We start from the raw sequence: 64963 nt of genomic DNA on the forward strand, positions 1-64963 counted from the left end.
CACTAGATGGTGCTGCTTAGTTTACTGGGGTGGATCTTTGTGGCTCATGTATGCATGTATGTGCATATGCGAGAGAGGTGAAAATGGAAAAATCAGAAACCACAAGTCTCTGGTATCAGAACTCTGTGCTCTTGCCGACTGGCAATCAAGCCCCCTCCTTTGCCTCCAGCCTCTTTCCACTGCCCACTTCTACCCTGTGACCAAGTTGTCAGCCTGCCAGGTGGCACCTCTCTCCTGAGTTTTATCCCAGATGGAGCTGTGTTTCCAAAACCCCTCACTTCTGAGTGCCCTACGGCTGACCCACTCAGACCCTTTGGGGGATGGGTCTCGCCAAGCAATGGCCGGGTGCCAGCCTGTCCCTGAAAAAGTTTGTGCTATTGTGTAGCAGCAGTGTTTCAGGGATTATGGTGAATCACAACACACATCTGGAGCCAGGCTTCGCTGCCTCTTAACATCCTTGTTCCAACACCGTCAAAGGTGGCTGTTCTTCAGCGTCTGCTGGGACCTTTCCTGTGGGGAGGCCACACAGCCTCTACTAAATGTCTTCTCAGCAGGGAAACCACCTTCTGCCCACGTGGCCTAAAGACCACTTGGACTTTGCTGTCTGTTCCTGGGGATTCGTCTTTCCCACCAGAGCTCCACCAGGTATAGAGCTATGAAGCTTCAGACTCTACATTTCCTGTTCGTATAGTATTAATGGTATCCGAACCCTTTCCTTTGTCCTTTCTCCCTTTTGTCTTAATTCTTTTATGGGTGTTTCCACTCTTTCTCTTTCTCTTCAGCTGCTTTTGAGGGGAATGCTTTTCCTGTACTCTCCCCCTTTCTCTGTCCTCTCTCCAGCAAGCAAAAACAGCTCCCTACCCTCGCGGCTTCTCTCTCCCCCAGTTCACCTCTCCACGCCACGTACCTGAGGATTTCTGTGGTTCAAGTTATGCAGATGTTGAGTTAATCCTCAGATCAATTTTCTAGGTGTGCAAGATGGCTTCGTGTTGATCTAGCTGCATTTCAGGGACGAGAAACACAAAAAACTTTCATGCTGCTCTGCCATCTTGGCCCCTCCTCACGATTTTTTTTTTTAATACATACAGATTGCACATGTCTCAGAATCTATACTCAGAACCTTCACCTTTTTGGTAATATCATTGGGATCACTTTCATTATTTTTAACACGAAAAAGCATATTTCTTTTTTTTTAATTTTTTTTTAACATTTATTTATTTTTGAGACAGAGAGAGACAGAGCATGAACGGGGGAGGTCAGAGAGAGGGAGACACAGAATCCGAAATAGGCTCCAGGCTCTGAGCCGTCAGCACAGAGCCCGATGCGGGGCTTGAACCCACGGACAGTGAGATCATGACCTAAGCCGAAGTCGGACGCCCAGCCGACTGAGCCACCCAGGTGCCCCATATTTCTTCTTTAAATTATTATGAAAAATAATAAATAAAACTTTTATTTTATGTATTTCTAATGATTCTACTGAATCAGCAAAATATTTTTAAAATAAATCCTGAGCTCACTATGTAATATATATTTCTTCTCTCAAATAAAAAAAAAAATGGGGGCCTGGGTGGCTCAGTAGTTTAAGTGGCTCACTCTAGATTTTGGCTTAGGTGATAATCTCATGGTTTGTGGGATTGAGCACCGGGTTGGGCTCTGTGCTGACAGCTCAGAGAGTTCTTGGTATTCTCTCCCTTTCTTTTCTCTTTGACCCTCCATTGCTTTCTCTCTCTCTCTCTCTCTCTCTCTCTCTGTCTCACAAAATAAATAAATAAACTTAAAAAAGTAAAACCTGTATCCTTCTCATTACACTTTAGTTCTCCCTTTAGTTACATTCATTTTGTATTGATAAGAAGTTGAAGAGGAATATTAAGTAGTATTGGTCACCAACATTCTTTGATAATTTTTACTGTTTATGTCAATGTTAGATACAAGGTAAAAAAAATGAAATAAAACAATTTATTTTTTTAAACCTGCATCTAAGTTTTCAAGAAGTGACTTTTAGTATGTTTTTTTTTGATATTTACAAATATGGAAAAATTCTGGTGCTAAGGTAATACCCAGCAATGAAATTAGAAATACCCATCACAGCTCATAATTATGTGTTTACATAAACAATTAACGACAAAGAAGAAAATGCAAAATTCACACCTTCAGTAAAGCATGATGCAGATCATGTACCAAATTCATACAACCTAGAAGTGAAAACCTATTAATAAATCATTATAAGTGGATGAATAACTCCATTATAAAAATGGATTACAGAATCCTGACAGACTGGTTCTCATGTTCACACCGTAAGTGATGAGCTTTAGTGGAAAGAAGAGTCAGGACAAAAAAGTCTGTGGGAGACAGAAGGGGAAAACTAGCAATGGCCTGAACCACCATCACAGGAGAAAGTCCCTTGAGGTGTGAAAATACAGGACAGTGCGTAGGGACACCTGAGCCCTGCCAATTGGATGGCAATCCAGGGAGAGCAGGAGGGAGACAGGATGTTTCAGATGCAGTGCTGTGGGCAGAGGGGTGAGAAAGTTAAGAAGTGAGTCTGGAAACAATTCAGTGATGGGAAAAAAGGGGAAAGGATACATTTAGCATCTTCCAGACACAAAGGAATAGGAAAAAGGGAAAGAAGACATAGCCCATTTCTCACCATAAGCAAAAGTATATGAGATGAAAACAGGAAAAACGGACTAATTAATACATAATATTACTTTTCATAAGAGTAAAACAGTACTGGCTAAATTATTGAACCAAAATGGAGGATGCAGAAATATAAAAAATTAAAACTGACAATGGTGGTAATAGACATTGGAAAATACAAATTAAAAAAAAGGAAATTGTAATTACTTTATACACCACTATAGAAAAATAGTTCTGCTATTTCAATAGGCTCTGTATTAAAGTTGGAGACATCTAGATAGTTTAGCATGGACTCTGTACAAGATGGACATGTCTATACATGAAGCATTCCCTATATTTACAGAGGTGGTGGTGAAGTCCCCACACATTGCCCACACTCCTAATGCCAGTGAATGGAGAACTTGGAATGGCACCTGCTGTGTGATTCAGCACCTATGAAATGTGCACAATAGGAAGATCACTGCAGACAGGAAGGATTGGTGGCTGCAAAGGGTTGACTGCAGGGGGGGGGGGGGGGGGGGGGGAGGGCAATGGCCTGACTGCTGGTGGATTATTTCTGCAGGTGATGGAAATGTTCTCAATTTGATCATGATGGTGGTGGCCAAACTCAGTAAATATACTACAGACTGCTGAATTATACAATTTAAATGATTGAACTTTATGGCATGTAAATTATCGTAATAGACTTGTTTTGTTTTTAGAAAATACAACATGAGAAGAAGCTTCTATCACTAACTCCTTAAAATTCCTCTGGGCTCAGAGTCAGACCCTTCAGGGTCTCCACAGTGTCCCTGTTTGTCACAGGAAGTCATGGGGGTGACCATGGGGAACAGGGGCAGGTTTTTGTCTCAGGTCCCCATGGGCCTGCAGCTCTGTGTCCGCTTTGATGCTTTTGTCCCACGTTGAGCAGTAATAATCAGCCTCATCCTCAGGCTGCAGGCCCGAGATAATCAAAGAGGCCGTGTTCCCAGAGTCAGAGCCAGAGAACCGAGCTGGGATCCCTGAGGGTCTAGTACTCCCGAGCATCACAGTTTTGGGGACACCGTGAGAAATCTGTTGGTACCAGCCCACATAATATGACCCAACATTGTTGCTGTTTCCAGTGCAGGTGAGGGTGACCTTCTGTCCCACAGACCCTGACATGGAGGCTTCCTGTGTCAGCGTAGGCTGTGCCCAGGATCCTGCAACAGAGCAGGGGACACACACACAGGTGAATCTCATGGTATTGCCCACAGCATGTTCTCAAAAAGAGGGGGCAAGAAGAAGAACAGTGATAGCCCATAATCACTCCCCCTGCTTTCCACAGCCAGTCACCTGAGCAGAGAGCAAGGACAGTGAGGAGGAAAGGGGTCCAGGCCATGGTGGAGATGCCCCAGGCTGTGGTTCTGAGCCCACAAGTGACAGACCTGCACAAAGCCTCTCTTATCCTCTCCCCTCTTGGGAAAGCAGCGAGGGAGCCTTCATGCAAATCACTCTTTCCGCTGGGGTCTCTAGGGCTGAATTTGGTGACAGCTGAGTGTTGGGTGGGACTAGGTAGCCTCCCCAGGGCCCCAGTGAGCACAGAGCACAGGGCACAAGGCAGGGTTCCAGGCCTGGGTGCTCAGTTGAGATCCCTCCCCCACATAGACCCTCAAGGGCAGGCCCACAGTGCCCCCTGCTGTCTCAGTCTCCAGACTCACCTATGACTGGATGACTCCAGGATGTCCCTGGAGCTGAGCAGAGAGGGAATCTCTGGACTTCAGACAGCTGTCACTCTGTCCACCCACCTCTACACAAGTTATAAAATATGATATGGTTACATAAATGTATATATACTGCAACAACTCTCAACATAGAACTGGATTTCCTATTCCTACAAATGATTAATGCTTCCCTTTGAACTTCACATAACACATCTGATCACTGTCTTTCCTAGTGAGTCAGAAAAAAATCCAGCATGTGTCCATCACCTTCACAATTTTTTTTGCTCCTTGCAGCACTATCTGGAGCTTGCTGATAATACTTAGTTGGTGCTCGGCAAACAATTTTGAATTAAAAAATACATCAGCAAAGGAAACAAGAAAAAAATACAAATATCTCCTTTCTTACTCTATGGCTAAACATGTATCTCTTCTTTCCTTTGGGCCGTCATCATCCATCTAAATTCTTAACCACAGACACAGGTGTCATCTTAGACACATCCTTATGCCTCACACACAACCTCCAGGTAATTCCTAAATCCAGTGTTTTCCACCACAAAAATAACCTTAATATGTCTATGCTACCCAAAACAATCTATAGATTCAAAGCAATTCCTATGAAAATTCCTATGACATTTTTCACAGAAATAGCAAAAAAAAAAAAAAACAAAAAACAAAACAAAACAAAACAAAAACAAAAAAAACCCAAAACCCTGAATTTTATAGAGCCAGAAAAGACCTCAAACTGCCAAAGCAATCTTGAGAAAGAAGAACTAAGGCAACATACTTCTTCCTTTAAATTATACAACAAAGCTATAATAATGAAAACAGTATGGTAGTGACCTAGAAAGGCACACATAGACAGATGCCACAGAATAAAAAGACCAGAAAGTAATGCAAGTTCCCCTTGATCACCAGGGAGCAAGTGAGCTGAAAACAGGGCCTTTGTGACATCTCTGGAAGACAGCTGACATGGAGTTTGGTGTGGATTCAGATAAGAATATGCATGACTCATACAGAAGATGACCCAAATTCTCAGGTTGTCACTGAAGTGTCTGGACACACTTTGGGAGAAAAAGCTGGAAGTGCTGGACCCCCTGTAATGGGACACGTTGATACCCGTGCATGGAGGGCAGCGTGCATCCACATGGTTAATCTGGGGTAAGAAGCACAGCCCAAAGAATGCTTTCACATGAGTCAGGCACACCTGCCAAGAGCCCCCAAGGGAGGTGCCTTCTTCTCTCTGCTGCTTCTTGCATTGGCATGGGCTTCTGGAGCCCTGGCTCCTCTGTCATATCCAGGTTACCCATTCCCCTGCTGAGTGCTGGGAATAATGAAAAAGTTCTGGAAATGGAAAGTCGTGATGGTTACAAAACACTCACTGTGAAGATGCTTAGTGCCTCTGAACTGTACTTTAAAGTGTGATTAATATAGTAAATTTTGTTGTTTATTTTCATAATTATAAATTATGAGTTGAAAATAAAATATATTTAAGAAGCTGTCCTCATGCAAATATCCTCCCCACGCTTATATGTTACCCTATTCTAACTCATCATCATCAGTAAAATTTTGCAGTAATTTTTAAAACTATTTTCTCCTGTAGATTCTACATATAAATGAGATCATGCAGCATTTGCCTTTTTTGTAGGACTTATTTCTCTTAGGGTAACATCTTCCTTTGTGCACAGATGGGGGAGATCTTTCTCATGATGCCCCACAGCCTTTCTACTGCATGGATCACCGATGAGAACCGATGCAGCAGGAAAGGAGCTCACAATCAGGGTCTGTGAGCGCAGGAAACCAGCCACAAGGTGCCCCCAGGGCATGATGGTGGCAGCTGGGGGAAACTCACATCTGTGGGATCCACTTCACCCACCTTCCCGAGAACAGGCTCAGCATTTTGTAGCAGTGGTTGAGCCTCCTCCTTACCCTCACAAGCCCCACTGGGAGGTTTGCTAACCTGACACCCAAAGCTCCTCCCAGGGCTAAGCACCATCGCCTGATACCACAACCGAAGGGCAGGTAGCTAGCCCCGGTGCCAGGCCAGCCCTGTGCCTGGGATTCCTCCTCTTCTTAGTCCTTACTCAGCACCAGTCTTAGTACTTTGTGCTTGGCACACAGAGCTACTCAACCAGCCCTGAGCACAGGAGCCTGGAGGGAAGGGAGGGTCTCTGCTCTGACTCCTGGAGGAACAGAATCCATTCTGGGGAGGACTGTCCAACGGTCTGCAGGCTCTGGCCGAGAAAACTAAGGAAAGTTGACTTGCCTTTGTAAAGAGAAAAAAAAGCCAGTTCAACAAGTTCTGATTTTTACACCTGGATCACCAAAGTCTCTGCATCATCATGGTTTTTTTGTTGTTGTTGCTTGTATTTTGTTGTTGTTGTTGTTGTTTTCCTGAGACTACAAAGAGGTTGAATAGGAAAGTGGGAAGAAGGACATTGTGATCTAGAAGCCATTTCCAAGTACAGTCAGTGTGCCTTCCAGTTATTTTTTTAAGTTTATTTATTTATCTGGAGAGAGAGAGCAGGAGCATGAGTGGGGGAGGGGCAGAGAGAGGGAGAGAGAGAATCCCAAACAGGCTAAATGCTGTCAGTGCAGAGCTTGGCTTGGGACTCAATCTCACTAACCAGGAGTCATGATGTGAGCTGAGATCAAGAGTCAGACACTAAATCGGCTGAGCCACCCAGGCGCCCCTCCAGTTATTTTAAACGGGAAGAGAGTCAGAGACCAGGGGTCTGAGCAGGCTGAGGTATTTGTCCCACTTTCCCATGTGTCTGTGTCACTGTGACCAACACCACTGTGCCAGTTTGCACAGTAATAGTCAGCCTCGTCCTCAGGCTGCAGCCCAGAGGTGAGCAGAAGCCCTGTGCTGGCCGAGGCATCATCAGATCCAGAGAAGCGGCTGGTGATCCTGGAGCCCTGGTGTTTATCTGAGTCTGCGTAGAACCTTCAGCAGATACTGGGGAGGGCTTCCTGGCTTCTGCTGGTACCAGTATGTGCTATAACCACCAACACTGATGTCACTGCTCAGGTGCATTTGATTCTGGCTGTTCTAGGAGATGCATTGAGGGAAGGTGGCTGGGTCAGCACAGGGAGGGACCGGGAACCTATAACAGAGACACTCATAAGTGATGGGACTAAAAATGGAAAAAGTGGGAAAAAAATTTCTTAAAATGCTGAGCATGGGAAGAATCATTTGGGGCTACCTTGTGTCCCTGAGGCCAGTCCCAACCTGTGCAGTGAGACAGGAGCATGAAGAGGAGAGGAGTCCAGGCCATGGTGACATAGCCTCTGGTCCCCACAGTGGGGTGAGCTGCCCCTGGCCTCCGTTTCTCCTCCACCCTCTGCAACAGGAGGGCTGTCCATGCAGATATGGTCCATCCAGTGACTGCCCAGCCCCTCGCTGAGCCCTGGTGCTGGAGCTCAGCTCGCATCACACACTGGGGAGGATGAGGGTTGGCTTCACCCCTGGGGAGAACACTAGGAGGAAGCACCTGCTGAGACAACCCACATGTCCCTGCTCAGGGGATTCTGTCAGGCCTGAGAGGACACAGCAGCTGAGCCCCTATCAGGGGCACAAGGCTCAGTCCCCAGGCCCAGGCTCCTTTGAGTTCAAGAGCATCACTGAGCCTCTGTGTAGAGATCACAGGGCAGTCCCACAATGCCCCCTGCTGGCTGAAGGGCACACACCTCACTGTGTCCCACAGCTCTGAGAGCCCAGCTGGTTTCCTAAGCTCACCAGGTCTCTGTCTATTCACACATCAGTGATCTGAATCATGGATAATGTGATCTCATAGCACGTCTATGGTTACTGCAGTGATTTTCACTCTCAGAATGAGTCCTTCTAACGTGAGATGCAAACATTTACCACAATTAAGTGGTAAATTGTTGGCGTCTGGCAGAAAATACTACAGACATCATACCACTGTATTGGTATACAATTTAGAATATGCCTGCCTTGTGAATGTTTTACAATTTCTGTGCATTATATCAATGAATTCCGACTACTGTCCAATAAATTGAGTTTTATTTTAATCTATTTTGTAGCTAATTTTATTGCTTACTAATTTACAAAGTTAAGGAAAAACAATGAATTTATCTTTGGTGAAGGCCAACTGATCAGTTTTTTATTATGATTTTTGCTGATGGGGTCTTGTCTAAACCTTGGGATCCTGAAGATTTTCTCCATTTTTTAATGTTTATAACTTTATATTTTACGGTTAGGTCTATAATCCATTTATTGAATTTTATTTTTTTTATTTTTTCTTTTTTATTTTCAAGTTTCTTTATTTACTTTGAGAGAGAGAGAGAGCGCGCGCTCCAGAGGGGAAGGGGGAGAGAGAGAGGGACAGAGGGAATCCCAAGCAGGCTCTGTGCTGTCAGTGCAGGGTCTGAGGTTCTAGGTGGGGCTCCATCTCACAAACCATAAGGACATGACCTGAACTGAAAGAAGAATTGGAAATTTAACCGACTGAGTCACCCAGGGGTCCCTAGTGATTTTGTTTTATAAAGTGAGAGTTTTAGGTAAGATTAATTCCCTTCTATGGATATCCAATTGTTCTGTGGCCATTTATCCAAAATGCCATCCTTTCTCCTCTGGAAGTCTTCTGCAATTTTGTCAAAAATACTTATCCATACTTTTATGAGTTTGTTTCTGGGTTTTCTGTTCTGTTCCATTGGCCAATGTATCTACCCTCCATCCATAGCAATCTGTATTGTTGTGATAGGAATTGACTTACGCTTTTATAGAATTTGGGAAGAATTTTCATCTTTAGTAGATTTCATCTTCTAATCCTTGAACACAACATATCTCTCCACTGTTTTAGATCCACTTTGAGTACACTTCCCAGGATTGTCCAGATTTCAGCACCAATGGCCTGTACATATTTTTTTAAATATGCACCCAAATACATCATCATTGAGTGGTTTTAAGTGTTCTTTTAAATTACTTATTACGTTCTTATTGCTAGTGTATACACATCTAAATGATCTTTCTATGTTGCTCTTGTATTCTTCAACATTCCCAAAATTCTTTATTACTCTTTAAATGTATATATTTATGATCATATTTGTAGCTTCCTAGGCATTTTTCCTTAGGTCCCCTATTTTTCATTCTCTGAGAACTTTTATCATTTGCATTCATTTATTCATTTATTCTTGTCCATTATAATGAATTGTGCAAAATGTTTTTCTGTAATGGTTGGTAAGATCAGGGTTTCTCTCCTTTAGCCTGTTAATATAGGAGATATATATATGTATATAGATATATGTATATAGGTATACATATATATATATGTATATATATATATAGATATATATATGTATATATATATGTATATATATATCTATATATATAGGTATATATGTATATATATCTCTCTCTATATATATATGTATATATATAGGTATATATGTATATATATCTCTCTATATATATATATGTATATATATATCTATATATATAGGTATATATGTATATATATCTCTCTCTATATATAGATATGTATATATATATCTATATGTATATATATATGTAGATATATATATGATTGAATACTGTTTCTAGTATTTTCTTTGGAATTTTTGTGTCTCTATTTGTGAAAGATACTCCATTTTTTGTTTGTTTTCTGCCTGGGAGCTATTGACACCAACTACTGACAGAAAATTTTGGGAAGAATCCTTACCTTAGCCAAATTCAACATATTGATCCACAAGCAAAGAATATCTATTCATTTATTCAACTTTTCTCTAATTTCTCTGAAATGTTTTGTAATTTTCCATATACAAGATTTCCATTTTTCTAAAATATATCCTTAAGAATTTCATAATTATGTCATTATAAATGGCATTGATTTTACTTACTAATTTTTTTCTTTGAGAGAGAGAGAGGGCACAAGTGAGTGAGAGGCGAGGCTGCAGCTCAGGGACCTTGAGATCACGACCTGAGCTGAAGTCTCATGCTTAACCAACTGAGCCACCCAGGTGCCCCAGATTTTATTTTTATGTGTTGATAGTTTACTGCCTCTATATAGACCACCATTTGTTTCCACATGCTGTTTTTGTAAACTGAAGCCCAGATTTGAAGCAATCAGACCAAAAACTATCTATGATCCACCCCTAGATCCAGAGTTGGAATCAACAACTTTTGTCCTGTAACATCTCCACAGAGTAATTTTTACCTTTCAGCAATGTAGTTTGCCTTTGAAAACATGAACAAGGTGAGAATAGGTTATCAATCTAAAAAATTAACTGAAGGAAGGAATATGACACTGTTAAATCATCTCATTTCAGGACAACAAAGAGTCTGTTGAAAATCTGATAACAGAAATCACTCCTGAACCACCTAAGGGGTGATGTCACCAGGCCCAGAGAATGGAGGGAGATTCTGTCTCACTTTCCTATGGATCTAAAGCACTGCATAAGCATTAGCACTATCTTGGCATATATGACCATAATAGTCACCTTGGTTTTACTTTGTCCTCATTCTAGAGTCCAGACATATTGGAATAACTTAATTGATCAAAGCATTTTTGGATTCAGAAAATGACAGGGGACCCAGGATCCCTGATGTATATAGGATCCTGAGTGGAATCTCAGGAGGAACTAGGGAGGGATCTCTGGCTTCTGCTTGTGCCAGTATGTTTTTTTTTAATTTTTTTTATTTTTTGCCAACAATGGTGTTGCTTCTCAGGGTCAGATGAGTCCAGAAGATTCTTCCAGGGACACCCAGAAGAGGGTGGCTGAGTCAGCACTGGCTGTGGTGGGAATCTGCAAACACAGACCTTCATGGTAATGGGGTAGGGATGGAGGTAAAGCTGCTTGTGGGTGTGATCCAAAGCGGTTGACCTAGCCTCGGGGATGCCCCAGACGTCTGAGTTTAGTTCTTACATATGCAGCAAGAGGGGAGCACAAGAAGGAGAAGAGTCCACACCATGATGGACACAGCCTTGCAAAGACTCCGAGGCTGGAGCTGGGCTGACCCAGGCATCTGTGATGCCTTTCATTGGTCTCTGGGAGGAGGAGCTGTTCCTCTAAATTTGTTTCCCTTGTTGGTGAACTCTGCTTCACTCTGAGAACCAGCTCAGGTATGGACTCAGGTTTTAGACATAGGGGACTGATGGGTGAGTCTCACAGTGTGTCCCCTGAGAGTGACTAAGGAGGAAGCAGCTGCTGGGACCTTCCACAAACCTGTGAGCAGAAGACTCTGCCCAGCCTAGAGGTGGGACAGACACTGAGTCCCCGTCACCAGACACAGGCACAGATAACACAGCCATGGGGTATTTGGGTGATTTGGGAGAATTACACAGAAGTCACCACCAGTGCAGACATGAGGGAAAGACCGACAGTGTCCCGTGCTGCCCACTGGCCAAATATCACTCTCTCAGTGGATGTAATGTGTTGAGGACACTGGACTGACAACATGATCACTGTCTGTTCTCAGATACCCACGGGCAACCGCACCTGATCTGTCCCCAGGTAACTGATATTAATAAACACCCTTTTCCATTATGGGAACTCCTAGAATTCCAGGAGGAAGATATGTGGGAATATAACCCTGTGCAGGGTGAGTGGGAACACAGGGAGGTGGGAAGGGGTAAGCCTGGGGGCAAATGCCTGAGCCTCTTCTTCAGCACAGCCACATGAGGGGCCTCTCGTGACCTGGTCTGATGCAGGCTGCATGTCCTGCTGCAGGGCAAAGAAAGAAACAAATTCCTGGAAGGAGAGCAGGGTTCTTAGCAGTAGTAACAGAAGGTACAGATACATTAGCCACAGACACTGATGACAGGAAGACAAATGCTATGGGGTGACCACTGCATGGAGATGTCTGGACTGTGAGGGTGTTCACGGACAGATAGTAAGACAGACATTTTCATTTTGAAGAGATTTGAAACTGTTTACAACGGTTTTATTGAACTACAAGTGACTTAGAATCAACTATACATACTTAAACTTTTCAACTTGATACATTTTAAGAGGTGTATAGACACATGAAGCCATCACCACAGTCAAGTTGACGATGTGGGGCCAAGGGCAGGCTGTCCCAAGATGGGCATCTTTGGCATGAAAATTATTTTCAGTTAAAAACGTTCACAATTCAATCAATCCAAAGTAAAAGCTCTTTATTCCTCCCTCTACCGCCTGCTTGAATCAAGAACAGAGCTGTTAACAGAGATTTCTCTGTACCTAAGAAACATATCTGCATAACAGTGCAATCTTTCTTTTCCATACATCTCTTCACACTTTCCTGCTGACGGTCTCATTCCCATTTGTGTCCCCAGACCCCTATCCCTGTCCTTTCCTCAGGATGTCCGAGAAGCTTTCTGTTGTATGACTGTCTTTGAAATTTCAGGTATATGTGGATTCCCCATCAGTATGAAACTAAATTTGATTAATGTCCTATTAATCTTTCCCATGTTGATTTGATTTTTAGTCCATAGGAACTTCTTCCTCCATGACGGATGTCAGAGAGGGCAGGACATGTGAACTTGATTAAATGTGATGCAGCAGCTGACATCCTGGGACATGTGACATACAGTCAGCAAAGGTGATTTCTTACCATGTGAGCCCCACACAATCTGTGTCTGCGGAGTCCAATGGAGCAAGAGTAGTATGAGGACATTTTTCTCTCTACATTTCAATTAGCGGAAGAAAATATTGTGGTGCTAGTTCCTTGGGCTCAGCAAATCTTAGTAAAAATACACAAAACAAATTTTAGTTATTGATCCATTTCTTCCCAGAGATGATCTTTGTTTTCCTTTGTGTCTTTAGTGTTCTATGCCCTAAAAAGAAATTACTATGGGACAGACAGCAAACATAGGCCCTAGAAGATTTCTTCTGGAGTCAGTCCCACAGATTGGTGAGTCCACGGTTCTCCTCAGACTGGGGTCAGTTTGGATAAAATCTGATGTGGGTTACAGACTGTTGCTAAGGGGCATCTTGGAAGCCAAAGTGCAAAATTAGTGGTGCAGGTCAAGCACTTAAAAGCTGTTAAAATGTTCACTTCCAAAAACTCAGTTCAAGGGCTAAGTTGTTCAGGGAACATGTTAGACTGATACTAGGTCATTCACCAACCTCAAGAAGACTTCCATTAAATGAAGTAACCATGAAGCCCCACAGTCCCCAGCCCCATGGTCTATTTCTCCTAGATATTAGTGTGGCTACAAGAGGCTTAGCCAGAAAAAAAATTGATAAGCATTTTCTTTCTTATCATTCTACATTTTAATAGCTTGGATTTTGACCAGTGAGACCATTCTCTCTGGTCTCTACCCTCTGGAATGTACTTACCAGGGTGGAATTTGGTGGCCATAGAAACAGAGTAGGAACCCAAGTCTCTCTGTCTGTCTGTCTGTCTCTCTTTCTCTGTCTGCCTGCCTGCCAGTAACTGATGGACAAATCCTATGTAGTTCCACTCATATGAATATTCTAAGTAGGGAAACTCTTACTAAAAGCATAGAACAGTGGTTGCCCGGGACTGAGAGAGCAGAAATGGAAAACTGTTGCTCAGTGAGTAGAAAGTTTCGGTTATGCAGGATAAATAGGCTCCAGAGATGTGTGATACAACATAGGATCTCTAGTTAACAATATGGTATTCTGTACTTTAGAATGTGTTAAGGAAATAGATCAGGTCATGTGCTCTTGCAACAACAACAAAAAGACATATATACATATTTTGAGGGGATAGATAAGTGTAGTATGTAGATTGTGTTGATAGTATCACAGGTGACCCATATGTCCAAACTCATCAAGATGTATATATTCAGGGGCACCTGGGTGGCTCAGTTGGTTAAGCGACCAACCTCAGCTCAGATCATGATCTTGCAGTTCTTGAGTTCAAGCCCTATATCGGGCCCTGAACTGTCAGTGGAAAGCCTGCTTGGTATTCTCTCTCTCTCTCTCTCTCTCTCTCTCTCTGTCTGTCTCTCTCTCTCAAAATAAATAAATAAACTTAAAAGAAAAGATGTAAAGGGGCACGTGGGTGACAGTCAATTGAGCAAAGACTCTTGGTTTTCGTTCAGGTCATGATCTCATGGTTCTTGGGATCAGGGCCGATGTCTAGCTTTGTGCTTGCTTGGTATTCTCTCTCTCTCTCTCTCTCTGTCCCTCTCAACATAAATATAAACATAAGTAAAGAAACATTAAAAATATGTATGTATTCAATAGGCAGTATTTTTGTATACACTATTCTACAACAAAGCTAAAAGTAAAACGACTAAGAGAAAAACCATTAACTTTCTATGTTTCTGCTTTTCTCCAACATTTTAAATTCATGCTGCTACTTATACGTTCCCAGACTATTGTCCTCAATGTTCTTGCAATCTTTTTTTCTGAAAACTTCTATTTGGACTCATTTTTGAATTCTTTACAAAAGTGTACTTCTCTTTGCATAAAATCTTTTCATGTTTAAATTGATGTCTTCAAATCTTATATGATTTATGATATTAATCAGTCAGTGACTCCCAATATGCAGATTTTGAACTCCAGTGGTAAAGTCATTTAAACCAACCTGGGCCTCAGGTTGCAGTTACTGAGTACTCTGTAACAAAACAAAACAAAACAAAACAAAACAAAACAAAACAAAACAAAACATATTTTTGACCTAAGTACTCAGAATGGTACATACAAAACAAACATAATATGACACAAAACAGCACATCCAAACACTATATTGGTGTATATGCAGATTTTAAAGTTTTTTTCTTGCTAATTCCATTCAGCTACCTTTACAGCTATCTCAAGTAAACAGTTTCATATGGGTATCTTTTCAGACTTTCCCCTCATTCTTCAATAAATATATATTTTATCAAATGCATGCCATCTCTACACAAGTGTGCTTAAGTGATATTATGTATATATGTATATATATATATATATACACACACACATATATATGTATGCATACACATATATACATATGTATGTGTTTTTGTGTATATATATTTTCTGTCTTCTTCTACATTTACCAAGTATACAATGAGGGCATCTTTCAAAGTTCACAATACACCTACCTCACTCATTTGAATAGATTCTCAGTGTCACAATGGACTTCAATGGATAGAAATACATGGTGAGTCTTTTTTTTTCTTTTACAACTTTGCTAAGTGACAATCCTCTATGTGTTTATTTCCAACACGCAGAAGTTTCTGTGGATGAGGTTCCTAGAAGTGGGGATCTGGGTGTGGTTTGGAAAGAATCTAGATGGAGGGGTGTCCTGGGTGAAGGAAGATATAGTGGGTGATAATGCCCAAGGTCACAAGACAGCAGAGCCTGTGGGAGGAATATACAAGTCTGTGATATCTGACCATGAAGAAGGAAGGAAGGAAGTTGGTTGGAGAGCATGCAGGCTTGAGGGAGAACAGAGACCATGAGAGTTTTGGAGGAAATGTTACACGGGGAAATCAGGAGGAGGGAATGAATCAAAATATAATCATTAGTGAGATCATCCAGGAGAGGTAACCAGCAAGGCCTCTGGGGATGAGGGATGGAGAAGTAATGATGACATATGGAGTCTCTATTGGATGATGATGTCAATGCAGTCATTTGGTTTCATAACTTTTATAGAATTGATTCAATTTCCTCTTTTTCAAAAACGTGGAGTATATAAGGAATTATGTGTAGATAAAAATGGTTCAGGTCAATATTTGGCAATAGAAGGTGGGGGCCATCCATGAATGCTTGTAGCGAATCAACAAATGGGGTGGGTGGGGTATCAGGAGGGGAGTGGACTCACTGGTGGAGGACGTGTGGAATTAGAAGAACGGGGGAAACCACATTCAATAAGGAGGAAGTGGAAGAAAATCAAACCTACCTGAGAATGTGAGGGAGCCCGCTATCATCTGACATTTTAATACTTTGGCTGTTATCACAATTGATTTATTTCTACTTCTACTTTGAAATCAAGGTGACAAGGCAAGAGTCAGGGTGAGGGGATAATCATGACATGGAAGAAATGGCATTTTCTCTCCCCCTTACCCTGCTGGTTCCTTCACTTTCTTATTTATACTCTCTGTTCCTCCTCACTCACAGACATAAAATCATGGGTCAGCATTATCATCGTCACAGTCCATACACCCCTCTAGGGTTAGTCCCACTCACCTCACTAATCACCCGCCTCCGTGGAATCCACCATGCTCCTTCTTCCCCAGTTGAATCCCCCAGCGGACTGTGGCTGCAGGTGCACATGGCCATGCTGACTGCTCCCGCTGTGAATTTAGGAGACTTACTCTAGGGCGTCCCTACTTCAGACACTGTGTGATAATTCATCTCTCACGTCTCTCTCTATAATCCATTCTTACGTTTTTCTCTGTCTGCAATGTGTGGTCAGACGTTCCTCAGTTCCCTTGAAGTGAGAAAGTATCTTCCATCCCGACTCCCAACTGGAAAATAGAAGCTAGAAGATAAGTTGCATGGGATCACCTACTAACTGTTAACAATGCTTATCTTTTGTTTTCTTGTTGATGACACAAATAAGATGTTCACAATTTTTTTCAAATATGCTTTCACATTCTTCAGGGAATTTTACATTGTCCTTTAATATGCAGATTTCACACAGTCTCAGGATATTTGCTCTTAGTGTAACAGCACTCCCACCGGTCTTAAGGATGAACTTGCTTCAAATTTATACACTCCTTGTTTGCTGACCTAAGTCCCTTGGTCTTCAGCAGAATTAACCTAATTTCCTTGAAATTTGCATACCACTGGCCTTGAGTAATGAAGGAACGAACTTTTCCAGAGGAGAAGACCTGACCACATTTGAAACAGCTGCAAATGATGCCAGCAAGTCTGTTCAGGGTCATGTCCGTATAGGATTAGCCGATTGCACACTTGTTTCTCCTACATGGAGCCCACACCATTTCCTGCACCTTCCTCTATAAAACTATAGGGCTTCTCCTGGATGGGGAAGAAGGTCTCTGAGACATTTGTTCACCATCTTCCCAGGTTGCTGGCTTCCTGAGTAAAGCACACATTCCTTTCCAACCATCCCTTGTCTCTCAAGTATTGACTTTCCAGCGGCAACTAGCAGAATCTGAGTTAGGAACCAGTTCTCTGATAGTATTAGCATTTTTACTTTGTTGGTAGTATTTAAGAACAATTTTCATTATGTTTAGCATATTAAAAAGTATCATTGTTTTTTAAATTATTGTTGAAATAATAGAAACTTCATTTTACATATTTCTCATGACTTTAGTGAGTGCAATATTTTTAAACTAAATACCCTGAGGCATCTGCAAGCAGAAAATTAGGGGTCCCCAGGGAAGAAACAATATAAAGAGGAGACAGCTTTCCTGCCCCAAGAGCACTCATTTGAGGCCCCCAGGTATTTTCTGTGGTCTGTGCCCTGCAGGTTCTACTTGCCCAGCACCCATACTGAGCACTTTCCTGGGTGGAAAAGAAAAGAGAAATGCAACAAGGTCAGGAGTTCAGGGTTTGAGGGGACCAAAGGGGATGTCAACCTACCAGTCTCCACCAGGCCAGGAAATAGCCTGAGTGCTTCAGAGACAATGACCCAGAGGGAAAAGTCCCAGCCCAGGAACAAAAGTAAACATTGACCTAAAGCACATGCTTGAGTTGTTTTTGCAGGATTGAAACCTTGCCCCACAGGTTAATGAGGTTAAAACAGTCACCAGCAGGACCCCCACTGACACCCCTTCTTTTTCACAGGAATGTTCATCTATTTCAGAGGCAAACAGCAGAAAGAGCCTGGGAGCCTAGACCAGTTTTATCTCCTGCAACAGCTCCACCAGTGCAGATGGACCAGGGAGTGTCCTCCAGGGACCTCTGCCTCTTTATAATGTTAAGTCTCTGCCCTAGGAAGAGGACAAGCTTCACTAACATACCACGGGGTGCAAACACAAGCTTATGTTCGCAGTACCTCTGCACAACGTTATGCCCACCCTTACATGGGATGACAAAAGTCACCTTACTGAGCATTCATTCTAACCCTGAATGAAAGAAAGGAACCCACTCACCCTAACTCAGGGAGTCACAGCTTTGGAAGTTATCCCCCCTGATTTCCTCATTTGCCACAGATCAAATTTACTTTGTGTGACAGCATCTGGTGGAGCCTCTCCCTGTGACTCACCAAGGAAGGAACTCGCAGTAGTTCCCAGACATCTCTACCTGATATATTTCATTCTTAAGTACAAAAGCTGACTCTTTCTCCCTATTGTTTACCTGTGGTTTTAGCTATATTTATTGAATGTATTAATAAGAAACGGTGGAGAAATATTAAGTAAAAATTGTGATAGCAATTATCTTTCATCACTTCTGCCTTTTATAGCAATGTTAGATCCAAGTAAAAAATAAAACACAGTAGGGGTGCCTGGGTGGCTCAGTCGGTTGAGCGGCCGACTTCGGCTCGGGTCATGATCTCATGGTCCGTGAGTTCGAGCCCCACGTCAAGCTCTTTGCTGGCAGCTCAGAGCCTGGAGCCTTCTTCTGTTTCTGTGTCTCCCTCTCTCTCTGCCCCTCCCCCATTCGCGCTCTGTCTCTCTCTGCCTTTCAAAAATGAATAAATGTTAAAAAAAATTAAAAAAAAATAAAACACAGTAATTAATTTAGAAAGTATCTATTTTCAAAGGAAATCATGATTTATTATGATTTTTTTTACATAAATGAGTTTTTCAAAAACAATTCTGGGTAGCTGAAATGATATCCACCCAGAAAAACCAAAATACCTATTAAAGCTCTTAAAAACACCAACACAATTAAGACGACAGGAAACTACACAAGACTTACATCCTGTTAACATAAGACAGGTTACGTACCAACTTCTCACAACCTGTTAGTGAAAATAAATGAATAAATAAATGCGGCACTAATGACTGAATCCTGGCAGCCTCACTCCCATGCTCACACCACAAGACATGAGCTTCAGTGGAAAGAGAAGTCAGTTCCAGAAAAGGCTGTGGGAGACGGAAGGGGAGAGCTAGCAGCAGGCATGAACCACCGCCAGAGGAAGAAAGTCCCTTGAGTGTGAAGACACAGGACAGCCTGTGTGGAGACCTGAGCCCTGACCACACAACTGGCATCCAGGACGAGCAGGAGGGAGACAGGACGTCTCAGATGCAGAACTGTGGGCAGATGGGGTGAGAAAGTTGGGAGGGGAGCTCTGTGAATATCTCAGTGGAGGTAAAATTGGGGGAAGGAGGCATTTAGCATCTTCCAGACACAAGGGAGTAGAAAAAAAGGGAAAGGAGACACAGTCCACCTCCCCACCACAAGTAAAGCAAAAACATATGAGACAAAAACTAGAAAAATTAATGAACACATAATATTCTTTTTCATAACCCAATAGAACAACTGGCTAAAATATTGAGGAAAACGTTTGTGTGCACAAATGCGCAAAATAAAAAGTGACAAGAGAATAATAGACATCGGAGAATAATTTTTTTTTTAAAAACCGAAATTCCTAATTATCTTATAGGCCACTATGGAAAAATAAACAATGATCATTTTGACAGCCTGTGCATTAAAATTGGAGCCATACAGAAGCTAGCATGGCCTTCGCACAAGGGTGACAAGCAAGTAAGTGAAGCCTTCCGTGTATTTCCAGATGGTGGTGGTGATGCTCCTACAACGATGCCAGTGAATGGAGCGCTTACAATGGTACATGTTCTGTGATTCGGCACCCGGGGAATGTGCTCAGTAGGGAAATCACTACAGACAGGAAGGAATTATTGGCTCCAAAGGGCTGAGTGCAGGGGGACAATGGCCCCACTGCTGGTGGGTCAGGGTTTTCTCTGAAGGTGATGGAAATGTTGTCAATTTAATCATGACGGTGGTGGCCAAAGCCTCTACGTATACCTACAATTATTGAATATTTATACTTTTTAAATTTTCCACAGACCCTGGGTCATGGGAAGTTGGGCTCTATTCCCTCACCTGCGTGTGCTCTTGTGACATCTGTGATCATCTTGTGTCTTCACACAATAGCATCATCTGTGTGTCACTCCTTCCTCCTCAAGGACAGGTCTCACCACAGAGGTGTCTCCCCTACAGGAGCCTTCACAGAAGCTTCTCAATAAAAGAGACTCAGAGACAAGGTCTGTGAGTTCAGGGGTTTTTGTCTCACTTCCTCGTTATCTGAGACACTGTGAGTAACCAGAGCTGCTCCCACTACCATGAGCTGTAGCACAGTAATAGTCAGCCTCGTCCTCAGACTGCGGCCCAGAGATGAGCAGAAGCCCCGCATTGGCCGAGGCATCTTTGGACCCGGAGAAGCGGCTGGGGACCCCAGGGCCCTGGTGCTTATCTGAGTCTGAGTAGTAGTACAGGAGATACCGGGGAGGGCTCCCTGGCTTCTGCTGGAACCAATTTATGTAGTAGCTGCCAACATTGTAGCCACTGCTCAGGGTGCAGGTGAGTCTGGCTGTTGTTCCCGGAGATGCAGACAGGGAGGGCGGCTGGGTCAGCACAGGCTGGGACAGGGAACCTGCAAAGAAACAGGGAGAAATTTCTCAAGATTCTGACTTAAGGAGGAGTGATTTTGAGGGCTGCCCAGTTTCCATGAGGCCTTTCCCCACCTGCACAATGGGAGAGGAGCATGAGGAGGACAGGAGTCCAGGCCATGGTGATATAGATCCTGGTCCCCACAGCTGGCAGGGCTGCCCGAGGCCTCCTTTTCTCCTCCACTATCTGCCAGAGGAGGGCCGTCCATGCAAATGAGGCACATCTGGTGACTGCCCAGCCCTTCCCTCGGCCCTGATGCCGGAACCCGGCCAGACACCACACACTGAGGAGGATGGAGGTTGGCTTCACCCCTGGGGAGATCCCTGGGAGGAAGCACCTGCTGAAACAACACACAGGTCCCTCCTCAGGGGACTCTGCCAGGCCAGAGAGGACGCAACTGCTGAGTCCCCATCAGGAGCACAGGGCTCAGTCCCCGGGTCAGGTGCCCTTGACTGAATGGTCCTCGCTAAGCAGCTTTGTAGGAAGCACAAGACAGTCCCACAGCACCCCTCCTGGTCACAGGGTACAGCACTCACTGTGTCTCAAAGCCCCGAGAGCCCAGCTGGTTTCTGCAGCTCACCAGGTCCCTGTCTTTGCACACATCCGTCGTCCAATCCTTAGCACATGTTCCCCCTGCTATCTGAAAGTACATCACCCCTAAGAACCTTAGCCACAAACGGAAGAAGGCAAAGAAGCCATTAACATTAATTTATATGGACAATTGGTTGCATGTTTCCTGACTCAAAAAGCAACCTTTCCTAGGCTCCTCTAATACCTATGGACACATCTTGTTCTCAGATGCACAAAATGTATGGAGAGTAAGAGCACATAACGTACACAGTTCAAAGCTCTGGTGCCCTGGTGCTGAGATGCTGTGTGTGCAGTTCTCAGGAGAGGAGCTAGATGGCACCCTTGATGCTGCTTGATTGTGCCCTGTCTCTGTAGAGGCTTCCTGCAAAACAAAGGCTGGATGCTATTTTGGTTCTTCTTCCTTTGTAAAACTGAAAATCCTCCTCAGATTTCTTTTAGCAGCAAAGACAGGTACTAATGTAAATGTTTCCTAGAAGGTAAGTGGCTTAAACAGAACTTTCAAAAGGTAAAGATACCTGTACCATGATTCTGATCCTTGTGCTTAATTATTGTAACTTCTCCCTCCAGGAGAAGCCCTGTGCATATATAATTAATTACAGGATGTTCTAGACAAAGCTGAATGACCCAGGTGTGCATCAGGTCAGGTGTCAGAGAAGAGGGGACAATTGAGCTGCTTGGAAGAAATTGTAGAGGTTGTTCCCAGGAAAGGAATAGAAAGAGAATTTTGTAGGAATACACTCACCTAGTGGCATATTCCAAAGAGGATAATTCAGCCAACATCTCAAAAAATTGAATTGAATGTGTTGCTAATAATTACATTTGATTTATTGATCAGTAGATAAATACATACATACATACATACAATAGCTTTGGTTAGCTTCACATTTACCAGTGAAGAGTGTCCCATACTTTTTAATCTTAGGAGTTGACTTTATATTCCCCAAATTTGTAGGTTCTGCATATCTGTGTCATGTATCTCTTGTCAGGAGTTTATTTTGGTGTCATAACATTTCCTTATGTTAAAAGAAAATTCCCTACCTGTATTTTATTACACATTGTCTTAGTTTAATAGAGGTTAAATGTGAGACTTTAATGTTTTTCAGATGTGTTCAATGTCTGAGCATTTGCTTCCATAAACCCTCACTTTCTCATTGCACCATGGATCTACCTCAACTTTCACTGTGCAAATGATTCCCACACTTCTCGACTCAAAGCCCTTTTTAGTAAATTTCTGTGACCAGAAACACCCACCTCCTTAAGACAGTTTGTCTCAAGGCAGTCAGAGGGATCTTCCTCGTCGAACTCAGACAGGTCCTTCAGTGCTCTTGGCATAAAACCCAAAGTCTTTCCTACCCAAGGTGTTCATTATGGTCTGCCCCCGCCCCCAACTTCTCCACTCCCTGAACAGCCACGCCCCTTGATCTCTACCTCCAACTTCCCTTCTTTCCTATTACTTAAAATCCTGAATTCCCATCTCCTCCAAGGTCTCCAAGCTGCCTCTTCCTCAGCCTGTTGGGAGGAGACACGAGATAACCTGAGATCATGGATGAAACACATATTTTGGCAACTCTGAGTAGAACTTTATTTATAGCAGGATATGCATACATCATCCCTCATAAGAAAAAAGCTAGAGATGGAAAGATAGATAGATAATAGATAGATAAGTAGATTATAGATATAGATATAGATATAGATATAGATATAGATATAGATATAGATAGATCATGGCCCTGTTCAAGTTGAAAAACAATAAACAAAAGTGTAAAGAATAGCCTGCATCCATGTCCAACCACAAGGTCTCACTTTGCTGACTCTTCCACCTTTCTTTGTCCCTCATCCTCCTCCCTTCCTGAACATAAAACAAATCCAAACACTCCATCATCAGTATGGCTTTCACTGATGTATGAACTTTGAGAGATTTAGCACCTTACCTTCATGTTCAGTGTTCCAGAGTTCTTGTACATTAAAGCAATGGGTTCCAACTACTCTCACATTACATGTATCTGTGTTGTCATTTCCTACATCTCAGGAGAAAGAAAGGGATGACTGTGTTCTCCACATGAGCTCACAGAAGGGAAAATCAAAACAGGGCATGAAGTTGCTCTAACCATGATGGGATGTGACTTCACAGAGTGGAGAAACCATCTGGTGACGTTGTGGACCAGGGGTCAGAGGGTGGACACGGCAGGGCAAGACCTAGGAAACTATGTGGTCCAGGGAGAGCAACTGAGACAGGAGAACAGGAGGTGGAGACACAGGAGGCTGTGCTCACAGGAGACGCTCAGGACTGTGAGGCAGAAGGAACTCGGGGAGAGAAGGAGGAAGAGGATAGTGTGAACTGGGGGTTCCTGCTCTGACTGACCCGTCAGATGGTGCTGCCTTTGACTGCAGGCAAGCATTAGATAAGGAGATGGTTCTCTATTAAGAAACTAGTTGAAGATCTGGGAAACAAGTAGAAATAGTGAATTTCAAGCTCATAAATGGTGGACCCTGACCTTGGTGGCAGCAAACAGTGACTGTGCCTGAGGCTGGTGTCCAGGCGTGGTGAGCAGTCTCCACCCAGGTGTGGATGTGTAAGAAGGACAGGAGCCTGGGACAGAACCCAGGGTACCATACCCCTGTACAGAATGGGTGAGAGGATCCCCCATGAGTCCCTAAGTCCAGGCTGGCTCTGGTACCCAGTCCCTTCATCATTCATGTGGCATGTGTGTATTAATGATGTCCTACCTTCTGCTGAGCCGGGGGTAGGTTTGTCTTTCCCAGGTTGATGCCCAGGGAGGGCTGGTGACAGTGAAAATATGATTGGTGGTAATGTTTGCAGACCTGTAGACTCAAGGGTGAGTTCGGGACAGGTCATGAGAGTCCGTGAGGGTGGAGCATCCAAGATCAGACTGAAATGCCTGGGACAGTGGGCATTATGAAGTGGGGCTGAAGAACAGGAACCTCTCACCCCACCTGCACATCCCCAGGACCTCCAACCACAGGGAGGCAGACCTACAGGATCTTTCTCAACCCCCTCAGCTCCCAGGGGAAGGGGCACTTCATTCTGGTCACTGCTCCCCACCCCCACTTCCTCTTCTCTTTCTCTGCCCAGGACCTCAGTCTGTAGCCCCAAGTGTGCTGTGTAGTTTCCAGGTCTTGTAAGTAATAAACCCGTATTTTTCAAAGATTCCTGATGGTTGTAGCTGAAGAATACCTCGTAGGCATAATAAGAACCACAAGGGTGGGTCTGGCCACCACTTCGGTTACGGACAAACTAAGACCCCCATAAAACATTAGCATCCATTCCTGAAGAGAGAACACTGCCTCCCACCATCTGCAACCATTGACTTCATTGTTCATTTCCAGTGCACAGCCCAGACACATCACGATTATTGACTATTCAGCCCATGGGATACAACTCCATCAACTGGAGTATGGGCCTTACATGTGGTTTCTTTTGTCTCTGAACATACAGGCTCCCCTCCTTTTCAAAGTCCCTCAGGTCAGCACCCTTTCGCCCCGCCCCTTCGGCGAAGCAGGTTCACGCCCTCGTAGCAGTAGATTGGATGATGTCACACTGTGCACCCTATTAGAGACCCGAGACTTCCTAGATGACTTTACATGCATGCCCTAAGGTGCTGTTATTGTGCTGCAGAGTATAGTGATCTGTGACAACACAGCAGTACGGTGTGGCTGCCATCACGGTGTCCCGTACGAGAGTGTCACCACCATAAATGCAATGCCGTGCTTCACACATTCACCCTCCTGCTCCTTCCTCCGCCTCCTGTCGATCACTGACCTTCAAACACTCCAGAGTCGTGCCTTTTCTAAAATGTAATCCAATTACAATTGTGTTATGCAGCACTTTAAATGTTCTCCTTTCTGGAGAAATATGTATTTACAATTGGTGTATGTTACTGTGACGTCAGAGGTCATTTGTTTTACAGCTGGCTAAGTTCCCAGTGTACAATGTACAGCCTACTGGAGGAAATCTGTGTCACGTCAAGTCTTGGAGATTATGTAAAAAGCTGGTATAAACATCCGTGTGCAGAGTTTTCATTGCTTTTACATGTGATGGGTATGAAGAAAGCTTCTACAGACATTCACATTCAAGATTTGCTCTGGGCAGATTGTTTTTATTTCACCTTTTCAATTTGCAGTTCGGCACGTTTCCTGTATTCCCCACAAATATCAGCATACAAGCAAAACTAGTCATCTGGTTAAAGCTAAGCAAAATGATACCAGATGCAAAGAGAGTTGACATGCCCATCTAGCAGAGCAGGGACAGTGCTGAGGCCCCATCGAGAGGCTCAGAACAGAGAAGATGTTTCACTCATTGAAAGATCAGAAGACAATAAATGAATATAAACTAGCATGGAAGTAAATTGTCATAGTTCATGAGGACAAGGACTTTCTGGTACCATAGCGACCATCTGTCTATGAATGAACTAATCTGAGTGACCTTGAGGAGAGAAGACAGAGGAGGAGCCTCACTCCTATGGCGTGCAACTGGATGGAGCGGGACGCAGGGCATCAGCCAAAGAACAAGCAGAACTTACAGACTAAGCTGAGCATGCAGCTGCTGGGTTATTCACGCTCTTCACAAATGAGTAACTATGTTTTTGTGTCACTTCCCCACAGGTCTGGAGCACTGTGTAAGCACTGAGACTATCATCCCATGCTGAGCAGTAATAATCAGCCTCGTCCTCAGCCTGCAGCCCAGCGATGGTCAAGGAGCCTGTGCTGCCAGACTTGGAGCCAGAAAATCGATCTGGGACCCCCGAGGGTCGATTGCTATTACCATAGATGAGGAGTTTGGGAGCTGTTCCTGAGAGTTGTTGGTACCAGCTCACATAATTACCACCCCCGATGTTGGAGCTGCTTCCAGTGCAGGAGATGGTGACCCTCTGGCCCAGGGCCCCAGACACTGAGGGCGGCTGAGTCAGCACAGACTGAGCCCAGGACCCTGGAAGGGGGAGAGACACAGAGAGGGTGATGATATGGTCTAGAGACAAGAGGAAGAAGCAGGGCCCATTTTGTCCTCCCAGGAAAGTGTGTCCCTTTCCCCTGTCCCCACATTCAGTCACCTGTGCAGTGAGCGAGGAGGGTGAGGAGGAGAAAGGACCAGGCCATGGTGGAGGTCAGCACCGATCCTGCCTTCTGTGGCCCCACAGCTGAGCAGAGCCTCCCCTAATCTCTCCCTTCCCCTCTTCATCCTCTGAGAGAGGGAGGGCCCTTCCATGCAAATGAGACTCCCAGCTCTCTGACCCCTCACTGGCACCGATGATGTCAGGAGGGGTGGGGATGGGAGGGGCTGTGTAGAATCAGGGTGTGGGGAGGTCCCAGTTTTGAGCCCTGAGCAGAGGGCACAGTCAGTGCCAGTTCTGCAGTCACAGCTCTGATCATCGTTTACCCCTCAGAAACAGGACCGGTGCACCCCCTGGTGTCAAGACCCAGACCCATCATAGTGTGCATGGTGAGGAGAGGACACAGAAATAGCTCATGCCTCCCCATTGCTCTGATTCCTGTCCCCTGCATTAGGGCCAGACCCAGTGTCCCCTTAATATGGCCTCCCATCATCTCAGCGGAGACTATCCTCTACTCAGACTCCTCAGGCTGAATGTGTCTAGGGCTCCCTGGCTGTTCATGGGGTTTTATACAAACTCCTGTTAGATCAGGATCATGTCCAGATCAGTGACTAGTCCCCACGGATACATGTCCCCATTGTGCATTGTGTTAGGTGTTTCCTGTGGTGTGATTGTTCCCTCCTTTACAGACGTCTCATTACCCTGAGGTTCCCACAACACCGAGGAGACTGGTAGCAATTCTCTGCATTGTGTGAGCAGAAGCCCTCATGTTTAACCCTAGAGGGGGTACACACTGAACATCTTTGTCATCTGTCACTACTTCCACCTGTTTGACATAACAGTTCTCCACAACTATGGGCAATGGTTCCTCCTAGGATTCCTTTTCCCAGCACACAGACACAAGTCTGCAGGATCCCTGCCAAGAGAGGTTGTGTGTGGCATTGGCCTTAGGGCACAAGGGGAAAATATGTGGGAAGATCCAGGTGGGAACGTGACAGCTGCAGATGCTCTGACAGGAATCCAGTGACACAGTTTATGTATTTGTCACCACTTAGCCAACTTGGCACCTAAAAACGGATGAGTGTTCTTTTACATGAAATTCGTCTCAATAGGATTGATTAAAACTCAAAGATAACGCCCTTGTGAATCACTAGTACATTGTTCACAGATCTGTGCTTTTCGCAGGGAGAATATGGATGGAAATTATGGTTTAAAAATTCGGTGGAAAAACAAAGGAGAAGGAATGACCCCTGTTCTCATTTAATAGAGTTCCATAAACATTTTGTGAAATCATTTGATATTTTTCTCTTGAGTTTGTTTTTTTTTTAATCATTGCTTTGGCCCTGCAGGCAGGAAAGACTGACGCGGTGCCCAGTAAAACCCCAAGAGGGGCCTGTTCCTATGAGCTTCAGAGCCATTTCAGTGATGGGATTCAAACACAGAGCTTCAAGGAACGAGCCGTTGGGGTCAGATTTGTCTCTTGGGTGGGCACAGCTGTAGCCCCTCTACCTTGTGTCCAGCATGTTCAGGACAGAGCATTTATTCATGCAACCGCCCAGGACTAGAGGAATGAGTCCCTATTATCCAAGTTCACCTGGACCCAGAAGTTTCTGTCAAAGGTCCCACACCTGAATAGTGGAGAGGTGGAGACAAGGGGGCCTCTGTCCCTGACATCACAGGCCCTGAGGCCCTGGGTTTGGGAAGAAGACATTTCAGCAGAGGTCAGCCTGTTTGTAGGTATCACTGGGGTGACGGAAGGAGCAACAGCCCAGCTCTGAGAACCAGGTGAGGCTGTGACTCACATCGCGATGAGCCTGGAACTCTATGGGAGCAGAACTCAGGCTGCTGCTCCCAGAATCAATGTACTGATCAGCCTCAAGCACTGACTGGAGCCCAGAGATGGTTGGGGACTGAGCTGTTGATGGGGACAGACACTTGCCCTGGGATTCCTGAGCAACAGCCTCGTCCCAGGAGATCAGGTGTCCAGAACATGTCCTGGCTGCCCTGGTGACAGGGCCCCAGTCACCCTCAATGTCCCTGTTGTTTTCTAGTGATGGAGAATCTGACACTGAGGATGGCTGGGTAAGCAGAGTTTGACCCTGACTTCTGGAGGGACAGAGACACCTGGAAACTACAGAATCCAGGACACTATACCCTCAGAGAAAGGAGAAGGTTGTGTGTGTGGTTGTGTGTGTGTGTGTGTGTGTGTGTGTGTGTGTGTGTCTGGGTGTGTGACCTAAAATGAAACCAGGTGGCCTTACATCCCTCTTATTCCTTCTCTACATCCTGAGAGATATTTGCCCATCTCCAGGGTCATAGACCTTGCATTTAAAGGCAGATATCTCAAATACCAGTTCCCTGGGGGAGGAATTATTTAGTCAGTGAGGATTCATTGGAGAGAAGACTTGTTAACACTTCCCTGGATCAGAAGTCTTGTTGAGTGACAGCAGGAAGGAGAATATGAGGGTTTTCATGCAGCTCTATTATCTGGTCATTCTCCTCCCTAGAGATGGGTCCCAGAAATGGGAAACTGCAGCAAGATCATTCCCAGCTTTCTCTGAAATCCTAACTTGGAGACAGAGGTCAGACCTGAAGAGCCAGAGGGACTGAAGCCTGAGGGACAAAGGAGAAGAGGGGGGAAGAGGTGAGAGGGTGTGGGGGCTGTTGTCATGGAGAGTCTGTAGAATCTGGTCCAAGTTCATGTCTAGCTTGTTCAGAGAGAGGAGACTGTGTCTCTGACCAGGGTTATTGTCACTATATCAGCCGTGGATGCATCCGTACTGACACAAGGTCACAGTCTATGGAATAAGGTGGTGGAACTAATGTGTGGATGAATGTTGGCTGGGCAGCACGTTCAGGTGCAGGCACAGTATTTACTCCTGTGCATCTTCTCCGGACCTCATGGGGACGTGCAGTTGGGCTCTGTTACCTCATCTGTCAGTGTCTTCCTGGGATGCCCAATTTCCTCTCACTTTACATTCAAACAAGAGTGTCCCTCTTTTGCCTTTTCAAGGACAGATGTTTCTGCAGATGATCCCTCCTACACATGTCTCTACATGAGCTCTCACTGAAAAGAGATTCAGAAACAAGGTCTGGGGGACCAAGAGTTCTTGTCTCACTTCCTCGTTATCTGAGACACTGTGAGTAACGGTAGCTGCCCCCACTGCCATGACATAGAGCACAGTAAGAGTCAGCCTCAGGCTGCAGCCCACAAGTGAGCAGAATCCCTGCATTGGCTGAAGCATCTTTGGATCCAGATAAGCAGCTGGGAAATGCAGATCCGAACTCCTTGACTCTGAGTAATAACACGAGACTTACCAGGGCTCCTTGGTTTCTAATGAAACCAGCTTATGCCATAGCTACCAACTCTGAAGCCACTGCCCAAGGTGCAGGTGAGCCTGGTTATTGTTCTCAAGGATGCCGAGAGAGAGAGTGGGTGGGTCAGCACTGCCTGGGACAAGGGTAAAGTTTCCCACTGTCTGAGACTGAGTGACTGATGCAGGCTGGAGGGCTACCCTGCATCCCCAAGGCCTGTCCCTACCTGTGCACTTAGAGAAGAGCACTAGAAGGATTGGAGTCCAGGCCATGATGACACAGACCCTGGTCTCCACACTGGGCTGGGGCTCCCCAGGCCTCCTTTTCTCCTCCACTCTCTGCCACAGAAAGGGCTATCCATGTAAATGGGGTCCATCCAGTGACTGCTAAGCCTGTCCATGAACCCTGGTGCTGAAGCTCAGCTCACATCACACACTAAAGAGGATGGAGGTTGGCTTCAACCCTGGGGAGACGAAGTGTATTCAGTGACAATATACAGTCTCTGACAATAAATTATGTTAAAAATAAATACATAAGACAGACATTACTGAAACTGTAAAAAAAAAAAAAAGACATTGTATAAGTGTATGAGGATAATTTAACCAAACGATGTAATTGGGTACCTTTAATAAAGAAATGTATTCTTTGGAAAGCCAAACCAAAGCAAACAATATACAGTCTCTGCTCAGGGGACTCAGTCAGACCGGAGGGAACTCATCTGCTGAGTCCCCATCAGGGAGCACTGGGCCCAGTCCCAGCTTTGTGTCTTCTTTGGGTGGGGAACGGGCCTCACTGAGCTACTGTGTTAGAGACCACTGGGGGTTGTATGTAAGCGATGAATCACGGGAAACTACCCCCAAAACCAAAAGCACACTGTATACACTGCATGCTAGCTAACTTGACAATAAATTTTTAAAAATTAAAAAAATATTTCTCCAATAAAGAAATAAATAGCAAAAAAAAAAAAAAAGAAAGAAAAGAAATACAAAAATAAACACTGTACATTCAGAGAATGCAGTTGCTAAACTCCAGGTTTGGTAAACAAACACTGCTTTTTGGTGAAATCTTTACCTTGGAGGAGAGGGTCATCATAAGTTCTATCTATTTAGTTGGCTTTCTTATTTGGAGGCAAAAGCACACCCCAGGGCCTGGGATAAGTGCAGGTTACCCTCTGTCTTGAAAATATACATGTCAATGTAAAGTTTCATAAAACATAGTATGATCGTGTGTGCCGTCATCTGGATGGATTTCATGTTCTGCTCTACCCATGTTTTGCAAGCTGAAAATATAGTAGTGATGTTAACATTTATTAGTATTAATATACATTTTGTTTAACTTTTTAGAGGCTCCATGGGTACTGTGTGTAAGAAACGGCAAGAGTTACAGATTTCAGGCCAGAAACCCCAGGGAATATGTTCTATTGCTATTTTGCTAGTAAAGGTACTAATCATCTCAATAATTGTTTCACATCTTGGAACCTAAGGCCTCAGGGTTTCATCCACCTCCTCATGTGTCTCTGTCACTGTGATAAACACCACTGTCCTACACTTGACAGTGAGCTCCACAGAAGCTTCCCAATGAAGAGGACCAGGGACAAGGAGCCAGGGGTTTTGTCTCACTTCCTCGTTATCTGTGACTCCGTCAGTAACGGTAGCCGCTCACACCGATGTGATCTGCACCACAGAAATTCTCAGCCTCGTCTTCAGGCTGCAGCCCAGAGATGAGCAAAATTGCTGTGTTAGTGGAGGCATCTTTGGATCCAGAGACACGACTGGGGACCCCAGGTCCCAGCTGCTTTTCTAAGTCTAAGTATTACAGGAAATACCAGGGATGGCTCCCTGCCTTCTGCTGGTAGCAGTACATGTTTTGACCACCAACGCTGAAGCCACTGCTCAGGGTGCAGGTGAGTCTGGCTGTTGTTCCCAGAGATGCAGACAGGGAGGTCGGCTGGGTCAGCACAGGCTGGGACAGGGAACCTGCAAACACAGACACAGCAGAATGAAGAGAAGGGACAGGGTGCATGTGATTGGGGAGCTGAGCCAGAGGGATTTGACTCAGGCTATGGACCCACCCTATGGACTGAGGCCTAGTTTTATCTGTGCAGTGACAGATGAACAGGAGAAAGACAGGGGTCCAGACCATGGTGACACAGCCCCTACTTTAGCCACAGTGCTAGGGCTGGGCTGCCCATAGTCTCTCCTGTCCTCTCCCTGCAGGCCTCACCGAGGAGGGGCTGCTCATGCAAATATGACCCCCCTCTGCCTCTCCCTCCTGTGCACTCACAGGAGGGGTCTGTGGCCCTTGGACAGGGAGACTTCCTGATGCACTAGTTTCCCCCTGGGTGGGCCTGGAGGAAGCAGCTGCTGGCATCACACTCAGGCCCAGGTTCAGGGACTGGTCCAGGCCTAGATAGGACACATTTACCCTGTCCCCACTGGAAGGAGGGGCCCAGCCCCAGGGCCTCTTGTCATTGGAGGGCTGCCAGCTCGAATCCCCTTTCCTGCAGAAACCCCCACACACAATGCCACATCACCTCCTGCTGGTCTCTGGGAGAAGCTCTCCTTCTTGCCCAAGGATGGCAATCTTCCCCTTCACCTGCTTCCCTGATGCCTGAGTTTCCACCATGTGTGTGCAGCGCTCCAGAGAAGGACAGAAGTCCTCCTGTGCTGTCCCTGATCACGTTTCCTCCGTGGATGGGAGGAATGTCTACCAGGAGGAACACGTGCAGTCCTGACCCAGTGGAGCCTGTGAACTTCTGTGAAGCTAAGGATAAGACACAGGGAACAGAGAGCAGGGGGGTCTCTCCACATGGCAGGGCTCAGAGGAGGCAGGCTGACTCTGGGAGCCGAATGTGAACTGGGCTCGCTGAGGGGACACACACCTTCACCGAGGAGGACACACAGTGTCAGAATGCTGGGCCCTTCCAGAGCCAGGCAGACAGGGCACAGCAAACTCTGATGAGGCTGCTGCATGTGCGGAGACTGAAATAAACCTCTGGGTCTAGTAGGGAACACTGCTGGGCCATCCTGTGACCTCGTCTCCATATTTCTGGTACTTTTAATTCCAGCTGTGCCTCTGCAATGCTGCTCGTTAGAGACCTACCTCCACAGCAAGTCCTAGGACTGAACTTGAAATAAGAAGACCTGGAAGGAGTCACTGGGGGTCAACTGGAGAAAGATGAGAACAGAAAGATGAGAAAGATGTCCCCAGGTGGGACACAGTGAGGTGACTGGCTGGACCCCGGGCTGTGGGAGATGGAGGGATGGTCCAGAGTGTCAGGTCAGGAGGGAGGGTGATGCCCACAGATACGGGGATGCCCTGACTGACACAGGTGAGGTGAGATGGGAACCAGGTGGGAGGCAGGGTGATGGGGTCTGTTGTCCCTGTGTCCCATGGCAACCATGGTGTGACATGTGGAGAGTTGTGGAAACATCACAACAGGCATGAGGGATGCCTTTCCTCCCCCATAGGAAGGATGTGGGTGTTACAGTAACTGCTTGACTGGCAGCTTAGTCTGCATCATTCATTCATTCGTTCGTTCACTCATTCATTCCTTGAATACACATTTAAGTATTGTCCACACATGTCAGATCAGCGCTCATCACAGCATGAAAGAAAATCTGATTTTTATTCATTTCAGAATCGCTGGTACGTTGTCTGTTTCATATAATTTGCATGGTTACTGTTTGCCTTTCTCATTGTCTGTGTTTGGCAGTCCAACTTATATCACACAAAGGTTCCTACTCAATCAGTTAGTGCTTCTTTATCAAAACATTCTTTGATACACTGGGGAAAAGTATGCAATTGTATATGCATCAAATTTGAAGATAAAGAGTATCTATCTATAACTTAAGACAAAGGGGAAGAATTAAAAAGAGTAATTGACACATCTGAAAAATACAAAATCAGCTTCCATTAGTCACCATGTAATATAGAAGTAAATGACCAATATCATATTGCTTAGAAATAGCAACTGAAATCGTAGCAGTTTGAAAACTAATGAATTGATTATATATTCATTCTAATAAATGGCGGAGTCACAGTAATCAGCCAGGATCCCTGACCATGAAGGGAGCCCTGAGTCAACCCAAGAAACTCTCAGATAGGTTCAAGGCACCACGGGGGAGAAGAATCCTTTCCTGCTGGGAAGGCCTGGAGTCAGTGGAGCAAAGAAGGATTTAAAAACTGGATGTGGGAGAAGAACCCAGGGCCCTGGAGTCCCTCACGAAGTTGGAAGGGACAGAAAGATCCAGCTAACCCCTAGTGGCTAATTTTTTTTTTCAACATTTATTTATTTTTGGGACAGAGAGAGACAGAGCATGAACGGGAGGGGCAGAGAGAGAGGGAGACACAGAATCGGAAACAGGCTCCAGGCTCTGAGCCATCAGCCCAGAGCCTGACGCGGGGCTCGAACTCACGGACTGCGAGATCGTGACCTGGGAAGTCGGACGCCCAACCGACTGCGCCACCCAGGCGCCCCCCCCTAGTGGCTTTTAACATGAGTCAGAATTACAAACAAATGCAACAACACATCAGTAATTAAGGGTTTTTAAGGGAACAAAGGGAATACAAAGGTTAACAATCTCCACCAGGCCAGGAAAGTGCTTCACCACATCAGAGACAACACAGCAGAGGGCAAACTCCCAGCGCTGTGTCAGAGAAAGCAAGGCCCTGCATTCCTTTCCCCAGGTCAGGAGCCCAAACCTCCTCCAGTTTATACTGGCTCTGGGAGCAGGCCCCTGGCCCCTTCCCCTTGCGGGACGGTTACTTCTGCTTCGTTATAATGTCAGTCTCCACACGAGGAGGAGCGCAAGCTGCACGGACATAACCTAGGATGCAGGTAGGGTCCTGTTTTCTAAGTGTGCCCGTGAGACACGATGGCCACCTTTCGCAGGGTGACAAAGTCCCCTTTCTGAATATCGATCCCGATGACTAAATAAGAAGAACCCGCTCACTCCTGCTCTGAGACTCAAGGCTTTGCAAGTTATTCCTCGTGATCTCATTATTTTGCTGCAAATCCAGTTTCCTCTGTGAGACCACACACCTGGCAGTCTCTAAATTTCACTCTGGGTGGAAAGAACTCAGCTTAGTTCCGAGACAGCAACTTCATTTTCCTCTCCCTCTCTCTCTAAGTTCTATTACTTAAATATATAAATTATAATATATGATATGTAAATTGCAACATGGAACATACATATAATGTGTATATGCAATCTGTAGTGTTTTATATTATACAAGATATCTATATTTAATAGTTATATAATACAGTTACATATGTGATAATTCAACATATTACACATATTTAAAATGTGTTTATATATTGTTTATATATTATACATAATTTTGTAATATGTAATATTTATTTATAATAAATATCATATATATATATTTTTTTTTTCTTTTTGCCCCTATCAAGGACCCAGATGCCCTGGATGACAAGGTAGCACAGTATGACAGAGACCCTTGAAGGAAAGCTAGAAGCTATAAGGTGACAGAAAGAATGGGGTTGATGACTGCCATACAGAGATGACGGGAACAAAGGAGTGCAAATGCCCCCCCACCCCCACCCTCCACCACCCCAGCATCTTTTCTCTTCAGCCCTAAAGGGATCTCCTTGTCTGTGAGGCAGGAGGTGAGGAGAGGACTCAGGACAGGACAGAGAAGTCCCATCCTCCCCTCCCCAAGGGTCTTTTACCCTAGACGCAGGTAGCATGGCAGGTGATTTGTTCATTGTGCGAACTTCTCCAGGTGTGGGATTGTCTGTCCCTACCTGAACACCACCTGGGCATTGACTCCATGGGGTTGGAGGATGAAACATGGAGCGAGGGAGTGAGTCAGAGCTGAGGGCTCATGTGGCTCCAGGGGCACAGGGGCTGCAGAGTCACACTGCCGTGGGGACACTGCCTGATGAGTGTGCGAGAATTATTAGAGTAGTTCCCTAGTCGGTCAGCTCTAGAAGCTTGTCCTCACAGGACCGGTCCCACAGTGCCACCTGCTGGGCTTAGACACCAAATGGTCCAGTCATTCTGAAACTTCCTAGCACTCTTGGAATGATGTCCAGACTTTTGCAATTGGATCTAGAATGGCTTCATTCCCAAATGCAGTAGGATGAAGAGATGCCCTCTGTCTATTTTAGGAATGGTTGCAATTTTTCTGGGTCACCGATGACCTCCGTGTGGTTAAATACATGGTGTATTGATTGCACAGTGCTAACGCTACCAGGTATTACCTGACATTGGAGTTTGCCCTTCCAGGTGCCTGGGGTCAAAACCAGTCTAGTGTCATCTTAAACTTAATGAAGTCCTTAAAGTTCTCAGAGTACCAAGATGGTTCAAACTCATAATAGTTCTCTTGGACGCGTCCTCTAGTTTAACCTTTGTTGCGGTGGGGGGTTTAGATTCTCCTGATAGATCCCTTCAGCCCACACTGCAAGGACTTTTGATGCCTGTCTTTGCCATGAGGACAGGATGCTGTCAGGGAAATGTGTCTTTTGCTCCTTATTTTTCAGCATTCACGTTTTCCCTTGAAGTTTAGCCTGGCAAGTGCTTATATATTTGACACTCTGATATACTTCATATATCAGTTTTGTAATTAAATTTTTTTTAAATATTTATTTATTTTTGAGAGAGAGAGAGAGAGAGAGGCAGAGAGAGAGAGACTCAGAATCCAAAGTAGCTTCAGGCTCTGAGCTGTCAACACAGAGCCCAATGTGGGGCTTGAACTCACAGACTGCTAGATCATGACCTAAGTTGCAGTCAGACGCTTAACCGACTGAGTCACCCAGGCACCCCCATTTTGTAATTTTCATCAGTATGAGGATAGGTATAAACAGAACATTACTATAAATGGAGGCCTCCTCCCTTCTGAGGGGTTTTTCTATCTCTCTTGGACCGCAAACACTCATGACCTATTACTCTATGTAATTCATGGCGGTTGGGTGTCTAAGATCTGGGTCCGCAGAACAGATGTATACCCAACATCTTCCCAACAAAGGAACCAGAAGGAGTGAGCAGTAGATATTGAGGGATTAAACTGGGGGCAGCAAGCTCATGGCAGGATGGCACTGAATATCGACATGGATTTGGACCTTGTTGGTTACACCTTCACATATTAAGTCACCCAATCCACGGTCACAGTGTTCTCTCACGTATTTAATCTTTTTAATGTTTTCAGCAATCTTTTGCAGGTTTCAGTTTGCAAGTCTTTTGCTACTTGTTTATTTTGCCTCCTGAAATTATTATTATTCTTTTTGATGCTATCCTACATGGAATTGGTTTTAAATGTCCTTTGGGGCTTCATGTAGGCATAGAGAAAACCACCCGAGTGTTGTAGGGAATTACTATGTGAACTCCTGTAGGAGATCTTAGACAGACCCAGGTTTGGGGTGATGATAGAGTCTGCTCCCCATTTTGGAGCAGGAGGGAGTATGAGCGGGGAGCTCTGCGTGCCTGACCATGAAATGAGCGATCTCACAGGGCAGACTCTGAGCATAGGATGGCTTTAAGAACTAAGTGGATCCTGTGCTGCCTCCGTTTCTTATAGGGAAACAGAAAAGCATAAAGATTTTTTTTTGTTTGGGAAATAACAACTCATTTATATATTTCAGAACTTGTATAGTTATTTGTGAAACATATATTTCATAAGCACCAACTAATCTCTGACTGGTACAATGAGGGAGTAACACGAAGGGTCAGGAAGGAGCCGTCTCTGTGTTCCTGCCCCAGTGGTTCCTTCAGGACTGAGAGGAGAGCTCTGCTTCCAGAACTCTGATTCTTCAGGGTTTGGCCCCTGGGAGAGGACACCAGACCTCCCAGCACCCAGCGCCTCTCTGCTGGCTGGCCAGTTCTCCTTCCTCCAGCCTCCAGCATCTCTCCACACCTCCTCTCTGAACACTTATTCCTCTTCTCTTAGATCAACATCATCTAAAAGAAGCCCTCTAGCTTTGACACCCACCTTGGACTGTTGGATTATTTGAAGGTGGAGACAAAAAACGTATTCCATTGCAATTATTCATCTTTTCTTTTATATTTACACAGGATTGCTCAGTTAGTAACCTATAAGTTTCTGATTATAAATTATTCCCTGGTAATTATACTTTTATTTTATCGATTCATTGCTACATTACTGAGGCATTTTTAAATACCCTTTAACAAGTTATAGAAATCATTAAGTATTTGTCCTCTATAGTAAAAGACCAGTAACCATAAAGTGCATATTTTCAAATACAAGATAGTATTTGACATGTGTGTTAATGTCAAGTGTACATAGGTATCAATAGCATATGAAACATACACGGACAAACGTTCAAGGATGTTCACCAGAAGGTAATTTATGTTCAGGGTTCATGGGGACCTTCTATATGAATCCGTAGGGAAGGAGGTTGCCAAAAACCATCAGTCCTTCCTATGATGTGTGGGCATGTCCCACCTCTGGGAATGACAGGTGATGAGAGTGAGGGGAAATGAGTCAATCATGAGATGGGAAGGAGCTCAAAGATTTGGTGCATGCCCTGGAGAGGAGAGAAGGTGAAGCAAGGAAGTGAAGGGGGGGATTAGGAGAATATCTAAAGCAGAGAGAAAGGACCCCCTCTGCCTGGTTCATTGCAGTTTCCCCACACAGAGCCCCTGCCCCTCCACAGAGGAGTGTCTGAGGAACCTGCAGAATGTAGCGGAATGAATGTCTGAGGGCATAAGGAAGGTGGACAGGCACAGAGAACCTGTAGGAAGATTGATCCAGTCACAGCTCAGGCCACTCTCAGGTCAGAGACGCCCCTGTGAGCTGAACAAGCTGTCATCGGTCACTCACCTGTGTCTCCCATTTTGGGAGATTTCCACCTCCTGACTCCTCTCGGGACAACCTACAGCCTCTCTTCCCATCGGAAGAGTCCCGCCCTCACCTGCCCTCCCTGACATTTGGTCACCTGGGCAGGCACCGTAATTTTGCTGACTTTGCAGCTCCTGCTGCTCTGGATTCCAGAGTAGGAGCAGATGGAAGTTCTGGAATCCTGCATGGGGTGGGGCTGGGGGGGTGGGGAAACCACGTTCTGCAAGTGAGGGCAGGAACTTCTCTCTGAGCTGCACTTGGGTAGCAAGTAGTGTTCTCATATGCATTGTATTTTGCAAATTAACATGGAGCCATGCAGGAAATATGACAGTACAGCCTCCTGAGGGCCACCATGGGGACTGAGGACAGGATTTCTCTCCTTCTTTCCCTTCGTTCTTGGGAATGGAGTCATTCATGCAGATATGGGGCATGTGTGGCCCCTGCATCACTCTGGGCTGATGATGGTTCTAGTCAAGGGAAAGGAAGAGATGATCTGGGTTTCCTATGGGCTGAAGGAAGATCAGCACCCGGTTTTCTCATGGGATTAGATGGGTCACAGTGCAGGAGAATCATACTTGGGGAAAGGGTCATTGCTCCCAGTCCTATTGAAGCAGGCTCGGGCTCTTCCCATGTGTAAGAGAGGGGGGCATCAGTCTCTGCTCTCTTGTCAGGCCACAGCGCCCCCTGGTGTCCACAGAATCATAACGTGTATTTGAATCTAATTAGTACTTCAAAATCAGGTTTTTAAATGCAGAACAACCCACTTACTAGTTTTGCATGGAAGTGAATAATACACAAGTATGCAAATGGGAAATGGCATGTGCACAACAATAAAAAGTGGAAAAATCATACTGTCAACCTCTTTTAATAATAAATTAAAAACATAATTTAAGAAGAAGTAAAAATGGTTCCATTAAAAAAATGAATAAACAGACCAATTTCCTTAGAAAAAAAAGACAATATTATTAGGAACTATTCCATAAAAAGGCATAAGATGTGGTTAACTGCACAAAATACACTGACAACTTTCAGAGCTCATAGTTTCATAGTTTCATTTGTTTGCACTTCTCTCTCTCTCTCTCTCTCTCTCTCTATATATATATATATGTACATATATATATATATTATTATAGAAAGAAATATATATATTCTTATAGAAAGAAATACATACACTTGATATATAAAATACAGAAAAAGGGGGGTGCCTGGGTGGCTCACTTTGTTGAGTGTCTGACTTTGGCTGAGGTCATGATCTCAAGGCTTGGCTCTTGAGTTTGAGCCCCACATCCCGCTCTGACCTGACAGATCAGAGCCTGGAGCCTGCTTCAGACTCTGTCTCCCTCTATCTTTGCCCCTCTCGTGCTCACGCTCTGTGTCTCCCTCTGTCATAAAGTAAGATTAAAATTTGTTTTAAAAGTACAGAAAAAGGAAAATTGTAGAATATTATGAAATATTGATGCAAATGTTCTAAATGTAAGATATCAATAGTGAGAATCCATTATCAGACTAAAATAGTCATATAAAGTGACTATACGTGATTTATTGCAAATATAGAGTGGGATTCCGTATTAATAAATCTTCTAAGATAAGGCATCATATTAGTAAATAAACAGATGAAAATCCCATGATCTCAGTAGACCTTGAAAGATTCTTTGAAAAATTGAAAGCAAAGTCCTAATAAAAACCACATAAAATGGAAACAGATAGAAGCATTTATATTGTGACAGCACATTCTCTCCTACACATATAGAACTCACTCCCACAACCAGGGAATTAAATAATGGGGTGGTGGAGGGGAGGACATTTCTACAAGGTGAACAGGCTAATGTGACCTAAACACCATTATCATTCAACATCCTTCTGCAAGTAAGTATTAACAATGCAAGTGAATAACAAAAGTCACTGGTTGGATCTCAGCACGGATGGGAACGGACAGGGACTCATTTCAAAAGACCCAAATGTACGAATCAGCCATAGATACTCTGGATTTTGTGACCCTGTTTCTGCCCTAACATGACATGGTCACTGTCCTCAGGGTGGCCTGTTTCTGGCACCCAGGAATTTGCGCTCAGTTTGAGAAAATCAGAAAATATCTTGCTCCCCAGGACAGGCTTCAAGGAGAAATTTAAGAGGATGTGGAAAGATTTGTAGACAAATTCTTTGAGGCGGGTGACAGACCTCAGCTGATATCAAACAAAGAAACAGCCGATGGGGCCAAAATGTCATGGCTACACAGCAAGTCCCATTTCTGTGGGGACAGCAGGTTTTTGTCTCACTTCCCCACGGGCCTGGAGCTCTGTGTGAGCTCTCAGACTATCATCCCATGCTGAGCAGTAATAATCAGCCTCGTCCTCAGCCTGGAGCCCAGTGATGGTCAGGGTGCCTGTGCTGCCAGACTTGGAGCCAGAGAATCGTTCAGGAACCCCCGAGGGTCTGCTATCATCCCAAAGGATTATGGTTTTGGGGGTTGTGCCTGGGAGTTGTTGGTACCAGCTCACAAAATTGCTACTGATGTGGGAGCTGCTTCCAGTGCAGGAGATGGTGACCCTCTGGCCCAAGGAACCTGACACCGAGGATGGCTGAGTCAGTACAGACTGGGCCCAGGACCCTGGAAAATGGAGAGACACAGACAGGGTGAAGCAGGGATCTGGACACAAGAGGGTGGAAGCAGGGCCCACGTGTCCTCCCAGAGCTCCTTTGCCTGTCCCCACATCCAATCACCTGTGCAGTGAGTGAAGAGGGTGAGAAGGACAGGAGACCAGGACATGGTGGAGACCATCACCAGTCCTGTCTGCTGTGCCCCACAGCTGAGCAGACTTCCCCTAATCTCTCCCTTTTTTATCCACTGAGAGAGGGAGGGCCTGTCCATGCAAATGATTCCCCAGCTCTCTGAGCCCTCACTGGACCCGAGTCAGGTGCCTCTGCCCGTGGATGTCAGGGGGTGGGCAGAGGAATGGCTGTGTGGGGCCAGGCTGTGCAGAAGTCACAGTTATGAGTCTCGAGCAGAAGGCACAGGCAGTGCAGGTGGCAGGTCTCAGGTCTCATCACCCCTCAACCCTCAGAAATGGGCCCTGTGAGCCCCCTTGTGTCCAGACTCAGAAACATCATTGTGCAAAATGGTAACCAGAAACCAAAAAAGGAGCTCCTGTCCCCCGTTGCTTTGTCCACTGCCCCTTTCCTAGGGCCAGGCCAGGTATCCTTCTGGGTAGCCTCCCATATCCTCAAACCAGACTTTCTGCACTTCTCAGACTCCTCCGGAAAAGCCAGGCCATGTTTCCCTGTATGTTTCATGGGTCAGGACTGAGGTGGTATTTCTACAAAATGCCACTTAGATCAGAATCATGTCCGGAGCTGTGGTGAGTACCAAAGGACACGTGGCCCCTTCTGTGTAGGATTCTGTGTTCTTTCCTATTATGTGCTTCCTCCCTGGTTTCCAGATCTCTCCTGCTCTGAGGTTCCCACAGGCTGAACAGAAGCTCTCCTTCTGTCCTCAGTGCTGTGGGAAGGAACAACTGTGTGTATTCCTAGGGGCACTGTCCACTAAAAATCTTTGCCATCTGTCACCATGTCTGCTTATTTGAAACAACAGTTCTCCACACAATGTGGTTAGTGATTCCCTCCCAGGATCTGTCCCCCCAGCACACAGACACAAGTCTGCAGGGGTCCTGTGTGTGGCACTGAACCCAGAGCCCAAGGACAAACCTGCAGGAAGTTCCAAGAGGGAAGGAGTGACCGCAGCAGGTGCTCTGACAGGGATCAAATGACACAGTTTATGTATTAGTCACCACTTAGCCAAGTGTGCACTTTAGAAATGGACAGAAAACATACACAGACACTTCTCTAACGAAGACATCCAGATGGCCAACAGGCACATGGAAAGATGCTCAACGTCTTTCCTCATCAGGGAAATACACATCAAAACCACACTGAGATACCACCTCACACTAGTCAAGTGGCTGAAATGAACCAATCAGGAGATTATAGATGCTGGAGAGGATGTGGAGACATGGGAACCGTCTTTCACTGAGGGTTGCAAACTGGTGCAGCCACTCTGGAAAACAGTGTGGAGGTTCCTCAAAAAATTAAAAATAGATCTACCTATGACCCAGCAATAGCACTGCTAAGAATTTACCAAAGGGATACAGGAGTGCTGAGGCATAGGGGCACTTGTACCCCAATGTTTATAGCAGCGCTTTCAACAATGGCCAAATTACGGAAAGAGCCTAAATATCCACCAAGTACTGAATGGATAAGAAGATGTGGTTTAAGTATACAATGCAATATTACTTGGCAATGAGAAAGAATGAAATCTGGCCATTTGCAGCAATGTGGATGGAACTGGAGGGTATTAGGCAAAGTGAAATAGGTCAGTCAGAGAAAGACTGATATCATATGTTTTCACTCTTATGTGGATCCTGAGAAACTTAACAGAAGACCATGAGGGAGGAGAAGGAAAAAAAAAAGTTTGAGGGAGAGAACTCGAGGGAGAGAGCCAAACCATAAGAGACTCTGAAACACTGAGAATATACTGAGGGTTGATGGGGGGGGAGTGGGAGGAAGGGGAGGGTGGGTGATAGGCATTGAGAAGGGCACCTGCTGGGATGAGCACTGGGTGTTGTATGGAAACCAATTTGACAGTAAATTTCATATTGAAAAAAATACAACAAAATAATTTTAAAAAATAAATGGGTGTATGCTTTTGTGTAAAAAAATTCTCTCAGTGACATGATTGAAACTCAATGACAATGTTCTTATGAATATGCAGATACAATCACTAGGATACTTTTCACAGATCTGTATTTACTACAGAGAAAAACAGATAGAAATTGTGGGAACAATGTAGAAGGGATGCATTCTCTTGGAGGTTGAATAGGAGTCGATAAAGTTTTTCAAAAATCATGTTTTCTTTGTCATTAGTATAGCATGGTGGAATTTTTCTGCAGGTAGGAGAGCCCAACATGATGTCCAGTGAAATCCCATGAGGGACCTATTTCTATGAATTCCAGAACCATCTCTGTGATGCAATTACCAAGCACTGAGGGAGCTTCCAGGAAAAGCGATTTGGGGTCAGACTTGTCTCTGCGGTGAACACAGCTCTACCTCTGTTCTTTGTGTCCAGCATATTCAGGATAGAAAAAAAGCTCATTCAGAAATCCATGAGTAGAGGAATGAATTTTTATTATCTGAGGCCAAGTGGGCTGAAAACTTTCTGTCAAAGATTCCATATGTGACTGGTGGAGAGATGGCGATAAGGGGAACTGTGTCCCTGAGGTCACTGTCACTGTGGCCCTTGGTTGGGACAGAAGAATTTTCAGCAGAGATCCAGATTGGTGCAGGTGTCGCTGGAAAGACTGAAGCAGTGACCCCCACATGTCCTCATGTACCTTGAGCTCCGTGGGAGCATCAATGAAGCTGCTGTTCCAGAATCAATGAACTGATCAGCCTTGGGGGCTGGCTGGATCACAGAGATTGCGGGGGACTGAGCTACCCATGGAACAGAGAGTCTCCTTGGGATTCCCGAGCATCAACCTTGTCCCAGGAGAGGAGGTGTTCAGAGCATGTGCTTGTTGCCCTTGTGACAGGACCCCAGTCACACTGGATGTTGCTGGTGTTTCTGATGATGGGGATTCTGCCTCCTGGGATTCTGACCCTGGTGGTACTGTTTGAGTACATGTTGACTATGATTTCTGGAGAGAAAGAGAAGCTGGGAAACTGAAGAATCTGGGACACTATACATTCAGAGGAGAGATGTGTGTGTGTGTGTGTGTGTGTGTGTGTGTGCATCTGTGTGTGTGTCTGTGTGTGTGTAAGACAGACAGAGAAAGAGAGAGAGAGGAGAGAGAGAATATGCTCCATGTATCCTCAGGAAGTCTTTCCTTCAGAGGCCAACTATGTAGACAAGTGTACCCCTGTCCCTCTAATGTCCTCTCTCCACTCCCTGAGTGTTGTTCTCCATGCAAATCCATCGCTGGGGCTGGCTCTCTAAAGAGCCTCCTGTGTTCTGGAGCTTGGAGCTAAAGAAGGCTAGTGTCTTGAAGGTCACTTCCCTTGCACAAGGATGGAATGTACATAAGGAAGAGGAATTTGGTGCAGATTAGTTCTGATAGGAATTCCATTGAATCATGAATTTGGATCTTGGGGATGGGTCTTCAGTCCATTTTCACCCCAACAGATACATATCCCACATTTGTGGGTTCAGGTCTCAGGAAGCACAAGACAGGAGTGACAACACAGTCCCTTCCTCCTGCCCTTCACAGCACAGCCACACCCCACTATGCCCCCAAGTTCCCTGGATGCCTCCTTGGAGGTGACCATGAAAGAGTGCCTTTTTTATTTTGGAAAAAGGCTAATACATGAGACCTCAATGATTGGAACAAAATTGTGTGGCTGCGTTAGTCTCCTGATGGCCTCGGAAACAAATATTCTCAAAAACAGGAAAATTTGTCATGTCTGGAACTATGTAGCCCATCCCTCCTTTGTTGGCTATGTCAACAGTTACCTTTTGTGGAACCTCAGTAAGTTTGAAGGGGGGAAAGTCATTGTACTAATGGCTTTTGTGGGCAAATACTCAAAGGCTGAATGAACCTTCATTTGTCACAAACACAATAATGTTGTTGTCAAATTACAGAGATTTACTGAGGCTGGTGGGCATGAAAACTATAAGCAGAGATGAGAGCGAAAATCAGATGATGAGGGGATTTCCTGCCAGTCCAATATCTGTGACTTCTCCTCCCTAGAGATGAACCCTAGAGAGAGGAAATTACTGTAAGATTTTACTTCTCTCTGAAATCCTAACATAGAGATGGGGTTGAGACCTGAAGACTCATGCGGAGAGACTGAAGGCCTGAGGGAGGCAGGAGCAGAAGGGAGAAGAGGACTCTGTGTCGGGAGGGGGAGGGGATGAGGTGAGTCTGAAGACGTTGTGACTCACTTTTTGTCACAGAGAAAGAGAAAATTGTGTCTATGACCAAGGTGCTTATTAACATATCGAGTATAGATGTGTTGTCAGTAACACAAGAGTCACAGTTTCTGGCCTGAGATTTGTGGATGAACATGACTGTCTAGTTCACCTTGTCCAGTTGAGACAATCAAACTGTGTGATCTTAGAAACTATATAAGAGTCCCTGCGCCCTGGATCCTGATACAGTTTCTGAAATTCTTGTCATTTCCTAAGTGACAAGAGCACTAGAAGCATCTTAGTTCTAATGACAAGACTCTGGGTGGGCTTCTGGATGGCTCCTGGATGGGGCTGGTGCCCAGAAAGACCAAGCCTTGATCAGAGCCTGCAATTATTCACCCCCTCATACTTGAGACAGGGAGGGAAGACTGACAGTGCAGTTAATGTCCAATCACGTCTACCCAATTCCTCAATAAAATCCCAAAGTAAAGTGTTTGAAGAGTGTCCAGTTTGGTGAACACATCCACTCCCAGAACAGATGCACCTCAACTCCACAGGGACTGAAGCTCTGGTACTCAAGACGCTCCCAGACCTAGCACTAGGTGTCTCTTCATTACTTGTTTACTTGACCCCTTCATCATATCTTTAATGAGCTGACAATAGGAGTCAGTGTCTCCCTCGGTTCTGTGAGTTGATCTGGCAAATTACTGGAACTCGAGGAGGGAGTCGTGGAAACCTTCGACGTGTAGCCACATTGGACAGAGGGTACAGGCCATCTACTAGTTGTTGTTGGCATCAAAATGGGGAGCAGCCTCCGGGTGCTGAGCCCTTCACCTGTGGATCTGACACTATCTCCCCGCAGATAAACTAAGCGTTAAATTCAGTTAAACTGTAGGACACTCACTGTGTATCCCAAAGAATTTCTAGATGTGGGAAAACAGATACAAAACATATAATTGATGAACATGAGTGTGTGAAGTGAATATTCTGCGAGTAGTAAAGGAGATATGACTAGAGGGAGAGCCAGAGATTTTGGTCGTAAAATAGTTGTTCTTGCTAAGTTTCTCCAGACCCAGGGGCATGTGCAGTTGGGCTCCATTCCCTGATTCGTGTGGGCTCCTGGGACACATGTGCTGTCTCAGGCAAGAGCATCATCTGTGTGTCAGTCCTTCCTCCTCAAGGACAGCTCTCACCATAGAGGTGTCTCCCCCACAGGAGCCTCACAGAAGCTTCCCAATAACAGAGGCTCAGACACAAGGTCTGTGGACCCAGGGGGTTATGACTCACTTTCTCCATATCTGAGTCACTGTGAGTAGCCAAAGCTTCTCCCACTGCCATGAGCTGTAGCACAGGAAGAGTCAGCCTCGTCCTCAGGCTACAGCCCAGAGAGGAGCAGAAGCCCTGCATTGGCCGAGGCATCTTTGGACCCAGAGAAGCGGCTGGAAACCCCAGGACCCTGGTGCTTATCCTAGTCTGAGTAGAATCTCAGTAGATACGTGGGAAAGGTCCCTAGTTTCTGCTGGTACCAGTATATATGGTAGCCGCCAACACTGTAGCCACTGCTCAGGGTGCAGGTGAGTCTGGCTGTTGTTCCCAGAGATGCAGAGAGGGAGGGTGGCTGAGTGAGCACAGGCTGGGACAGGGAACCGGCAAACACAGACACCCTTTGAGGATTCGGCTAGAAATGGAAACCAAAGTTCAGGATTCTGAGCAGAGGGGGGGTGTTGTGGGGAGCACCCCGTGTCCATAAGGCCTGTCCCTACCTGTGCAGTGAAGGAGGAGTGGGAGGAGGAGTAGTGCCCAGGCCATGGTGACAGAACCCTGGTCCCCACACTGGACTGGACCGCCCCAGGCCTCCTTTCTCCTCCACCCTCTGCCGCAGGAGGGGCTGTGCATGCAAATGAGGTCCATCCAGTGACTGCCCAGCCCCACCCTGAGCCCTGGTGCTGGAGCTCAGCTCACACCACACACTGGGGAGGATGGGGGTGGAACTCCTGCCCGGGGAGCCCTGGGAGGTAGCACCTGCTGCGACAAGGAGCAGCATGGAGCTAGACATGGAGCTAAGGAGGGAATCAGGATCCACAATGGATCCAACTATCATAATAGATGAGGATTTAGGGGCAATTAGTGGGAGCTTTTGTTACCAGGACACATAGCGGACACTCCTGATGTGTCCTGACTCAGACAGAGCTGGATTTGTGTTCCTGTTTCTGCTGTGACCTGTCATGAACCCTGTCCTCAAGGCAGCCTGCCCCTGGCACCCAGGAATTTGTGCTCAGTTTGAGAAAATCACACAGTATATTGATCCGAAACACAGGCTTCAGGGAGGAATTGCAAAGAATGTGGAAAGACTTTGTAGACATATGGTTTGTGGAGTGTCTCAGACCCTAGTTTGTACGAAACAAAGAAGCACTTGACTTGGCCAAAAGGTCAGGGCTGCACAGGAAGTCCCATTGCTGTGGGAACAGCAGATTTTTGTCTCACTTCCCCACAGGCCTGGAGCACTGTGTCAGCACCTTGAGTAATGTCAAGAGACTGGCAGTAATAATCAGCCTCATCCTCAGCCTGGAGCCCAGTGATGGTCAAGGAGCCTGTGGTGCCAGACTTGGAGCCAGAAAATCTGTCAGTGACACTTGACGGTCGTCTGTTATTAGCATAGATGAGGAGTTTAGGGGCCTTTCCTGGAAGCTGTTGGTACCAGTTCACACTAATTCTACCGATGTTGGTGACGCTTCCAGCGCAGGAGATGGTGACCGTCTGGCCCAGTGCCCCAGACACTGAGGGCGGCTGAGTCAGCACAGACTGGGCCCAGGAACCTGGAAGGGGAGAGACAAAGAGGGGGATGCTGGGATCTAGAGAGAAGAGGAGAAACCAAGGCCCACGTGTCCTCCCTGGACCACTTCCTCTGTTCCCTCATCTAGTCACCTGTGCAGTGGATGAGGAGGGTGAGGAGAAGAGGGAACCAGGTCATGGTGGAGGTCATCACCGACCCTGCCTTCTGTGGATCCACAGCTGAGCAGATCTCCTCTAATCCCTTCCTTCCCCTTTTCATCCTCTGAGAGAGGGAGGGCCCATCCATGCAAATCAGACCAGCAGCTCTCTGACACTTCACTGACCCTGGGTCAAGTCCCTCTGCCTGAGGATGTCAGGTGGGTTGGACGGGGAGGTGGTCTCTGGGGCCATGCCAGGAGAGGGGAGGTCACAGTTTGGAGTCCTGAGCAGAGGACACAGGCATTGTCCAGGTGCAGGTCCCAGCTCTAATCATGGCCGACCCTCAGAAGCAGGTGACGACCACCCCCTAGTGGTCACACACAGCATATGTGACCTGGTGAGCAGGTCTCATCAGAGTTCCTGCCTTCCCACTGCTCTGTCCACCATCCCCTTCCTTCGGGACAGGCCAGGTGTCCCCTGTGTGGCCTCCAATCCCCTGAGGACACACTGTGCTCTCCTCTGGCTCTGCATAGTGAGTCTGTCCACAGCGCCCTTGGCTATTATTGATGGGGCAGCACTGACGTGGTGACTCTTGTACAACCACACAGATGAGGATCAGGGCCACAGAGCGATGGGTCCACATTGACACATGGCCAGTTCTGTGCAGGAGGCCGACTTCTTCCCCCTTCCCTGCTTCCTCTCTGGTCTGAGAGTTTTCCTTTCCCAGAAGCTCCCTCAGCACTGAGGACACACGGACACCGTTTCTCCAGGTTGTGGGTAGAAGCCCACCTCCCTCGTGTGCATTCCTACAGGGTTCCACACTGAATATCTTTGTCAGCTGTCACTCTTGCCACCTCACATCACATACTGGGGACGATGGAGGTTGGCTTCACCACTGGGGAGACCCCTGCAAGGAAGCACCTATTGAGACAACACACATGTCCTTGCTTAAGTGGGGACTCTGCCACACCAGAAGGGTCACAGCTGCTGAGTCTCCCTCAGGAAGTACAGGCCCAGTCCCCAGTCCCAGGTTCCTTTTCGTGTATGGTCCTCACTGAGCCCCTGTGTAGGGACACCATGGCAGTCCCACAGTGCCCCTGCTGGCTGAAGGGCACACACCCCACTGTGTTTTCACAGCCCTGAGAGCCAAGCGGGTTTCCTCACTTATGTTTATTCACACATCATTGAGCTGAATCTTGGATAATGTGACCCTGTAGTGCTGCCCGTGATCATTGTAGCATTTTTCACTCTCCAAAGAAGCCCTAGTCCATAGGATTTGGAGGCATTTACCTCAATTAAATGGTAAATTGCCAGTTCATTGCAGAAGATACTACAGACCTCATGTCCCTCCTCTGGCCTACAACTGAGAATATGTCTATCTCATGAACGTTTGAAAACTCCTGTGCGTTAAGGCAATGGATTCCAGCCTCTGTCCATGGAATTGAGTATTATGTTAATCTTCTATATTTTTAGGTAATTTCCTTGGCTTACTACCTTAAGAAGAAAAGGCAATACAATGCATTTATATTTGATGAAGTCGTATTTAACAAGTGTCATTTTTTGTTTTTCTTTTATTTTTTTTTCATGGGTTATCCTGACAGTGTCTTGTCTACACTTTTTTATAGAAACCCTAGATCCTGAATATTTTCTCCTTTTATTTTACAGCTTTAGGTTTATAGTTTTTTTCTATAATCCTTTTAGTAATTTTTAATACATATAAAGTGAGTTTTAAGTATGATTCATTTCTCGCTCAGGATATCCAACTGTTTTGTGGCCATTTATCCAAAAGTCCATCCTTTCTCCTCTGAAAGGCTTCTCCAACTTTGTAAAAGAAAAAAATTGTTTATCCTTCATTCTGTGGGTCCGTTTCTGGGTTTTATGTTCTGTTATCTTGGCCAATGTGTCTATCCTCTATCCATACCACCCTGACTTGCTAGGATAAGAACTCAAGCACACTTTTATCCAATTTGGGAAGAACTGGCATATTTACTATAATGAGTCTTCTAATCCATGAACGGAATTTATCTTTCCTTGTTTTAGATCCACTTTGATTACATTTACCAGCATTGTCCAGATTTCAGCACCTGTGGCCTATACTTGTTTTGTGAAATATGCCCCTAATTAGTTCATCGAGTGGTTTTAAGTTTTTTTTTTATTATTTTCACCTGTTTATTGCTAGTATGGATACATCTATATGATCATTCTATATTGATCTTTATTCTAAAATGTTTCCAAAATTATTTATGACTCTTTGAATTTATATATTTGCATACCTAATTGTAGGTTCCTTTGTAGTTTCCCTGTAGGTCATTCTCTCACCTGAAATGGGACAATTGTCTCTTGTTCTTCTTCATCTGAATGCCTCTCATTGTTTGTCTTGCCTTATGGTTCTGACAGACACATCCAGTCCTATGTGGAACAGCAGTGTTGAGATAGGACATGGTGGCCTTGCTCCCTACCCGAGGTGGGAATGCTTTCAGTGCTTCATCTCTGTGTGTGTTCACCGAAAGGAAGGTGTTTTATAGTTTTCTTTACCAAACTGAAGATGTACTCTTCTATATTTTGTTCTCTGAAAACTTTTATCACTCTCATTCATATACTCATTCATTCTTTTCCATGAGCACAAATAGGGCTTGAGCTGTGCAGGAAGTAGAAGAGAATCATCCTACCTGAGAGAGTGAGGGAGACTCTTTCATCGGTCTTTCTTTTTTAATTTTTTAAAAGTTTATACATATTTGAGAGACAGAGAGACGGAACACAAGTGGGGGAAGGGCAGAGAGAGAGGGAGACAGAATGGGACGCAGGCTGGAGGCTCTGAGTTGTCACCAGAGAGCCCGACATGGCACTTGAACTCAGTAGCCATGAGATCATGACCTGAACCGAAGTCAGATATTTAACTGATGGAGCCACCCAGGGGCCCCTCAGCTGTCATTTAATACTTTGGCTATTATCACAACTGATTTCTTTCTACTTCTACTCTGGTGTCAAGGAGACAAGGCAGGAGGCCTGGTGAGACAGATACCACTCCCTCTTGTCCAATATGAGGGTGGGCGAGAGGATACTTAAGACATGGAAGAAATGGCATTTTCTCTCTCCCTTTTCCTGCTGGTTTCTTCACTTCCTTAGACTCCCTATCCCTCCTCACTTTCTTAAAATCCTGGGTGATCATTAGCATGATCACAATCCATCCCACATACCCCTCGAGGTTTAGTCCCACCCGCCTCACTGACCACCCACTCCCTCAAATCCACATACTGCTCCCTCTCCAGCTGAGTCCCCCAGCTGACTGGCTGCAGGGGCACATGGCCGTGATGACTGTTCCCACTGAGAATGTATGAGACTCTCTTTAGGGCCTCCCAAGTCAGACACCCTGTGATCCTTCATTTCTCACATTCCTCGCTGTAGTCCATTGTTAGGGCTGTCCCTATCTACAGTGCACAGTCAGACTTCTTCAATCTCCTTGAATTGAGAAAGTATTTTCCACCCAGACTCCACACTGGAAAATAGAAGCTCGAATGTAAGTTTCATGGCGTCACCCACTAATTGTTAACAGGCTTATGTTTTGTTTTCTTTTTGATGACAAAAGAAGATGTTCACTGTGGGGGATGAGCTTAGGAGTCCCCCGGGCCTACACCAAGGGGCTAATACGACATAAAGAAATATAAAGCCATAGGATGCTCACAACTGAATTTGGGCAAACCAGATTGGCACCTCAAGACTAGGCAGATGTACGGGCACCCAGATAGAAAGGGGTGCAGAGCCCCCACAATAGAGAGGGAAGGGAAAAGGCCTAAAATAAGAACAGGCACAAAGGCTCCCCATACAAAGGTATATGAGGTAAGCAAGATTAAGCATTCAGGGCAGAAGCACTCTCCAACTTAGTACTATAGCAGAAAAGCTGCTTTCACTGGAGGAAAGGACCAAGTTAGGTAAAGAGGTAAATTGAGCTACAGACCACTGCACTGCAGGCAAAGCAGCCCAGAGCAGAGATGGTTAACTAAAGAAAAGGTGCCTTGTTAACCCTGAGGTTGTTCCCCCTGTCTGCCTTAGCCCCTAGGCAGGCTCAGATAAACAGACAGGGTGCCGTTAACAACCATGGTAACAACCATCTGCCCATCTGCCCCGTGCCAGGATTTTGTTGTCTATTGGCCCAAACCCCAAACACTGTATATCTTCAAAAACCCTTTTTGTTCACATCCGCAAGTCAATGCTCACAATTTCCTTGTCTCTTTGTGCACACCCATCAAATCTGTAAGCCTTCTGATCTTAATAAATATGGAGCAAGGACCCTTATTTGGGGCTCTTGTCTTTTCCTGGTCATTAGCCATCTCTCGCTTTTCATCCAGTGTCCCCCTCTCTTGCTAGACAAGAGGGAACGCTAGACTTAGAGTCTTTGACAGTTCACTATTTCAAATATGCTTTCACATTCTTCGGGACAGTTTACAGTTCCCTTCATATATAGATTTCACACATCTCAGTGTAACAGCTCTCCCTCTGGTCTCTCGGGGGAAGTTGTTTCAAGCACAGACACTCTTTGTGCGCTGACCTAAGATCCTTGATCTGCAACAGAACTACCCTACTTTCTTGCGATTTGCAGGCCACTGTCCCTGAGGAAGGAGTGAAGGACTGACCTTTCCCAGAGGCGAAGGCCTGACCACATTTGGAGTAGCTGCCAATGATGCCAACAGATCTGGCACTGCCAGGCTCATGTCCACATAGAACTAGCCACGTGAACACTTGCTTCTCCCCCATGGAGAGCCGCCACGATTCCCTGCACCTTCCCGTACGAAAGTATAGGACTTCTCCGAGACAGAGAACATGATCTTTGAGACATTTGTCCACATCTCCCCAGGTTGCTGCCTTCCTGAGGAAGCACCCATTCCTTTCCCATCATCCCTTGTCTCTCAAGTATTGAATGAATTTCTAGTGGCAAACAGCAGAGCCTGAATTCGGAACCAGCTCTCTGTTCAATAATATTAGCATCTTGACATTGTTCGCAATATGATAAGAATCCTTTTCATTATTTTTAGAATGTAACAAGGTCTCGTTATTACTGAAATTATTATTGAAATAATTAATACAAACTTTATTTTATACATTTCTCATGAGTTTACTGAATTATCTTATTAGGGCCATATTTTTTTAATGTTTATTTATTTTTGAGAGAGAGAGCACGACAGGGCAGGGTTGAGGCAGAGAGAGATGGGATGAAGGATCCAAAGCAGGCTCCTTGCTGACAGCAGACAGGTGGACTTGGGAATTGAAATCACAAACTAGGAGATCATGACTTGAGCTGAGGTCAGACATTTAAATGACTAAACCGCCCAAGGCCGCTTGTTAGCACAGTGTTTTTAAACTAAATACCCTGAGCCATCTGAAAGCAGAACTGAAGGGGTCCCCAGGTGGGAAAAAATCTCTGTATATAAAGAGGAGACAGCTTTCCTGCCCCAAGAGCACTCATTTGAGGCCCCCAGCTATTTTCTGTGGTCTGTGCCCTGCAGGTTCTACTTGCCCAGCACCCATACTGAGCACTTTCCTGGGAGGAAAAGAAAACAGAAATGCAACAAGGTCAGGAGTTCAGGGTTTGAGGGGACCAAAGGGGATGCCAACCTACCAGTCTCCACCAGGCCAGGAAATAGCCTGAGTGCTTCAGAGACAATGACCAGAGGAAAAGTCCCAGTGCAGGAACAAAAGTAAACTTTGACCTAAAGCACATACTTGAGTTGTTTTTGCAGGATTGAAACCTTACCCCACAGGTTAATGAGGTTAAAACAGTCACCAGCAGGACCCCCACTGACACCCCTTCTTTTCACAGGAATGTTCATCTATTTCAGAGGCAAACAGCAGAAAGAGCCTGGGAGTCTAGACCAGTTTTATCTCCTGCAACAGCTCCACCAGTGCAGATGGACCAGGGAGTGTCCTCCAGGGACCTCTGTCTCTTTTAACGTTACGTCTCTGCCCTAGGAGGAGGACAAGCTTCGTTAACCTACCACATGATGGGGACAAAGCTCCTGTGCTCCATATTCCTGCACAACCTCATGCCCACTCTTGCATAAGATGACAAAACTCCCTTTTCTGGGTATCCATCTTAACCCCGAACGAAAGGAACCCACTCGCCTCCACTCAGGGAGTCACAGCTTTGATACTTCTTGTCCCTGATCCCCTTATCTGTGGCAAATAAAGTTTCCTTTGTGTGACAGCATCTGCTGAAGCCTCTGCCTGTACCTCACCAAGGAGTGAACACAAAGTAGCCCCAACACTTCTAAGTAATATATTTCATCCCTTAACTTGGAAACCTGTCTTCTTCTCTCTACCTGTGGTTTTAGTGACATTTAAGTCTATTAATAAGAAATTTCAGAGAAATATTAGTAGCAGTTTTCTTAAAATTATCTTTGTCTGCTTATTTTCACCCTTTAGATCAAAGTAAGTTAGAAAAAAATGAAATAATTTTAAAGGTATCTGTTGTTAAGAATCCCTGGTGGCCTCGTGCCCAGGCTCACACCACAAATCATGAGCGTCAGTGGAAAGAGAAGTCAGTTCCCGAAAAGGCTGGGGTGACAGAAGGGGAAAGCTAGCCGTGGGTCTGAACCACCATCACTCGAAAAAGCCCCTGAGAGTGAAGACACAGGACAGCAAGTGGAGAGACCCAAGCCCTGACCACAGGACGGGCATCCAGGGTGAGCAATAGTGAAACGGGAGGTCTCAGATGCAGTGCTGTGGGCAGATGGATGCGAAAGTCAAGTCAGGAGGGATGCTCTGGAAACATCTCACGAAGGAAAAAGAGGGGGGAGGAGACATGTAGAGTCTGCCGGGCATGAGGGAATGGGAAAAAGAGAAAGGCCACAGAGCCCACCTCCCCACCACAAGGAAAGGAAAAAGGTATGAGACAAAAACTTGAAATATGGACCGTAACACATATTATTTTTCATAATAATAAACAACACCGGCTAAATTATTGAACAAAATTGCAGTATGCAGAAATGTAGAAAATAAAAAATGACAATGGGGGACAATAGCCATCGGAAAATAAACTTTTAAAAAAGAATCTGTGATTACACACCATCATGGAAAATAATTATTTTATTTCGACAGTCTCTATTAAAATTGCAGCCATCTAGATAGATCCGCGTGTCCCCTGCACAAGATGAACCCGTCTCTAGAGGAAATGATGAAACGTTCCCTGTATTTAAATATGGTGTCTGTGATGTTCCTAGGACAATGCACACGCTGATGCCACTGAAAGGTGCGCTTCCGGGGGCAGGTGGTCTGTGATTCGGCACCTGTGAAATGTGCACAACAGGAAAATCACTGCAGACAGAAAGGAATTTTTGGCTCCAAAGGGCTGATGCAGGGGGGCCATGGACTCATTGCTGGGGGGTCAGGGATTTTTTCTGCAGGTGATGGAAATGTTGTCAGTTTGATCCTGATGATGTTCGCCAAACTCAGGAAACATACTACAGACCACTGAATCGTACCATTTAAATGACTGCACTTTATGCCTGTAAATTATCTTAAGAGATTTGTCTTATTTTTAGAAGAAAACAACATGAGGTGAAGCTACTGTCACTGACTCTTCATAGTTGTTCTGTACTCAGAGAGTCAGACCCCCCGACCCTCCGGGGTGTCCTCGGTCTCCCTGTTTATTTGTCACTGGCATTGACCATGGGGAACTGGGGCACGTTGCTGTATCATTTGCCCACGGGCTTAGAGCACTGTGTCAGTAATGACCAGCCTCGTCCTCAGGCCGCAGGCCCGAGATGATCAGAGAGGCCCTGTTCTCGAGAACCCAGCTGGGATCCTGGAGGGCCCGGTACTTCTGAGCATCTGAGTTTTGGGGACACGGTGGGGAATCTGTGGGTACCAGCACACATAATACGACCCAACATTGTTGCTGATTCCAGTGCAGGTGAGGGTGACCTTCTAGCCCACAGACCCTGATGAAGAGGCTTCCTGTGTCAACACAGACAGTGCCCAGGACCCAGCAACACAGCAGTGGAGACACAGGTCAGTGTCAGGTTATTACTCACAGTGTGTTCTCAAAATGGGGGAAACAAGCAACTTAGGGGTCCCCCGAAAGCAATTCTTCCGCTTTCCACAGCCAGTAACCTGAGCAGAGAGCAAGGAAGGTGAGGAGGGGAGGGGTCCAGGCCAGGGTGGAGATACCCCAGGCTGTGGTCCTGAGCCCTCAAGGGAGAGACCTGCACAAAGCCTCTCTTATCCTCTCCCTTCCTGGAAAAGAGAGAGGAAGCCTTCATGCAAATCTCTCCCTCCCCTGGGACTGAATGTGGTGACAGCTGAGTGTGGGGTGGGTGGGCCTAAGGAAACTCCTCTAGGCGCAATTTTGTAGAGGGCACAAGGCAGGGCTCCAGGCCTGGGTGCTCAGCTGGGACCCCTGCCCCCACACACACCCCTCAGGAACAGGCCCACAGCACCCCCTGCTGTCTCAGTGTCCAGCTGCACCCGTGACTGGAAGGGACATCCTGGAGCTGTGAGAGAGTGACCAGGGCAGTAAGGACTTCAGTCTGCCTGGCATACTGTCCACCCCCACACAGGGCCAGATCTTCTCCTCCCTCAGGGCTTCTTCCTGTGCTTCAGGTGCCACCACACCTCAGTCCTTGCTGCAGACACAGGGCCTCCTCAGCATGAATCACCCTGGGCTCCTCCCACTGCTTAGAGACTTGTGTTGTTGGGGCCAAGAGTCATCGACCGCTGGGGGATGATGTTTCCGCCCAGTGAGTCAAGATAGGAGAGCATGCACGCCCCTCAACAGCCTTTTTCGGGAGCCCTGAGGGGACAGCCCAGTCTTCTCATCTCACTTCCCATTCTGGCGGGCCAGTCCCCATTACCCTCTGCACTGACCTCGATGAGGTAGATCAATGACGGTGCATGGCTATAGATCACGTGAGTATATTCTATCTCTCTATCATCTATCAAACTTTGAATTTTCTACATTACCTATAATTGGTATGGTATCGGCCCCAAAAGAGACACATATATCAATGCTCCAGATTCAAAAGGCCAGAAATAGGGTGGCTCAGTCGGTTGGGTGTCAGACTCTTGATTTCAGTTCAGGTCATGACCTCAACTTCTATAATTGAGCTCTGAGCCGATTTCTGAGCCTGCTTGGGATTCTCTCTCCCTCTCTCTCTGCTCCTTCCTCCCTCTCTCTCTCTTAAAATAAATAAATAAAGCTGAAAGTACCCAAATAATATAAATAAAAAGACCAGAAATAAGTGCAAGTTCCCCTTGACAAGCACAGAGAATGTAGACTGAAAATGAGGCCTTTCCTCAGTCTCTGGAGGAGAGCACACATGGATTTTGCAGGGAATTCAGACAAGAATAAGCATGAATCATATAGCAGATGCCTCATAGGAGGACCTCAGTTCTCACGGATGTTCCCTGACACACTTTGGGAAAGAAAGCTGGAGTTTCTGGATCCCCTGCAGCGGGCACACGGATCCCCATGCCATGGGCTGCAGCGTGCACCCACGTGGTCATTCCGGGGTAAAAAGCACAGCCTAACGAACGATCCCACCTGGGTCAGGCCACATCCACAAAGAGCCCCCATGGGAGCTGCCCTCTGCCCTCTGCTGCTTCCTGCATTGGCATGAGCTCCTGGGGCCCTGGCTTCTCTGTACACCCAGCTGACCCATTCCCTTCCTGGGTGCACAGTTACTGTTTGGGATGATAAAAAGCTTTGAGAAATGGAGAGTCGTGATGGTCACCCAACATGGCGAATATACTTCATATCTCTGAATTGCACAAGAAAGTGATGAAAAGAGTAAATTTCCTGTTGTGTGTATTTTCATAATTAAAAATTACTAGCTGAAAACGCAAATTATGTTTAAGAAGTTGCACTCACACCAATCTCTTTCCCATCTTTATATGTGTCACCCTATTCTAACTCATCCTCATCACTAAAAATTGACAGTGATTTTATTATCTTTTTCCTGTAGGTTCCACATGTAAATGAGATAAAGCATTTGCCTTTCTGTGTAGGCCTTATTTCTCTCAGGGTCATGTCCCGCAGGTTCATCCATGTTGTCACAAATGACAAGACTTTCTCCTGGAAAGGCTCAGGGGGTCGACTTCCTTTATGCAACATGGTGCCCCGCAGCCCCTCTACTGCATGGATCACGGACAACCCCGATGCGGCAGGAGAGGAGAGGAGGACACAGTCCGTTCTTCTGGGCTCCAGAAACCAGCCACAAGGCTGCCCGTGGGCCCTGATGGTGTCAGCTGTAGGAACCTCACGACTGTGAAATCTCCCAAGCCGACTGAGAATTTTGCTGCAATGGTGGCACTCCCCCCTTTCCCTCACAAGCCCCACGGAGAAATTTGCTGACTGGCACACACAGTTTCTCCCAGGGGCAGTCACCCTCTCCCGACATCACAAATGAGGGGCAGGTACCCAGCCAGTGGGCCAGGCCAGCTCTGTGTCTGTGATTCTGTAGTGTCTCCACGCTGGGACACAGAGCTACTCAGTCAGCCTGAGGACAGGAGCCTGGAGGGAAGGGAGGGCCTCTGCTCTGACTCCTAGAGGAACATAGGCCATGCAGTGGAGGACTGTCTGCCTGGGGGATGGTCTGTAGACTCTGACCAGGAATCTAAGGCAAGTTGATGTACCCTTGTGAAGAAAAAAAAAAGCGAAATCCACAGGCTCTAATTTTTACATGTGAATCACAAGGCAAAATTTCTGCATCATTATCACTTTTTTGTTGTCTTTGGTTTGCTTTATTATTGTTATTCTTTGTCTTTCTTTGTTTTCCTATTTTCCAGAGAGTTCACACAGGTTTGATAGGAAACTGGGAAGAAGGACAGTCAGATCCAGTAGCTACACCCAAGTATAGTAACTGTGCATTCAATTTACATTAGACTTGAGAGACTCAGACTACAGTGGCCTAAGCAGACTGGGTATTTGTCCCACTTCCCCATGTGTCTGTATCACTGTGACTAGCACTACTGGGCCAGATTGCACAGTAATAGTCAGCCTCGTCCTCAGACTGCAGCCCAGAGATGAGCAGAAGCCCTGCATTGGCCGAGGCATCTTTGGACCCAGAGAAGCGGCTGGGGACCCCAGGTTCCAACTGTGTACTGGAGTCTGAGTAGTACAGGAGATACCGGGGAGGGCTCCCTGGATTCTGTTGGTACCAGTATATGCTATAGCTTCCAACATTGATGTTCCTGCTCAGGGTGCAGGTGAGTCTGGCTGTTGTTCCCAGAGATGCAGAGAGGGAGGCTGGCTGAGTCACGACAGGCTGGGACAGGGAACCTGCAAACACAGACACAGCAGAGGGAAGAGAAGGAACAGCGCACATGGGATTAGGGAGCTGAGCCACAGGGGTTTCACTCTGGCTGCAGGCCCACCCTGGGACACTGGGTCCTATCCCTACCTGTGCAGTGGCAGAGGAGCACGACGAGGACGGGGATCCAGGCCATGGTGACACACGCTCTTCCTAGACCACAGAGCCAGGGCTGGGCTGCCCTGGGCCTCTCTTATCCCCAGTCCACAGAGCTCAAAAGGAGGGGCTGCTCATGCAAATGGGACCCACCCCTGCTGCTCGCTCCTGTGCGCTTAGAGGCCTGCAGCCCGCTAACAGGAAGACTGTGTGATGCACTAGTTTCCCCCTGGGTGGGCCTGGAAGAAGCAGCTGCTGGGACCACATACAGGCCCAGGTTCAGGGACTCCTCCAGGAAAAGCGAAGACACACCTGCCCTGTCCCCACTGGAAACAAGGGGTCCAGTCCTGGGGCTTTCTGTCCTGGAGGGCTACTCAGCAGGGAGCCCCCTTCCTGTAGAAAACCCCAGACCTTGTCACCGTGCCCCCTGCTGCTGTCTGGATGAACCTCTCCTTTCCCAGTACAGGCTTCCCTGGTGCCTGTGTTTCCACCATCTGAGAGTAACCCTCCAGGGAAAGAGAAAGGTCCTTCTGTACATCAGGTATCTTCCATGGATGGGGTCTGATGAGAGGGACACATGCAGTCCTGACTCAGTACAACCTGTGAACCACTATGGAGCTGAGGACAAGACACACGGAAGAGGGAATAGAAACCATCTGTCCCAATGGTACAGCTCAGACGATGCATGCTGGCTCTGGGTGCCGGATGTGGACAGGAGCTCACCTAGGGGACACACACTCACGCAGGAGGACATGTAATGTGGGCATGCCGGGTCCCTCCAGAGCAGGGGAGACAAGACACAGCAAACCCTGATGAGGGTGCTACAGGTGTGGGGACAGAGCAGGGCTGGGCATCCAGCAGGGACCACTGCAAGGCCATCTTGCGACCTCACCTCCGTGTTCTGGGAGACTTGCAATCCTGTCTGTGCAAATCATCAAGAGCACCTGCTAGACACAAGGAGAGGGAACCTGCCAGCTGAGGGATTGGGGGAGCACCAGTGCCGTCTGGTAGACACAGGATGCACAGTGACCCAGGGCCTGGAGCTGGGGCCTGGGTCCCTGCCCCTCATCCCCCCTACTCACTGCTGCAGACTCTTCACAGTGGATTCTGACACTAACACATATGCATGGAAGTTTCACCCATGTGTTTTGTGGCCTGATAACTCATGTCTTTCTCCTGGTCCTATTCCATGTGTGGACATACAGATATTGTTTACCCATTCTAAGGGTGCGTTGATCACTTTTGAGTCTTGGCAATCATAAATAAGACAGCAACAAACATTTAGGTGCATATTCTCGTTTGCACAGAAGAACCTCATTTAGAGTAAGCTGTAGGACTCTTCTTTTTGCATTATATCGTTAAGGCTTTGTTTGCCGTAGAAAACACTGCCAAGGAATCTTCCCAAGTGATGGGGCTTTTCGCACTCCCACCAGCAGTGAAGGAGAGTTCCTGCTGCCCCACATCCTCGGTAATATTGCTGCTGTCACTGTATTGAACTTTAGCCATGGTTATGGGAGGCCTCTGGTACGTCCTTGTTCAATTTGTAATACCACAATGACATATGAAGTTGGAAATCACTTTGCATGTGTAATAGTCATTTTGTCTATCTTCCTTGTTAAGGGATCTGTTCAGATCTGCCCATTGGGGAGGCACTGCCCAGCACCAGGGAATTCAGGAGTTCAGCAGAGCTCTATGTCAGCAAAAAGGGAGAAAGTGAGTGTGGAGTCTGACACAGGACTCGATCCCAACACCCTGGGATCATGACCTGAGCTGAAATCAAAGAGTTGGACACTCATCCAACTGAGCCACCCAGGTGACCCTCAACAGCTTATTTTTAAGTAACGTCTGTACCTAAAGTGGGGCTTGAACTCACGAACCCAAGGTCAAGAGTTGCATGCTCTAACCACTGAGACAGCCAGGCTCTCCTTCACTGAGTCATTTGTAACTCTGAACAAGCTAGTTTTGCCTTTGAAAATATGAACACAGGACAGGTAAGAATCACTCTGAAGACCTAACTGAAGGAAGGGATATGGCACTCTCAGATCATCTTATTCCCAGACAACAAATAATCTTTTGGAAGATCTGACAACAAAAGTCACTCCTGGAACCTCTTGACAGGGGATGCCACCAGGTCTAGAGAGTGGAGGGAGATTTTCTCTCACTTCCCTATGGATCTAAAGCACTGTGTAAGCATTGGTACTATCTTGGCATATAGGACACTAAGAGTCACTTCCTTGCACACTGGATCCCAGAGACATCAGAACATATGCATTGGTCAAAACATCTTTGGATCCAGAAAACGACAGGGCACTGGGATCTCTGGTGTGGTATTTGACCCTGCCTTGAATCGCAGGAGATACCGCTGAGGGTTCCATGGCTTCTACTGGCACCATTATGCATATTTCTTAAAACAACAATGATGTCACTTCTCAGGGTGAAAATGAGTCTATTAGATTCTTCAGAGATGTGGACAAGGAGGGTGTCTGAGCCAGCACGGGCTGGCAGAAAGAACTTGCAAACACAGACACTCATGGGTGATGGGGCAGGGATGGAGGTGAAGCTGCTTGGAGGTCTGATCCATAGGTGTGGACATAGGCTCAGAGGCTGCTTTGGGTCACCGAGGACCGTCCTTACCTGTGCAGTAAGGAGAGAACACAGGAGAAGAGGTTACACCATGGTGGTCACAGTCCTACTGAGAACCCATGGCTGGAGCTAGGCTGTCCCAGGCATTTCTTATCTCCTTCAGTGGCCTCTGGGAGATGGGGTTGTACTTAGGGTTGCATTTTCTTTCTTGATAGTATCTTTGGGTGTACAAAAAAAGTAACTTTTGAGAAGCCCAATTGATGATCACCACCCCTCCCCTTTTTTTGGTGTTTCTTATGATATCCTACGTGAAGAATCTCTTCCCAAGCTCAAAAAGCATGGGGATTTCCCTCTTGCTTTCTTCTATGATCTTTATAGTTTTAGCTCTAAAATTTAGATCTTTGACCCATTTTACATCCATTTTTGTTTATAGTATGTGGTAAGGGTCTAACTTCATACTTTTGTGTGTGGATATCTAGTTGGTCCAGCACCATTGGTTGGAGTGACCTTTTTTTCAGACTACATTCTCTGAGAACCCTTTTGAAAATCAATTGACCATAGATGAATGATTTCTTTATGGCCTCTGGGATATGTTTAATTTATCTCTATGTCTGTCCATAGGCCGGTACCACATTGGTCTTGACTGTAGCTTCGTAAGTTAGTTTTGTGACTTTTGAAATCTAAAAAAAAATTTTTTTAATGTTTATATATTTTTGAGAGAGAGACAGATGGACACAGAGTGTGAGCTGAGGAGGAGCAGAAAGAGAGGGAGACACAGAATCCGAAGCAGGCTCCAGGCTCCGAGCTTTCAGCACAGAGCCCAATGCGGGGCTCAAACCACCAGCTGTGAGAACATGACCTGAGTAGAAGTTGGACGCCCAACCAACTGAGCCACCCAGGTGCCCCAGTGAGTTTTGAAATCTAGAGTTGTCAGTCCTGAAAATGTGTTCTTCTTCAGGATTTTTTGCATGTTCTGAGTCCCTGCAATTCCACAGAAATTTTAAGATCATCTTTTCTTAGAGTGCAAAATAGACATTTGGACATTTGATAGGGATTGCATGTAATCTACCAATTGCTACGGAGAGTATAGCTTCCTAACAATTGTTGTTCTTTATTTGTTTTGCAAGGTAAATAAGATAAAATAATAAAACATTCATACTAACCATGTCTTTATCTACTTTTGTCTTAGTACAGAAAAACTATAAAGATAAATATGAGCCCATTAGTAAACTTGGGTTGTTCTTTATTTAAATATTTTATTATGTTTCTGGAAATTGTGAAATGTACTCATAAAGTTGCTAATATAAAGAATACTGGCATAGCAAACAGTTCACAGTTGCTTCCTATTTAATTTTCACTAGAAAACTGAGGTATCTAGAGTTAGGAATTCTAACAAATATAATTTAGACTACTAACAATAATAAGGAAAACGACTATGTGTTCCAGGAAAGTAAGGCATGTGGTTTTTGGGGGAAAAAGTATGAAGAAGGGGAATACATTTTGTGTTGAAGGAGAAGAAAAGTAATTTTGTCCTAACATTGACTTTATGGATACAATGCAGCTTCTTGGAAGTATCAGCCTGCCACCTGCTTACAGAGTTCCCAACAACTCTTCCAGTGTGTCAAGCAGGACATTTTCTGGAAGGTGCAGGAAACTTGGGATATACTGGGACCCTGAGCACAGAGAAATTACCCACTTCTGTAGGCATTGCAGGCTAAGTCTGATGGCAGGTTTTTGGCACCAGTTTGGCTGGACTTTTGGCCTGCAGGGGCTGCTAAATGTTCACCGTAGAGCTTTCTTATAAAAGTCCCAGCAAAGCAGGTTTTAAAGAGTGTATATGGTCAACAGTTATTTTTCTGTAGTTAGGTAAATAATAATCACACCAAGTTCTTTTTGAAACCACATTTATTTTGCAAACAAATGAATGTCCATTTGGCTGTAAGGAGTAAAAACAAGGGTGGTTGTAGAGGAAAAAAATGTTTTCGATAAACACATGGGTAAATACTTGATTCTAACCCTGTTCATTAAAACCTGGACTAGAACCTGATTTCCATAGCTTCCTACAAAGTCTGGCTATAAGTCTCAAACCTAACATTTTGACTTTTGTCCCACCAACTGAGCTGGACTAACACTGCCCTTTTCCCAGGATTCGTGCAAAGTAAATCTGAACAACTTCAGAGAAAGTTGATGTAACTCCACAGCAGCTCACACAGAGGCAGTCTTCATGTTCTTCCTCTCTTTCCCCTCACCATCCTCAGCCCCTGATTCCTTCCCGTCCTGAGGCCCCTGACCTTCCCCAACCCTCCACCTCTTATCCGGAGCCCCAAACCTGACTATGGCTCAGTCCACAGCCCCTGCCAAGTCACACCTTCTTGCGCCCCTGCTAATCCTTCCTAATCTGTGCACAACTGGGATGTCATTTCTGGGCATCGGGTCTGGGGTTCACTATCAAACTCTACAGTGCTCCAGCTCTAACCCCAAAGACCTCACCCCTCCTCAAGATCCTGGGACACAACCTTCTTTACAACACGTTTAGGTTCTGTGTCCTCTCTCTTCTCCCAGACACTGTCAACTCCCTGAACATGGGGA

General features: G+C 45.8%; 5 gene segments (V, D, J or C); all 5 read right to left on the minus strand.

The window, feature by feature from the left end:
• Positions 1 to 20395: 20395 nt before the first annotated feature.
• LOC122236260 lies at positions 20396 to 20912 on the minus strand. The segment is given in 2 exon segments: positions 20396 to 20748; positions 20840 to 20912. Coding segments are annotated over 2 exon segments (399 nt in total).
• Positions 20913 to 25900: 4988 nt separating this feature from the next.
• LOC122236251 lies at positions 25901 to 26538 on the minus strand. The segment is given in 2 exon segments: positions 25901 to 26304; positions 26426 to 26538. Coding segments are annotated over 2 exon segments (450 nt in total).
• Positions 26539 to 40680: 14142 nt separating this feature from the next.
• Positions 40681 to 41413, minus strand: LOC122236259. The segment is given in 2 exon segments: positions 40681 to 41171; positions 41285 to 41413. Coding segments are annotated over 2 exon segments (438 nt in total).
• A 6478-nt stretch (positions 41414 to 47891) lies between these two features.
• LOC102963331 lies at positions 47892 to 48633 on the minus strand. The segment is given in 2 exon segments: positions 47892 to 48277; positions 48387 to 48633. Coding segments are annotated over 2 exon segments (540 nt in total).
• Positions 48634 to 59115: 10482 nt separating this feature from the next.
• On the minus strand, positions 59116 to 59839 carry LOC122236258. The segment is given in 2 exon segments: positions 59116 to 59664; positions 59786 to 59839. Coding segments are annotated over 2 exon segments (417 nt in total).
• Positions 59840 to 64963: the final 5124 nt, after the last annotated feature.

The sequence above is a fragment of the Panthera tigris genome (assembly GCF_018350195.1).
Source record: "Panthera tigris isolate Pti1 chromosome D3 unlocalized genomic scaffold, P.tigris_Pti1_mat1.1 chrD3_random_Un_scaffold_96, whole genome shotgun sequence".
Taxonomy (NCBI): Eukaryota; Metazoa; Chordata; class Mammalia; order Carnivora; family Felidae; genus Panthera; species Panthera tigris.